Raw genomic sequence first — 72089 nt, 5'->3', positions numbered from 1 at the left:
TCTAAGTTCTATTAGGGGATCATCTGAGGAGTCCTATAACACTTTACCATCCTATTGCTATGTTTTAGAGCAAAAAAATATTGGTACCATTACTGATATAGTTATCGATTGTGATAATCAATTCAAATACCTTTTTATGTTGATTGATGCATCTCTTGCTGGGTTTCACACATTAATAAGACATGTGGTTGCAATTGATGGGACATTTTTTAAAGCAAAGTACTTAAGGACTTTGTTTATTGCAGCGTGTAAAGATGGTAACAATTAGATATAGAAAGCAATACATAAAGTATTTTCCCATGTGAGGCATGGTGTCTACACTTATCATGTTGGACAAAATTTGAAAACAAAGTTCAAGAATCCTACAATTCATAAGTTGTTCCATGATACTGCTTATGCTTATTGTGTTTCAGAGTTTAATTTTATATTTGGGTAACTAGAGATGATTGACCAAAGAGCAAGATATTTGATGTATGTAGGAGTTGTTCGATGGGCATGTTCATATTCTACAAAAAAAAAGATATAATATCATGACCACAAGGATCGTTGAAAGCCTTAATGTTGTGTTGAAAAATGCTAGAGATCTTCCGATTTTGCAATTGGTTGAAGAATTGAGAAACTTACTTCAAAAATGGTTTGTGACTCGTCAACAAAAAGCAATGTCAATGTCAACTGAACTTACCATCTGGGCTGATGGAGAACTTCGTTCAAGGTATGATATGTCAGCAACATATCTAGTGAAACCTATCAACTCCAAGGAGTGCAATGTTAAATATGTTAGCAATAGTGCTCAAGTGAATTTAGACACTCATTCATGCACATGTCTACAATTTGATCTTGATCATATTCCATGTGCAAAATGTTATTGTTGCTTTTAGATATTACAACATTTCATGTTACACTTTGTGTTCCTAGTATTTTACTACTAAAGCATTGTTATCTTCATATTCAGAGTGTATTTATCCAATTGAAAATGAAATAGATTGGATAATACTTTATCACATTCATAACAAAGCTATGTTACCATCTAAAAGACATCCAACAAAACGACCAAGGAAAGTAAGAATTCCTTCTGGCGAAGAGGGTAAGTGCACATCTCATTATAGTCTATGTGGTCAATATGGGCATAATCGAAAACATGCAAACAACCAATCCCTTGATATCATGATAGCTTTGGCACCCTATGAACTTACATAGAATGAAAATTGTAATAGTGAGGTTTTTTTTTTTTTTTTTGTTTTTTTGGTATTCATCCGAACGGAATGTAAGTTACTTTTTTGTATAAGGTGATAGGATAAGCACACAGATGAATACTATAATAATGATCCTTTTTTTTTTTCATACTCATAGAAATGGAGATATTTGTTACTTTTTCACATATATATAATGATGAGGCATGTATAAAGTATGAATGAAAATTGCATGTTTATTTTCAAACTATGGATTAAACTGTCCTTACGTTTATTGATAAGGAACTTGACAATAGTTAAGTTCAGGTTTTGTCTGAAGACTGTGGACTTAACTACCTTCAAGTTTGTACATAAAACAACTTGATAGTAGTTAAGTTCAGGTTTTGTCTAAAGACTGTGCACTTAACTACCTTCAAGTTTGTACATAAACAACTTGACAATAGTTAAGTTTAGGTTTTGTCTGAAGACTATTGACTTAACTACCTTCAAGTTTGTACATAAAACAACTTAACAATAGTTAAGTTCAGGTTTTGTCTAAAGACTATGGACTTAACCACCTTCAAGTTTATACATAAAACAGCTTGACAATAGTTAAGTTTAGGTTTTGTTTGAAGACTATGGATTTAACCACCTTCAAGTTTGTACATAAAACAACTTGACAATAGTTAAGTTCAGGTTTTGTCTGAAGATTGTGGGCTTAACTACCTTCAAGTTTGTTCATAAAATAACTTGACAATAGTTAAGTTCAGGTTAAAATGACAACTATAGACACAACTTCCTATGAGTCTATACAAGATCAACTTGATACATATTAAGTCTAGATTAAATATGTTATTCTGGAATAGACTTTGACTTAACATCTTTCAAGTTTATTCACAGTTAACTTGATAGTAGTTAAGTTCGGGTATTCTATTAAGACTGTGGATATAACTACCTTCAAGTTTGTACACAAAACAACTTGACAACAGTCAAGTCTAGTTTAAAAGGTCAATTGTATACATAACTATCGAACTACATTCATCAAAATATCCAAGTATATGTATCAAGTTATCTAACTACATTTATCAAAATGTCTAACTACATATATCAAGTTATCCAATTACATATAACAAACCATCCAACTACATTATCCAAATGTGAAATATCAATATGAATCCATTACATAGGCAAGTAATTCATATAAAATAACTATGTTGCCATCTTTTCCCAGAACCAATACATTCGAGCACATATAAGTATTTAGCATATTTGATAACAAACATGTCATAGTAACCACTGCATGGTACATAAATAATCAATGTTAGAGATATTATTAAGGATTAAGTGTATAAGATATGAAAGTAAATCTAAGATCACTTACTCATGTTCTTGTTGAGGAATATCTCACAGCCATTCAATTTCCCATTCCTGGTAGTTAACCTTTGTGTCACCATGAAACCCATAATATGTTATAGCATTCAATATATGCGCCAACAATTTGGCTAATGGTTTAATGACAACTTGCAATCTTGCATTATTATTGATTTCCATTAATGAGTCATATACATATATAATCCTTCGACAAATGTGGACAACTCCTAATACCCAATTACTAACCCGAACATTGATGGGAACATACACAATGTAACACCAGGCCATTTGATAGAATAAAGAGGCTAAAAACCATTGGCATAATCAATAAGAATGTCATTCTCTAGTAATTTGAATTGGTTCCATTTCTTGTCATGCTTAATGCATCTTGCTTGAGCATTTTGCTACATAGAATAAAGTTAACATGCATAAATAAATAACCAAGATCATAAGATTCATTATTACAAAAAAATTAAAAATGATAACTAAAATTCAACCTACACATACCCAAAACATAGTATTGTGGTAAACTTTTGGGAAAAAAAATGAGGATTTTCTATTCGCTGCTTTTGAAAAAAGAAGAAGGCAACATCAATGTGCTAACAATTACAATAAAGTAAATTAGTTATATTATTTAGTTGTAAGCTCAACATAATAATTAATAAAAATAAAAATAAAATGCATCATTTACAAACCGTGTTAGCAAGCCATGAACCATTATTAGACAATGATTGAAACCATTTTTTATCTACATGCATGTAGTCATTGTCAAGAGTGGACCTTTGATATCAAAGTAGAAAAAAACATTAGTAATTTTATAACTTATGAATAACACAAATTTACAAGTATGGATGTATAAAACTCACCCTTGGTCATAACTCATCCACTTATGAAAGGACTCCAACGCTTTATCAGAGGTTGGATGCAAAGGATCAAATAAAGTTAATGGTTCCTCAATCTCTTTTCTTAGTTTCTTTCTCTTGGTGGGATTTGTAAAAGAGTGCTACAAAATACAGGATTTTTTAATCTCATGTGTTTGCTTAAAAATGGTAGAAGATAGATGGTGAGGTATGACATATACTGAAAACTCGCCCAACATAGTTAAGGTACCAAACAACTTGGCAATATCAATAACTAGATCATCATTAGAGTAATCATCTTTCAACTCTTTAGTCGTGTTTTTCTACAAGCTGAAGGTTTCTAGAAGCTTCCATGCCAATGTTCACATCTGTGGGAATGTCATTCCTCTCCACTTCATCATCTGTAACATCCTCAAAAATCCCAGTCTAGAAATCAAAGCCCATATTGTCGTCCTTTTCCTTTGTATTAGATTTTGTGAATCTAGTGTCATGCATAACTTGTTCCTTATTCGAACTTTTAACCTGAAGTTGTGTACACCACCCAATAATAATAAATATGAGAAAACACAAATGTCAAAACATTGAAGTATTAGAAAATATAAACATAGTAAACATGTCACTAACTTCTATTAAAAGTTGTTTCAATTCATCCATCTTCAAGTTGAGCTCTTCAATTTCTTTCTTTAGATGATTGAAATTTAACTCTGAGCTTTGTTTGAATTTCACAAACTCCATCCATAATTTATGCACATATTGCACATAAATGAAATAAAAATTTAACACTTACAACATTTAAACTATATATATATATGATAAGTTTGTTCACTTTGAAATAACACACTTTTTAAATTTAGGTTTTTTCATGATCCCTATAAACTTAACTTCTTATAAGTTTATTTATAATGAACTTAACACTAGTTAAGGTTAGGTTCCACATGTTAATTATGGAGTGAACATCTTGTATTAAATAAAGTACAAAAAAAAAAAAAAAAAGGAAAATGCATGCATTATTTATGATGGCTAAGTTTAGGTTAAGTTACCTCTATTGATGGGGCAACTACATCATTCGTTGTTTCTTCTGCCATTGCAACAGTAGTAGTAGCAACATATGTAGCAATGTCAGATGAGTTTTTTTCATGCTTAAGTCATCATTCTTGGCATTTTGTGATGCATTTGATTGGTGCAACATTTCTGCTGAAGCTCATTGTTTATCTATATGCTTGCAATAGTCTTGTTGTTGCTTCTCTAAGTGGGTGTTAGAAGCAAATGAAAAGTTAACTAAAAAATTCAAATCAAACATAATTATTAATAAAAAAATAATACAATAATATTTATAACTGTATTCTTAAAATTTAAAGGTAAAGAATTATTTGCATTAGGCTCTAAAAAGACCTTTTCAACCTCAGTAGACCTTGGAGCAATAGTTGCACTCCAATTTAATATTCGAGGATAACTCTCAGATACACGAGTGACATATTTTAATCCAATAAGTGGAATAGCCTCGTATGCCCAAACCTGGAAGGCATATGGAAATCCAACAAGATTATATGTTTCAATTGCAACTTCTCACTTTACTTTCTTCTTATCTTGGTATTTGGATACCCGATTCTCCAAAGGTCTTTGCAAATCAAATGGTGTCATCTCATAACAAATCTTCTCCCATGGATACTTGTTAAAAGCCTTTAAATTATCGACCAGAGCAATTCATTGCATATCTATTAAATTTTTCCTTTCTTTCCCAAATAAAACATGCTCTAGAAAATACAAAAGTGCCAACTTTATCACCTTTTCATCTTCAAATTCTTTTATTTTCTTTTTCTTTTTATTTTTATTTTTCTTTTACCTCTCCTAAATAAAGAAAAACTTTCTTCAACTCACCATTATGCACCTTGTTTTCTCCTTTAAAGTATATGTCCTTTATTCATAATGATTTTTGGTCACATTTTGGAATAGAACCAAAACTCAAACCTATAATCAATGCAAACTCTTTACTAAATCTTAAGCCCTTTGACTTTAATAAAATCCATATTTCATTGTCTTTTTTTGTTTCACATTGACGTAACAACAATTGATGAATAATTTGGGCTAAAAATCTAAGTTTGGGAAAGAGTAAAAAATGACCAAAACATGATTTTCTAAACATCTCCAATTGTGGTTCAGTCAATTTCTTCTTAATATTTTCAATGGCTACCAAGTGAGACAAACATGCAATGTTTCCAAAAAAGTACTCATCTTTAGGTATTTTAGATATAAAAGATAGGAGAGGAAGAGGAATGTCAATCCGCAAGATAATAACAAATTGTAAAAATATCAATATAAATTGAATAAAATTATATTACCAAACTTATCCAACTATGTTAAATCTATCATTTCGTATAACTTCTTAACATAGACTTTATTTTCATATTATTTAAGGTTGTCATGTCAAATGCTAATTCTAAAATATCATTTTATTAATGCAATTGAAGCTATTATATTTTACTAAGTTGCAGCTAAAAAAAAATGCAAACATTATTCTAAGGTTTATTGAAATTTAAAATAAAACCAAGGCATTTTGAAATTGGAACCTGATGACAATAAACTTGATAGTAGTTAAGTTCAGTTTTTTCTTCACACATACACACACACACACATATATATATAAATCAAAATTCTAAATATATGGATAAAATAATTTCATAAAAATTATATTCAAATACATTATTCAAAACCTTTTGATGGTGAACTTGATAATAGTTAAGTGTAGTTTTTTCTAATCATTCAAATATTGCTTTATACCTTAGACTATAACCTCATTGAGAAAATTTTCAACGTCAATTCCATAAAAGTTTCATTCAATTAGATTATCAATTCATGGAAAATAAATTCATAAAAAAAATAAAAATAATCGATTAAAAGGGATAAATTTTTTTTAAAAAAAATAAAAACCAAAATTTCAAGTAGAAAATTAATCCTTACTGATTCAGTTGATTTCTTCTCATTTTCTGATGACAATGATGAGGTTTCAGAATATTGATTTGTTTCACTTCCATTTTTTCCCATAATTTTATACCTCTTTTGTTTCGTATTTTTCATGAGTGAATTTTTTTCTTTCATCATTTGTATGAACCAAATCAACACACAATATCATAAAGATGAAAAATAGGGTTTGATTTTAAAATAAAATAAAATGAACCAAAATAAGGCACTTAGGGTTTCTTCTCATTCCATCGATGAAGGTTCATTTGTAAAGTTCAAAAAACTGAAATCAAATAAAGAAACAGTGAAACTTACTTTATGTTTTTCCCTCATGTTATATTGGCTTTTTGTTCTCTTGCAATGAACGGAAAAGTCCTTTGTGATTTCTTTCTTATAAGGTAACAAATGGAACAAATGGGTTTGCAAGGTAAGGAAGGGATGCAACACAAGGAAAATTGGAGTTCGAGGGAAAATGGGCATGAAAGAGATAACTAAGGGGTATTTTTGTCCAATTGGGTCATTTTTTAGACTTAAATAATTTGGGGGGTTAGTTTTGCAATATTGAGGGAATTTTATCCCTTTTAATTAGTTGTCTTTTTTTTTTTTTTTTTTCTATCATTTTGTGGAGTTTTTCTAGATATTTTTATGAATTTTGATTAATTTCTATTCCATCAAATTTTTTTGTCCAAATTTCCATGACATTTTCATATATATCCAATATGCAAATTTCCATTGATATTTTCATATATATCCAATATGTTGGTAAAATTCAACATTGATACATAAAACTTATATTTTAATCCTTAATTGTTTTAAGTCTTTTATAAATACTTTAAATTTTATTCTTAAAATTGAATACTTTCCATTAAAGTTAAACATTTCATTTTAACAACCCTCTTATATCTTTATTATAAAAACATAATCTTAAATATTATGTTAACAATTATTATTCAACATTTTCTCTTATAATGCTGTAACAAAAAGAATACACATATAGGGTTATTTTCACTTACCTCTCTTAAGGTTTTAACTAAATGCAACAATCTCTCGTTAATTTGATGATTCGTCAAATATCTCCCTTATTTTAAATTAAAAAAGAGATAAATGAAAACAACAAATGAGAAAGAGACAGGAGGTATGCAAACTGAAATGCTTCATTGCCCTCGTGTTTTACTTGGATCAACTCTGTGGTCCCAAATGGGGCTACTAATTAAACAAAATTATCATCATTATCATCACAAAATGTTGGTAATAACCAAGTAAACATACACTTAAGCAAAGCTTATGATAGGGCCTAATGTGAAAATCGGGTTTAGACCCTGTATTAGAATCAACTACACTGATCATGCGGGTCATATTACAGCACCAAACATCGTGAGCTATAAATCTCAGATGCAGCCTCCAGCTATAACAAAAGCTTCAGTCCGCCTGTTACATCATCGACCAGGTCAGCAAGTCCTGCACATATTTAGGTGCTACAATGAATCAAAGGAATTCAAAGGAGGCTGATGAATAAATTTATGACAGATTTTCTCAAAAGTGAAGTTTCCACCGGACTCAAGAGGTCCTAATGAAGAAAACCAAAAGGGTTGCTTGATATGAAGCTACTGGATAGAAAATAAGCTTACTAAGAATCGCCATCACAGTCCTTAAATCTGAAGAACAGGAAATATTGAGATACATTAGTATTTCAGAACCAACAAAGTTGGCCTAGAAGTGAAGTTTTCTGAAGTGGGAAGCATTATGCTGATTTCAGATCCACACTATCAATGCTTCCTCATTCCTCGAGAATCAGCCAAATCCCAAAACTTGTACTTTCAAAGTTACAATCAGGGAATCAAATTACAGCCACTGTCAGGGGCTCATTTCCTATCTCGAGCATGGTTACTTTCAAACTTGTACTTGCTTTGCTAAGATTCATGACAAATCAACAATTTGATTACGGTAAAAATCAGCATTCACGAATTCATAGTACCACAAAATTTCACCATTAATACAATCGCTCATGCAAGTGATTTGTTGTTCATGATAATTCTTGATTCTAGAAACTTCCAAGTGTCAAAAAATTGCTTACAAATGCTTCCTAGGCACCTATTGTGACAATCTTATGATGCTTTGTAATATCCATCTGTAATACATTCTACTCCTTTCTTCAACAGTTCCAAAGACCCTGTTTCCGGCTTTTGCATCCCATGCAGCACTATTCTGCTATCTATGACCCAAAACAACAAATGCTGACCGTTATAAAGCCCATATATGAAAATATAGTTCTAGCTTTCTCTCACCCAACTATGGTTCTTAAGAACAGAATTCAAGAATGGTTTTAGAGTAGTTCTAAGTTTATACAGTTGATGACCATATCTACACTCTGAAACAACTTCAGAACTTTTAATTACATGTATGTTAAAAAAAGTTGGTTAACTTTAATTTCTTTTCAACACATTTTCTCTCAAATTTTTCAGGACCAAACATAGCATAAAGATCAAAGTCTCGCTAAGCCTTTGGGTCAAATCATAGTCTAAAAAAAATATCAAAACCTTGATTCTTCAAGATAATCTTCAATGGCCAATACTTTATCCCCATCCCTATTAATTAATTAACATTTCAACAATGTGAATAACATACTATGTTAGGCCCCATGAAAGCTTAACCACTCTCACATGTCTGAATTTTCTTGGTTTCCAAACAAAAAATTTTCGCCAAAAAAATCAAGAATAGATATTATTAACAACCCTAATAACAATAGTGATATATTGAACAGAGAATACTAACCTTTGAATCTTTGATCCATTTGATCAATGATCTAAAAGCCAAGTGATTATTCCGTCAATGATCTTATCCCAACCTTAATTGAAGATGATGGAATGAATTGATCATCCGAAAAATCTATGAAATCCAAAAAAGATTCAAAGAAAATGGAAGAAAAGAAAATATAAGGTTTCTTATTATGAATACTCTTGAAAAATAGGTATAATACCATTAAAGTTTAAATAGGTTTAATAAAAGAAAATAAAGATTAATTTACCCTCATTCCTAAAAAGAAAGAGAATAGTTCTAATATAACTAAATAAGAATTATTATCATTTTTATTTTAATAATAATCTTGATTTTATGGAAAAACATTATGAAATGACTATTTTTTCAAGCTATTAATTGTTGCATGTAACATGAATACAACCAACCAAGCTAAGGTCATATGTATAAATTAATTTTGAAAACAATTTTCAAACTGGAGAAACATGTTAAACAATTTTTTGAAAATATGTTATTTAAAATTTTTTTTAAAGATATTTTCAATAATGTTTTGTAGAATATTTTGAATAACAATTAAAAATAAGAAGAATACTTCCATAATTTTTTGTACTATGGATAGTACCTTCATGTTCTTGCTGAATTGGATCGAACTCATGAAGTCAGTTTCTACTGCAGTCGAATATGTGAAGATCACATTGTGAGTAACAACCTCTGCTTCTCAACTCATTTTACTATCTAAAATTTTTAGATTGTTGAAGGATTTTCAGGCTGTATTTCTTGGAATTATTCAAGAACATTACCATGACTGCATAGTTTTGCTATTTACTTTTGTTTCTTCTATTGTTTTTGAGGTGGGTTGTCTTTTGAAAAATACACATTGAATTAGGTAACAGTTTAGAACTGGGCCTGATTCACGAACTAGGGAAATGTATATAAAAATATTAAAGGCTTGGCTTGGTTCTTGGCAACTATAAGATTATGTTTGGTTTTTAAAAAATTGAGAGAAAAATGTAAGGAAAAGAAAATAGAGAAAAAAAAAGAGTAGAAAGAAATAAAAAATGAAGGAAAATAAAAATTAGGTTTAAAATTAAAAAATTATTTTTATATGATTCATTGTGGTCAATTCACTTATTTCTCCCCATCATATAAAAATTAAATAATATAAAGATATATAAATTTTTAAAGAATATTAATTATATTTGGTTTTCTTTTATATTTTTTATGGGAAAAACAAATATAAGAAAACTATTTTCCTTGATATTTTTGTTTTCTTTTCTTGGTATTTTTGTGGGAACCAAACATAGTCTAAAGGAAAAAACATGATTTTATTGGTATTTTTTGCTAACATTTTTTTTCTCTTGACTAACCAATGATGATTATGAAATTTTCAAAATTAGGGAAACATTGAATTACACTCATGAAAAAAAAAATGAAAAAAAAGAAACCATTGGATGTGTTTATTTTTTTTAATGGAAAATTTGCAGATACTTCAATTGTATTTGGTTTCGAAAAATTCAAGGGAAAATGAGTAGAAAAGAAAATAGTGAGCAAAAGTATAAGGAAACAAAAAGCGAAGGGAAATAAAAAATAAATTTAAAGTCAATAAATTTTTTTTATATACTTTTTAAAACTCATTTAACTTAATTTCCTTTGTTATATAAAGATTTAATAATTTAAAAATTCATAAATCTCTAATTAATTTTAATCATATATGATTTTATTTCATGTTTTCCATAATGAAACTAATTATAAGATAATCATTTTTCTTCATATTTGTTTTTTTTTTCTTAGTACTTTTTGGAAAGCAAACATAGCTTTCCTATTTTTCTGTCTACTTGGTTAAAAGATCGATGTCTTAGGTTGCCCATTGGCTATATAATTACGGATAGGGAAGGCCACTACTCAAAATTGTAAGCTCTCATCACATTATTACCACCATTTCTACAATCATGTTGCTTATTGATCACTAGAGGTAACAAATGCATCTTGGGAGGGAAGCTGATAGCCTAGTAGTAGATAGCAGAAGCATCAATATAAACATATTAACAAAACAAACCTCCATAAACGAGAGATAATCGATAACATTCTATAATACGAATATATATATATAAAACTATTAGGTCCTTATTGTAGACCCTCAGCAGCAGCAGCAGCGCGTTTTCATTTTTTATTATTATTATTTTATTCCTTTTTTTCTGCTTTTTTTTTTTTTCTCTTCTTGAGAAGCCAAGAATGAGCTGGGGGTGGCAGCCAAAACAGGGCGGCCAAAGAGGACGGAATGGGCAGGTTTTTGCGGCTAGAGGGGACGGGAGACAGGGGAACAAAAATGAGAAAAGATGGGCAGCAGCGGGGGAGTTTTTTTTATGGGGGGGTTTTCTTGGAGCTGTTGGAGAGAAAAAGGAAGAGAGTTGGGTGGGGATTTTTGGTTCGAGACGGGGGGACTTTCAACTGAAGGAGGAATAAAAAAAACAGAGGACATTTTCTCTCTATTTTTCGTTTTTTTTATTGTTTGGCAAGAGAATGGGGGCTACTATTCAAATCTCACTAAGGTATGTGCACTCAAAAAGGTAAGAAAAATATTTTGTGAGGGAAAAAGGAATTAATGTGGCTGCATACATATGGAAATAAGAGATCCTAAAGGAGCATTCTGATTTTCGAAAAAGGAAAGGAAATAGAAGAAAGGAAAGTGGATTTTCTTTAGCATATTTGGTTTGAGAGGCTGATACAAATATAAGGGAAAAGGAGGAGAAGCAGAGAAAAAGAGGAGATTCGTTTTGGTGGAGAGCACGTATTGGAGTCTAGAGAGGGAGGGGGAGGAAGAAAGAACAAGCCAAAAGAGGATTTTTATCTGGGAATTGTCTTCAGAAGGAAGAGGAAAGATAGCCAGAAGCCGAGCCATTGCAACCAAAGCTGTCCAGGTATGCACCTCGTTGCTTTTGGAATTCTGACCTATATTTGATTTTTTTCACGTGAATATTTAATGGTTTTGTTGATTTTGTGTGGACGAAAAGGGCCACAATTTGTTTTGTTGAGATTGGATGCTTGCTTGTTTGCCTTGTTTTGGTTTTGGATGTCATTGATGTCTTCGGAAGCATATAACTCCATGCCAGAATGTGATCATATTCTGTTCTTCATTTAAATCATATTTTGCATTTTTCCCTCTGTTTTTAACCCATGGATTAATACTTGAAGTGGGAGGGGGCTATTTATGCTTACCAATCAATATCTTCTATTTCTCTCCTTCTACGAGTTTTTTTGCTTTTATTTTATTTGTTCTATATTCCTCTCCCCACACGGTGTTCGAACCTTTGCCCTTGTATTTGGGTTACATTGGAATATGACGGAAGAGTCGATACAAGAGATGAGTTTAATGGTGCCAAGTCTTCCGACGAATTTGGGAATGATAGTAAATATGGCGGATGAGTTTTGCACCCGTTTATCACAGAATCATGAGGACCTCTGCTTACTATCTCCGAGTGAATCAGGGGTTAAATTTGAGAAGAAAAACAGAGGAGGAAGATTGGAGGCAGGGACCAGTGGCAAGCGATGTATCCAGTTTCGTATTGTCCGTATGAAAGTTCCAGTTCGTCTGCATATGATGCTGTTCTGAAATACGGGTTCAAGCATGAAATAATTCAGTTTACATGTAGCAAGATTGAGTGACTGGGCTGCTTGCTGTTGGATGTTTTTTTTTTCGTGAGTTTGACGTGTCAGATTGCAATAGTCAGTGCATGTGTCAAGATGGAAGACTCTATTTTTTTTTTGCTCTGAAGCTGTTTGAATAAATACCCCACAAGCTACGACAGATAACTTGAATACACTAAAGTCCTCCGCACGCGAATTCTTATCGGTTTTGTCAAGGAGTTTCTTGAAATCTGCACAGAGTGGTGATAATTTGTGCATTACAGAATTTTGTGATGTGCAGTAGAATAATTAATTGAGTTGTTGCTAGAGCATGTAGGCCAATTATCGAAAAAGCTCCTGTTTTTATCCAACTGTTGAGGAGTTTCAAGATATGCTAAATTATATGGCAAGCATTCGCCCAGAAGTAGAGCCATATAGTATATGTAGGATTGTGCCGCCACCTTCTTGGGTTCCACTCTGCCCTACACTTGAAAACATTTAAAGTTTCCTACGAGAATGCAGTAAATGGACTCACTTCAAAACAGGGAACCCACGAGAAAGGAAAACAGAGACTTAGAGGGGAAAACAAAGAAGGTACTCAAAGATGCGTACAACAAAGGAGATAGCAATTCGATATTAATGGGTATCTAAAACGATTTCTGTAAAGCATGTGGCATTGATGAAGATGATGACAGTGTTCTGATTGTGTGATATGTGCAATGCAGAGTATCATATTTATTTGCTTGAATACTCATTGCTTGAATCCTCCAATTGTAAAGATTCCTGAAGGAAAATGGTGTTGTCCTTTTGATGTTGCTGGTATAAGTATGATTGATGTTTCGAAATATACACATGTCATTGCGCAGCAGCAAGGTAAAAAAAAAATCTGGCTGCAAGAGCTCCAAAAGTTGACTCAGGTATGATATATGTGGCTGGAGGAGAGGAGATTCTGGGATTGTCAAGGGTGGAAAGGTGCACAAGAGGGGGAACAGGAGGTTGCAGCTAGGGCTCTGCAGGGTTGCTTGGGGTCAGACGTCTGTAGAGATTTAAATTATGAAGATGACCCATAGTATTTATTTAGCTTGTGTGATTGATAAAAGAAAATCTATAACTTCTGGGTAAAAAAAAGAGCATCAGGTCATCTCTACACCGGAACTGTCTCATTGAGTGCCTGCAACAAGAGATCAAACCACGGTTTTATCGTAGAGAGCAGTTGTATCTTTCATGTGATGACGATCATGCCATTGACATCGAGGTTCACCCCAGATGCCCGAAAGTGAGATTAATATATGATTGCCCATCAGAGAGTTGCCAAGGGAAACATCAATCTGCTCAGTTGTGCAGAGCTTGCACTTTGTGCATAGCATGCTGTTTTCATTGCAGGTGTTGTAATAATGACTGTGACTATGAGGAGACCTTCTGCCTGAACTTGCTCTGTTTAGTTTGCTTCAAGCAGTTACTGAATTGACAGGAGAGACAGGAAGAAATGGGGTGCTCATTCCTCTAAGCACACTATTTTTCATCAAGAGGTATGCCATTTGTTGATTACGCTCTTGGATGGCAAGAAATCCTGTTTTATTGTGAAGAATTCGCACTGCAGAGCTGTAACTCCCATCAGGGACTGTTTGTCTTGCTTAGTTGACGTGTTTGATGAACTTAGCTTCAATGGATATTTGATGTATAAGCAGTTTTCAGGACAAGGAATGACGGGTGAAAGGTGTAGCCAGATATCACCCATTGAAGAAAATATGTATAATTTAAGAGAAAAAGAAATCATCCAGCATGGATCCTGATTGCAACAGCCTCCATGTTACTGACAATGAGGTTCAAATGATTCCTTGGGCATCAATTCTTGAAAGGTTGTTCAGTCACAAAATTCGCAACTTTGCATAGTTAAGGATCTTTCTACTCATGATGTGGTGATGCGATTGATGCGAAAGGAGAATTACTTAATTGGAATGCTCCATAAGAGAATTCTTGCTTTCCCAATATCTCGTTGAGTCCCAAGTACTGGACTGACTGTTAAATTTGGCTCAAATGGAGTGCAGCACCTTGGACAGTCAATGTACATTCATCAGCAGGCCAATTTTCTCAACCACTGGAGCCGAATCTTTCTGGTGCTTATGAATCCAATTCAAAGCCTTACCAAGGTCAGAAAATGCGTCATGGAGAAGCTGAACAATATCAGAGTGCCCACCAGCTCATCCCTGATCATGAAGAGGTGTAGGGAGTCTCAATGATTGGAAATCACATGCTTTAAGACAGGTCGGTTCTGCCACTACTTTCCAATTCTGCTTGTCTCTGGGGCCCCTACTTTTGAAGATTGCCAAGAAAGATAGGTTGATTGCAGTTTAGGTTACCTTTTGTAATTTTTTATGACGTCAAAGGGGCATTAAATTGAGGTGAAAACAATCTCAACTTTAGGAAGTATTAGAGATTTAGATGCAGACTTCTGAATTTAGTGAATCAGACAACCTTAGCTGCAGTTGGGAGATACCTGAGTTAAACAGAGAGATGAGTTCAACTTGCATTCAGATGTAATGAAGACCCTACAGGATTCGCAGAGTGCACGGAAAATACAGTCATCAACCCAAGTTCCACATGAGTCCCAAAGTGATCACCAGAACAACACAACAGAGGCTCCTGTGGTAGACTCAGGTTCAATATGCATTTCAAGCAATGACAGCAGGAAAGTTTCGCGTAAAGATATTGAATTTGTCCAGAATTTGATAGAACGGTGCCTATATTTATACATGAACAAGGATGAAGTGGTGAAGACCCCCTTGAGTTGTGCAAGGATAGATCCTGGATTTACAACTTTGGTATGGCAGAAGTTTGAAGAAGCAAAATACAGGTTGCCTATTTCAAAATTAAAAGAGAAAAGTCTCATTCAAAGCTTCATTGAATCTCCAAATTCCTCGGAGTTTTTTGAAAGTAGTCGCCCACACCTTGAGTCACAATCTCCGTAGTGTAACCAGCACAGTGTGCATGCCATTGAGATTATCAATCAAACCACGCCATGTCCTTGTGAAAATAATTTATGCCGGTGTTAATGCTAGTGATGTGAACTTCAGCTCAAGCCGCTATCTTGGTGGAAATGACAAAGACCCTGACTCGCGTCTTCCATTTGATGTTGGTTTTCAGGTAGTGAAAAAAAAAAAATACTAAATTTATATACGATGGGTGTGGGAATAATTGCTGTTCTGGGTGATTCTGTCAATAATTTGAAAATCGACACTCCTACTGCAGTTGCGACTTTTGGAAGTTATGCTGAATTTCTGATGGTTCCTTCCAAACACATCCTTCCTGTGGCAAGACCAGATCCAGAAATTGTTGCCATGCTAACCTTAGGACTTACAGCATCAATTACTTTGGAAAAGGTAGCACAAATGGAATCCGGAATGTCACTACTGCTGCTGGTAGGAAGTTCATCTTTGTGCAAAAGCTTCGTGACTTTGTTACATGTGACGTGTTGCAGCGTAAGGCTTTTCTTTTTATTGAGGGACTTGAAGGGAAAATATGGAATCTTCATGAGGAGCGTGCACCAGCTGTCTTAGAAAGGAGAACTACTGATAATGATGAGATGATTGAAACACAAGCATCCATTGATGATGCAATGTCGGTTTTCACTAAAAATAGTTCTAAAAAGGCAATGGTTGCTGCTGCTGTTCTTTTGAGAGAACCGAACTGAGTAGCACACCAGCATATTGTTACGGCCCATGAGCATCAGAAGAACCATAGCAGGGGAGCCAAATAACCTGGTGAAGACTACCAGAAATCATGCTTAAGATGACGTTGCAAAGAAGTTTGGTGTCTGCTCACTTCAGAAAATACTGCTTGCTGAGAGTGCTGATTTGATGAATTTGAGTTTATCTGAAGCTGCTGAAGCTTTTGGACAGCATGAAGCTTTGACCACTAGACTTAGGCATATTCTTAAAATGTATGCAAATAGCACGGCTGGAAGCCACTTCTGACAACTTGGACTCATCACTACCCAATATGCGAATGTTACAAATCAGAACCTTGCCCGATGACCATGGATTATAGCATCTATCAGTATCAAGCAAGAAGATGAAACTGGTGGGAAGCTTTGGCTTATAATGCACAATTCAACAATATTTTCCTTGGTCTTAATACATATTATTGCAATTGAAATATTTGGACTGAAGAAGCTTCCTCTTGCATCTAGCTTAACTATCCCTCTTTTGGTTCTCACACTTCTCTTTAATGAGTTCTGCCGGAAATGGTTCATGCCTATATTCAAGAATTATTCTGCTGAGTGTTTGATAAGTAAAGGCAGTGAAGACCAGAGGGATCCTACGATGGTTGAGTTTCGCGATAAATTAGTCACTGCATATCAAGATCCAGCTCAGAAGTCAATCCAATATTCTGGAAGCACTGGCCGTCTCAAATCTCCTCTTCTTCATCCTGCTGTTGCTCCTTTGACGTTTGGAAACTGATGTGAACGCTCAGCTTTCAAACAAGTCTAACCAAGCAGTACAATGAGAAGCTCTATAAAGTTATTATGGCAATGGATTCTTGACGATCTAATATCCTGGGTGAGGCTAATATCAACCTTGTTGATTATTCCAATGCCCCAAAGCCTTCTACTGTTGCACTGCTTCTTCATGGATGCAATTCTGGAACTGTATTACATGTCACTGTGCCACTGTTAACTTCTAAAATTAGGTTCAGAAAGTTTGAGCAGCAGAGGGAACAGAGAGAGAGAGGGTTGCAGATGAACACTGGACGAAATAGGCGTTGAAACACAAAAGTTCGCTAAATAACTTGCTGTTGAGATTGCTTCAGGAGAGGTTCTTACAGAAAAGGTTTCTATATTGAAATTAGAGTATTCAAAACTCAATGAGGACCTTGAACATCTTAGAAATTATAAGTCAATTTCCGAATTTGCTAGGAGGGAAATTATCCAGACGGATTAGGATGATAGATTTGAAGATTCGCAACTGAGATGGCTAAAGGGACTTTTAAATATGGAGGACAATGAGCAGATTGGTGAGAAATCCTTTTATAACTTCTCAAAGTGTTTGGGAAGCATCTCTACTGTTTAAATGAACTGAACGTCTTCTCAAGAAATGCTTGCTTAATTCGCTAAGTTGGCTGCCTGAATTGAACTACTGTAACATCAGTAAAGGAAAAATAATAAAGGCTCAATGAAGAAACTGTACCTTGAGGGTTCAGAATTGGAGATTAAACTTGATGTCATTCCGGATTTACAATCGAAAAGGCTTCCTATATGGCTAAAACAGAAGAAGATTCAGCAACTTGACACTGAATTGAAACAACAACCTGGTTGTGTGGATGATGATGATGATGAACTTAATGAAAGTCAACTATTTGTGTAGTCTGTGATTGAAGCTTCAAAAATTGAGAATCGTGACACTCACTTGTTCCTCATAGAATTTACTTGGCATTAATTCTTTGCAATCTGGTGGATTAACCAGGTTGCATGACTCGTGAACAGGGTGTTAAATATGTTAATTACTGGAAATAGGTAATGATTACTCCTGTATTCATGAGACTTATAATTATCTGCAAACCATGGAGCTTGTTTCAGATGGCCAAGGAGATGAATGTGCCTGAATTATTGAGGCATATCAGAACGTTGCAGCAGAATGGAATTAAGGAAATCACCTTCAAATTTAGCGAAGTAGTCTCAGTCACACCCCCAGACCTCACTCATACAGTGGCCATCTTGATGCACCATTCCCTTATTGCTTTGATATTTCCTTGTGATCTTACATGTTTTGAATCATATTTTTTAAAAAATCTCTTTTCCATCAAAGCTATTATTCTTTTTTTAATTTCTTCATTGGAGGATTTCAGGTTGAGAAAATTCAGTTTTAAAAACCCTCGCTACCATATTTCATTCAAACATGCATCTCTTGGGATTTTCAACTATTTTCATGGTTTTCTCGATTTTCAACAAGCATGAACAAACTTCATGATTCCAAACAATGGAATTCATTGAATCGATTCGTGCAAAAGTAATATGGACTTTGGTGGGGGGTCCGACATTCATGATACCTTCTTCAATATTGTTTGCTTGATATGTTGATTTTTTATTCTTCTTGATGATATACATGAATTTGTTTCGTATTTATTGTTGAGATGCTCTTGATTCCCATAGAGGAGTACTGGCTTGCTATCCAGGTACGCTCTCTTCTCATCTATTTTCTAGAACTCTATGGACTTGTATGCCATTGATGACCATATCCATATTTGACGTGATTCTTGGATATCTTGATATATGTCTGATTTGCTTGAATAAAACAAATGCTGTGTGCTACATTTCTACACTAACTTTTATGTTTTATGATAGCGCTTGAAGAGCGGTTCAGGTACGCACCCTAACTCTCCCTTATTGCAATTTGATTGTGTTTGGCACGCCACTCTCTAAAATCACCTAGCCTATTTAGTTATTTATAATTAACTGATTAATTGTCACACTTCCCTTAATTTTGTCAGTAGAGACCTTTATAAGGCTTAGAGGGGTGCTACCTCCTAGAGGTACCTTCCCAATAAGTAACCTGATCCCCGGACTTAGACTCGGGTTTTTCAAAGACATGCCTTTTTTCCAAAAATTATGGAGTCACATTTTAGGGTTTTCTTTCTTGTTTTATTTTCCCTTTAAAATAAAAATAAAATAAGTGGCGACTCCAACTTTTCCAAAATTAATTTTTCACAAATAAAAAGCGAGTCTCGCCGATCGAGTGGGGACGCACGTGAAAAATACGGGTCCACAAACCAGACATTTAAACAAGTACAATAGTGGAATATGGTTGGATCCATGAAAGTAGTATATGAAATTAAACTCTCTTCAATAACATCATATATAAAAAATTTCATAAAATTCAATTTTACTTCGATGTCAGGTGAAACCCAAAAACAAGTAAAAAGGAAGAAAAGAAAATGTAGGGTTTCTTATCATCAACAATCTTAAAAAAAAAATAGGTATAACACTGTTAGAGTTTAAATAGGTATGATAAAAGAAATAAAGACTAATTTACCCTTATTCCTAAATAAAAAAGAAATAATTCTAATATAGTACATTTTCCGGGGAAAGGAAATCTCAGTTCTACCATACATGTAGCAATCAAGGCTCAGTGATCATGAACTTTGCCCTCCCTACCTAGCAAACCAATAAACTCAACCGCAACCTTAAACTGCATTTGTAACTGCCAAAGAAAATATTGAAGATGATAGTGTTCCTCCACACCCAACTGCGTTTGATATGCCCCGAAAAACAACACTAGGCACTCCATTAGACATAGATGCCTGCACATGATATCAACCATTCCAAAGGTTATAGAGCTAAAGCTAATAAAGAAAACCCTAGGTCTGTTTGGTAACTGTATTTTAAAACAAATATCCAAGAAACATGTTTAACAACCAAAAATAGAAAGCATAGTGGTTTAAGAGAGCATCTTTTAGGCCTTATTTGAGAAATGTTTTCAAAAACAATTTTTGAAAATTATTCTACAGTATTTTATAAAACAAAAGTCTTTTTGGAATCTTGAAATGTTTTTACTCTATTTTCTATATTTTTAAATATACTTTAAATGTCATTTTCTATATTTATATAATTATTTTTTAAAATAGAAAGTCATAAGAAAATAAATGGAAACAATTGAAAACAAATAAAAAATGTTTTATGAAAAGATCATATTTCTATTTTTAAAAATAGAAAACCGTTTTTTATTTTTCTAGTTGTTAAACATGTTTTCCTGTCTTTTTGTTTTGAAGAACAGATATTTGTTTTCTAAAACCGTTGTCAAAGAGGCTTAGTTGTTTTTTATTGTTTTCATTCTAATGATTGTTTAAAAAAATTAATAATACAAATATAAAGAATGATTAAAAATGTAATGCCCCAAACCCAATTTAGGGGTAAAATCGTAATTTAGAAATTAATAATTAGTTAAAATAATTTAATAAGGCTAAAAATGTCTTTTCGTATTTAAAATCCTTGTATATATATTAGGTTTTTCCTATCTTCTCTATTCAGAAAACTCTTTTACACAGAGATCAGAAAGATCAGAGAGCATAGGGCTGAAGATTTGGAGGTTTAGGGTTTGAAAATCAATTTTTTCAGGTAAGATTTTAATCCTTAAATTAATATTTTATATTCGTTAATTAGTTTTAAAAACTTCACATATTCTTTGAAAGATCTCAATCTAAATTAGGGTTTGTTAAATTAATTTTTAGATCAAAAGACTGGAAATTTATGAATGTGGATTAATTTGTGATAAAAATAGGAAAATTTAGAAAACTTCAATTAAATAGAAAAAAAATCAATGAAAAAAATCAAGGGAAGAAAAGAAATTTTAGATTTAGAAAATAAATAAATAAATAAACCATTTGTGTAGACTTTAGATTTTTTTTTTTTTTTTTAAATGAAAGATGCGTAGGAAGGATTTGACATGTTGAAAAAAATAAAAAAAAATAAAAAATAATAAAATAAAATTGCATGGGGTATTTGTAAAGTTTATGAGATTTAAATAATAGTAATAATAGTTTAATGCAAATAAATATTCTTAAAAGAATTAATTTAGATAAGTTAGAAACAAGGAATAAATTAAATAGTAATAATAGTTTATTGCAAATAAATATTCTTAAAAGATTTATTTTAGATAAGTTAGAAAAAAGGAAATAAATTATTGTTTAGGAAGTTGAAAATAATATTGGATGGTAATAATATTAATATGAGAAATTAATTAGGATCCCTAATACTAAATAAAATATTTTTAGGATAATCAGTAATCAATATTGTGTATGATATTATGTTTGGTGAGAAGAAATTATTCAAAGTTAATTATACTTTGAGATTTTGAGTGTTTCTTCAAGGTAAGGGAAATTAATGCAAATTGTTACAGAAGAAAATAATTTCCTTTTTATATTGTGTTTTGAAAAGTGTAAAAATATTATTTTTATCTTTTTGCATGGATCAAATATGTGTTTTGTATAGAAAGTATATTTGAGAATCTTCTTTGTTTATTTATGAAAAGTGAAAAATTTTGGAGATATGATATTTTGTTTTGCAAGTTTGAATTAATGAAATAAAGTGTTTGACTCTAAATTATATGGTCCTAGTCAACGGGTTATAATTGTTGACATATCCGGCCCTAATCAACGGGTTATAATAGTTGATATTATATGGCCTTGGTCAACGGGTTATAATAGTTGATATTATATGGTCCTGGTCAACGGGTTATAATAGTTGACCTTATGGCCCTAGTCAACGGGTTATAATTGTTGACATTTGGCTTTAGTCACCTTAACTAGAACAAATTTGAAACTAGTCACTCATTTGTGAAGTCCCACCTAATTGGGCATCATTTGTTATTTGATAACCAGAGTAAAGATATCTTGAATGCATTCGATTTGGTTTTGATGAGAAATTGTTTTGAAATGGATATGAGAAAGTTTTGTTGAAAATTTTGAATGTATTAGTATTTTGAACTCAAAAGTTTTTTTATGAAAATAAGTATATGTTATATCTCCTATTTGCAAATATGATTGAAAATGTTGGATCCATGAAACTACATCGATGTTCCTTATTGAGCTTTAAGTTCATGCCCCTTCGTTGATAATTTTTCAGGTACTCTCAATTCGGGCGAGGAGTGATGACTAGGTTGGGGAAATTTTTCTTTGTTAGGATTTTGATTCAAACTTTATTTTGGATATTGTTTAGATGTTAAAATTTATTTTTCGTTTAAATTATTTGAATTTGGAGTTATTTGGACAATAACACTTTGGTTGATGTGTTAGTTTTTTTAAAGTTGATACTTGGAGATTTTAGAATCTTGTCCTACTACTCTGAATAGGAATTTGGTAATTGGTAAATGGTAAATTTTCAGTTACAATATGAATGTTTATGTAACAAAAATCATATATAAAAGCAAACACCCAAAATGTTTCATATCAATTTTGAAGTCATGTATTAACACATTATACAATTTAAAAATGTACAAAAACAATTAAGTAATTAATTAAATTAAAATAGAGAGAAAAAAAAAAGGAAATATATGATCTTACCATTTGCTCCCTAGACATCACATAAATTACATCTACACCCTTAATCTTTCCAATGTTGAATCTCCTCCCTAAGCATCCAATACACCAAAACTCAAATCATATTAGGGTTAAGAAGGGTAATTACAATCAAATGGTTGCATAAGAGAAATATCAAATTGTTGAGACAAATAATTGAATCATTTTTACATAAGATATTAGGTACTAATAATTTCAAATTGCATTTAAATTAAAATTTTAATACAATGAGACTCAATCTAGGAACACAACGCCAAGACCTATTCTGGGCTAGCATAGCCCAGTCCATATAGGCCCACTCCAAAAAATAGTCCATTTCTCCGTTTACAAAGAGGCTGGCCTACTATGGGAGTTATGAACCTACCCTACTATGGGACGAATTTGAGATACCCAGAGTCGGAGACCCAAATAAACTGACTAACAATGAGAGCTTTGGGTGCCCTAGTTATGGGTCTAAATTGGCCTAGACAATCCAAATTAGGAACCCAGGGCCCAAGATATGGGCCTAGTTCAGGATACCCAAGCCAAGAACACTTTTAAGCTACGTCAGCCTATCCAAGCCCAACTACTATCTCTTTAGAATTAGCGCATTTCTCTATCTACAACATTTCTAGGAGAAATTTGGAATGCTTTGTTTTTTCCTTTAACTAAAAGCTGAAACCAAAACCGAAGCCATAATTTTCAAAAAAAGTAAAAGTTTTATTAAATCTAAATAACTTTAAGCATAAGCTAAAATCAATTATGGGCCATTCCAGGCCCAGACGCTGCCATCAAACAGTCCATGTGGACCCAAAACTGCCCCTACAACGTTTATATACATGGCATTCTTAGTTCATTCAATCAAAGATAGAACACTCGGGGCTCCACAAAGATGGGCCACGTTTGGGCTGAGCCCAACCCATAAAAGCCCAATCACTATCCCTATATGCAAACGGTATTCTAGTCAGCTCCATCGCCCACTATGTAAGAGACACATCCCAACTAGAAAGACTCTAGTTGCCACAGCTTATGGGCCCAATTTTGGGCAACGCATATAATGGGCCTAAGTTGGTCCAAGCCCAAATACTACTGATAACTCCTCCCTTGTTGTGAATAAAATTTAAAGCTAAACATAAAGCTAAAATCACGATTTTAAAGAAACAATCTTAGTATTACTTTTCTACGAAGTGCCCATTTTCAAGTTAAAAGCTCTTTCATTAAAATTACTTTAGAACATATCCAAAAATCCTTATTGAGTTAATACCCATGAAAGTGAGCCATCCAAACTCTCCACAAGTCATGGGCTTTGTTTGGGCTACTTAAATTATGGGCCCAAGCCCATAAACCACATATCCCCAAACTTCAACCATCCAATTGAATCAAACAGGAAGAACCATAGGAAGAGAGAGTGAGTGAGAGAGAGAAGTGGAGAAGCATATCAGCAAGTTGAACCAGAGGAAAATCAGAGCTAGGAACAAAGAAACCAGAGACTTGAAAAGCAATTTCTTCAGTGGGATAAGTCATTAAAAGCCCAACAAAAGGCCCATTTCTCTCATTCACTCTCTCCACAACCCCATGGAAATGGTGGCTTAGCTTCAGCTCCACTGTCTCCTCTACCATCACCGCCACCAGATCAGCAGCCCACAACCCCCATCTCCACCACCACTACTCCTCCCCGCCCTCCGATCATTGAACTCCCTGCTGCTGATGGTGATCGGACGGCTATGGAGACTCCTGGGAAGAGGTAGACAGTGAAGGCTGGAGAGAAAGTTGGGAGGGCTGTGATTGGTGGGTGTGCGATATGGTATCTTTTAATGTTGTCCATGTCCGTAGACCTTTTGGCAGACACGTGCATTCGCTATTCCATCAGGTGACTGTAGCATATACGGAGGCGAAATATCGGTTTCACGATATTTTATAAGTTTATCGTAAATTTCACCTATTTATCGGGATTTATTAGCATTTACCCTTTCATCTCCAATATATCGCGATTTTTTAACGGTCAAACACGGGTCAGTGCGATCAAACATGTTGTGCGGTCAAACTTTTAAAAATGTTTCAGATTTTTGTGCGGGGCTCGTACCCCAGCCAAAAGGTTTTGGGGAGAATTGTGTTTTGGGCCCAACTGGGCCCAAAAATTAACAAATGGTCCATATATGTTACAGAATTAATAGAAAGGCTATGAGATATTGAGTGACCTATATACCCTTCTAATTTCCAAGTCAGATTGCTGTAAATTAAAAGGGAGAATTGTGTTAAATGTGAAATGCCATGTCACCTTCGCTTCTTCAGCAGTCTCGATGAAACCTCTGAACTGAGCGGAGCTTATCAATGGCGTCCCAAATGGCGATCCTCTCCAGAGCCCGTAAAACCCTCCTCAAAACCCTAAACCACCACAACAATCCCTTTAAAGCTTCCATTTCCACCTTCACATTCCTCTCCCAGGAAGCTCAACTCGCCGAGCCCAGGCTTCCCCCGCCATCTCCCACTCCACTTCCTCCCAACCCCGCTCTACAATTATTTTTTATGGATGGATCTTTACTTTATTTATATCAGGATGCTGCAGACAGGAAATGAATCTATGCCTGATGATGAGTCATATGAATTGGTTGTTGGTATGCTGTTTTTGACAGACCAGATTGATGCTGCCTTGAGATATGTTGATTTGACTTTGAAATCTGGTTATATGTTGTCAATGAGGGTTTTTGCTGAGTGTGTGAGAAGTTGTGTTAACAAAGGCAGGCTGGCTGCTTTGGTGTCTATTATAGAGAGGTGCAAGGTACATGACTAATTAGAATTTTTTTCTAGATCATTTGTGTTAGGAGGAACACTTTCTGGTTATGTTTCTGTTTCTGACATCGCTTCTCTGGAGTGTGTACCAGACAATGGATCAGAATAAAGCTCTTTCTCCCTCCTGGAACATGTGCATCTTCATTGCAGATATTGCGATGCAAGAGGATAATAGCAAGTTAGCTTTTCATGCCCTGGAATTCATGGCCAGATGGATTGCTCGGGGTGAGAATGCAAGGGGTCCTGTTCTACTCTCTGTGGATGAGGGGCTTGTTGTATCAGCACTTGGAACTGCTAGTAGGACTTACAGTTGTACTCTTCTAGATGCATCATGGGCGATCCTACGACGATCATTGCGTCAAAAGAAGGCACCTCAACTAGAATCTTATCTTGCAAAAATATATGTCGATGCAGCATTGGGGAATTTGCAGAGAGCATTCAGCACTCTGCATGAGTTTGAAACCGCTTATAGGAACTCCCCAAAGAAGCAGAAGAGGATATATTCTCACCTTTTACATCTTTACATCCTTTGGTAATGGCAAGCTCCAAGAATGGTTTTGAAACTTTGCACACGGTTTGTCTTCTTATCTGTAAAAGTTTCTGTTCTCACAATTCATTTACTATAGTTGGTTGATTTTCCATAAAGTGATACTGAAATCTGATTAGGTGTAGTTTATTTTTACTTTTATTGTTTTTAGTCGTTTAGGTTCAATTTAGATCGCGAAAAGTAGGAGGGAAACTCAATTGGGAGAAAAAATGGAAAAGGAAGAAAAAAAAGCTTAAACTTCTCTAGCATACTTTTCCAATATTATTCTTCTTTTCTATAGAGAATAAAGAATTTAAGAATGTATAAGTTCTTAAATAATTTTCATTATATTTCAATTTTTATCAATTTTCTATGGAAAACCAGACTATTTTTTATTTCTTTCCCATAGCACTTTCCATGATCCAAACAAAGTCTTAATGAATCTGAAACTGGAACATAAAAAATATGCACTTACCTTTATTTATCAAAAAACAAACAGGCACACATATACATGAAACCCCTTCTCGTCCTTTATCATTTTTTTTTTATAGGCAAAGAGGAAAATATTACCAGTGCTTATGTTTTGTTGAGTAATAGATTTGAAATTATGCAAATCATGCATTATTGGATTTTATTTCTTTCCGTGCTTTAATTTTCTGTCTAGTCCACCATATTATTGACTTAGTGAGGAGCTCTCAGTGGTAAAGATTCATGGAAGAGCATCAATCAGGGGTGGGATGAGTTCATGAGGTTCATTTCCTTCTCTTTGGGTGATTGGCGAAGAGTTAGGTTTTGTCATGATATATGGTGTGGGGAGTTGCTGCTGCATGTCAGATTTCCTGAGTTGTTTTCCATTGCTGTGGACAGAGAGGTTTTGGTTGAGTTATCAGGGCTTTTTGAGAGGTGGGGCTTTTTGAAATTTGATGTTTGTGAGTGATGTCCAGGGCGTTAGGTTTGGCAAGGGATACTTTGGAAGCTATTAACATCTTTATTTCATACAGAAAGATGAGATATTTTTAGATGTAAGGCTGTAATAAGACGGAATTTTCAATGAAATCTTACCATGTGCTAATGACTGGAGAGGAAGGTGTTTTCCCCCTTTTCAGTCAGCCATGACATTGGGATGTGGTTAACCCGACCATATGCACTCTTTAAGTTGTAGGTAGGTCGAATTCCTGCAACTGTACAAGGCATTTACACTAACTATACAAGGCATGTACACCAACTGTACAAGGGTGTACAAGGGTGTGTATCTAAAGGTATTTCAAGTGATTTTGAAGAACTTCGTCATCAACATTTTCAACTCGTCGTGCACATTCCTCACACATATCGGTTGACAACACACTCCTTCTACGTATTGTTAGTTCATTGTGTTAGCTCCCCACATTACTTAGGCGTAGGAACCGAAATGAGGGTTAAGTTTTTCCTCCTTTTCCCTCATCCACGAGAATGGAAACATTGTTGCCCCACCCATATGCACTTGTTCGGTCGTCCCTTCGGTGGATTGCATAACTGTACAAGCCATTTACACTAACTATACAAGCCAAATGTGCTAACTGTACAAGTGTGTACAACCCTACCTATATTGAAGGATTTCAACTTTTTTGAAAACAATCGTTGCTCATTTCCTTCTTCTTTTTTACTAGGGGGACATCCCTCACAGTCATTCCTCATTTCCCTTCGTACACATTCAAATGCCTTGTGGTAGCACACTTATGTTGCATAGGAACCTAAATTGGGTTTCATTTTCCCATTTTCAATCAGCCATTTCTTTGGAATGTGGTTAACCCCCCCATATGCACTCTTTCAGTTTTATTTAAGTGGAATTGCTCCAACTGTACAAGGCATTTACACCAAGTGTACAATCGCAATATACTAAATGTACAAGGGTGTACAAGGGTGTGTATCTGAATGTATTTCAAGTGATTGTGAAGAACTTAGTCATCAACATTTTCCACTCGTCGTGCACATTCCTCACACATATCGGTTGACAACACACTCCTTCCACGTATATTATTTTATTTGTACAATGTTAGTTCATTGTTTTAGCTCCCCCACATTACTTAGGCGTAGGAACCGAAATGAGGGTTAAGTTTTTCCTCCTTTTCCCTCATCCACGAGAATGGAAACATTGTTGCCCCACACATATGCACTTGTTCGGTCGTCCCTTCGGTGGATTGCATAACTGTACAAGCCATTTACACTAACTGTACAAGCCAAATGTGCTAACTGTACAAGGGTAAACAACCCTACCTATATTGAAGGATTTCAACTTTTTTGAAAACAATCGTTGCTCATTTCCTTCTTTTTTTTTACTAGGGGGACATCCCTCACAGTCATTCCTCATTTCCCTTCGTACACATTCAAATGTCTTGTGGTAGCACACTTATGTTGCATAGGAACCTAAATTGGGTTTCATTTTCCCATTTTCAATTAGCCATTTCTTTGGAATGTGGTTAACCCCCCCATATGCACTCCTTCAGTTTTATTTAAGTGGAATTGCTCCAACTATACAAGGCATTTACACCAAGTGTACAATCGCAATGTACTAAATGTACAAGGGTGTACAAGGGTGTGTATCTGAATGTATTTCAAGTGATTGTGAAGAACTTAGTCATCAACATTTTCCACTCGTCGTGCACATTCCTCACACATATCGGTTGACAACACACTCCTTCCACGTATATTATTTTATTTGTACAATGTTAGTTCATTGTTTTAGCTCCCCCACATTACTTAGGCGTAGGAACCGAAATGAGGGTTAAGTTTTTCCTCCTTTTCCCTCATCCACGAGAATGGAAACATTGTTGCCCCACACATATGCATTTGTTCGGTCGTCCCTTCGGTGGATTGCATAACTGTACAAGCCATTTACACTAACTGTACAAGCCAAATGTGCTAACTGTACAAGTGTGTACAACCCTACCTACATTGAAGGATTTCAACTTTTTTTGAAAAAAATTCGTTGATTGTTCTTAAATTATGAGTATGTTGACTTCTTCTGTTTGTAAGACGGATTTATGACTCTGCATCAATGGAAAATTATGTGCACGGTATGGAGTGACGGATAATAGGACAACTTAAACGAGTACATGAGGGTGTCGAATTGCACCCTTTCCTTTTCGTATTTAGATGAAGCAAATAAATGATCTTTTATCCTTGAACTAATTGTTTTTCCCTTTATGTGTGCAGGTGGGTTGATTGTTGAAGTGGGAGCTTTGTCACGATCAATAGAAATACTTCAAAATAAGAGGCTTAACATCAGATGAAAGATGAGAAGAGAAAAGCAGAGAAGTCTAGATGATCAAGATAGTTTATTTTATAAGAAGCCAATCTATGTTAAGAGTTGGATAATAAGATACCAACCTTCTTTTAAGTTTTTACATTGTAACTATTTTCATCAAATAGTATCATATACGTTTCGGGACATGTAATTATGGATTTCATTCCAATTAAAATTCCAATGTATTGAACTTAAATTTTGGTTATTTCGCAGTTTATCAGCACATGTTTCTTGTTTTTAAATTTTGTTTTTCCTCCGTTTATATTGGTTGTTGGCCCATTGAAGCTGAAAACCCATAGGAAGTGTCAACATTACAAAGAAATATTACCAGTCGACCGGTCTAGGCTTACCGGTCGACCGGTTGGTGTCCTTTATGTGAATATCGTTAACTGGATTGCGACCGGTCTATGGTAACCGGTCGACCGGATCCATCCCATGTCCACCAAGTATGCCAACTGACTAATAAAAGAGTTCCAAAATTTGCAAATTTGTTAATTTTTTAAATAGTTATTAATTCAAAATTTTTATCAGTTATAAAACTATTTTTGGAACTCATATTTCATGAGAGAATGAAATATTTTTCCTTATATTGGATGTTCTAAGAAAATCAACTTGTTAAACAATACAATGAAATGACTAAATATTGGTAATGTGGGATTACAATTTTTGGTTATGAGTCATCATCCTAGTTCTAACGAAGTGATCAATTCATTCCATTTTCTTAGGCTATGTTTTGGTCTAAAAAATATGAGTAAAAAAGTTGAGAAAAGAAAATAAAAAGAGATGAAAAGTAGAAGATAATAAAAAAGTTAAGAAAAATAAAAGATGGATTTAAATTCACTAAATTATTTTTATTTATTACTTCAAACATATCTAATACATCATTACAATGGAGCCTTAAAAAACATGCCATTATGAAACAATATATTATTTCATTTATATTTATGACTAAGGTTAAATGCATGAGATGAATAAGAAAAATAGCCATAAAAGAACCATCAAAAGGTAATTAGAGAAAAGTGTTTGTTGGGAATGAGCTTGTCAAAATTAGAATGAACGTAATGCCACTAAAAAAATAGAGAAAAGAAAAGAAACCACAAATACAAGGCCTCATGAACAAATCTATTATCACAAAGAAGTTTAAAACAGTTAAGTTTCCCTCCTCTAAGGGATCCTTATACACAACAAACAGTGACCTAAATTAAGCATATGTCCTTCAGTTTTAAAACTAGCAGCTCAGTCCTTTCAAATTCTTTTCCATTCCAATTTCATTCCCTCCATAAACTTTGTCAAACAAAAACTAAAAATTCTACAAAACTGGCTAAAGATAAATGTGTATGAAATGCATTAAAAGAGTTAGGCAAGGTAGCGTGATTTAATGCCCAAGAGAGAAAAGACGGCACACTGGGAAAACTAAAAATATGTAATTATATAATATCAATCATCCTGCCTGAAAATTTCAATAGTCCATAATGCATGTTTATCAAACATGTACCTAGGGTTGAAGTGTTGGAAACTCCTGTTAGAAGCCTTATGATAAATTTGAGAATAAGTCACTTGAAACCAAAAATAATAAAGTAAAACAGTGGCCATTGTTTAAGATTATTCGAGAAAAAAGTGAGTTAAAAAAGAAAGCATTTTCAAGGGAGCAGGTGGAAGGAAGATTGTCATTTCTTCAATTCTTTGTACAAGCTATTGTATATATGTCCTTAAAAGAAAATATTAGATAAATTTTGAAAAATCCGCATACATGAAGAGTAATTGAAACCTTAACCTTTCCTTCAGGTGATACAAGTGAATAGGAGTATTAATTTGCTTGAGTTGTTCCTGTACCTTCATCCCACACATGTTACTTGTTTTTCAGATATATTATGAAAATGAGACTCTTCATCTTATATTTCAAAGTTTGCTTGATATACAAATAGAGATTAAGCAGCACCAAGCAACCAAAAAAAAAAAAAATAACAAGTTTGATCTATAAATTAACCAATGACCTATGATAAAGATTCTAGCACATTTGAGTTACCACCAGTCAATCTGCCACAGAAATACCATTAGTGATAATGACTTGATATTTGTTACTACATTTGGCTTCCATTTTAAACCACATCCTGAGTCAGACTCCAGTGAATCGTTTTTACCTTCTCAAATGAAAGATTTTGGCCCGAGAAATCACCTTGATTTAGAAGTGTTTGCAACTAGACAGATTTCTTCTTCATCCAAGTCATCCAACTAACATATATACAAAATAACAATGAATTGAAGTACCTAACAATTAATCCACGCCAAAGAATTATGATAGTGTTTCTTTTTTTTTCTTTCTTTCATTGAGTTACTCTCAAGTAAAATGTAATAATTGAAAAAAATGGCACCATAGAACACAGTAACTATGCTCTATTCTCTACCTAGTAACCACTGCTATATAATTCCATGACTAGGGATCATCAGGTGATGGACTTTTAACTGAACCACCATTACAAACTCATTTCAAGTCGCTATGTGAAGTTGCATTTGGGTTTTGGCCTTATATGCATGTTCTGAGCAGGAAAAGTCTATAAATTATCGTTTCATCTTTTTTATCTTGGTATCTTTCTCTTTTGACAATAAACAAAATTTTATCAGCTCAAAGGAAGAAAAATGAGCAAAAAGCCCTTCTAAGCAAAGGAAGCAACACAAGCCCATAGACAACCAAACTAAAGAATTCTGCTTATTTACCAATTTGCTTATTAACAAAGACAGCTATGTTTGCTTACCCCTTTGCCTACCAAGGAGACAGGTGCTTACCTAAGACCCATATGATTGCTTGCACTTGAAGAGACTAACTCATACAAGGATAATCGAAGGATAATGAAACCCTGCTATCAGAAAGCACCTGTTAAACAAGAAACAGGGATTAAAGAACTCATACAAGGCTTATTCCAGACCTATCCCTCTGCATACTTCTAAGGCTTGAACTCATCACTAAGTACAAGACCTCTAAATGCGGGAGCTTTCCATTGAGTCACTATCAGACGTCAAAATAATCTGTAACACCCCTAGCTCAACTAAAGTTCTAATACATGGTAGACCCTCTTTTGGCTAGGACATTGGCCTACGTCATCATTTCTTATTTTTCTTCTCCAACCAGAAAGCACTCAAAAGTCTTTAAATAACGTTGATGTCATTATCATTTCTTAGACTAGATTTTCCTGCTCAAAATTCACAATGTCTCCCTAGTTAAGCTTTGAGGAGATGCTGAATTTCTGTTCCATTATTTTATCCTTACCAGAAAATCAGGTATCACTCTGAGCAATTGATTTCTATAGGTTCAAATTCATGCTTTACTATCTTAATGCATTGTTGGTACAATGTCCAATAGCTGCCAATTGAGCTGAATTGGGCCTTAGACAGAGACAACAATACATGTCAATATGGATCCTATAAAAATTACCTTTCATATTTTATTATGAACTTGAATCCTTTATAGATACTAACAAGTAATGGGCTCAGCAGAAGTTTCATTTCATATGTTGATGAGCTCTTCCTACTTATATTATGTTAGATTTTTTTCCCTATATCTTTTCTCTCATTCACTTCCTTTCCTAAATGCTTATGTTTCAGTCAGCTCCAGTGTGAAATTAGAGCAAAGACAAAACCTAATACGAATAAATTCAAAGAGATCTTTCCAACTCAGTAATTGGCCCCAATTTTCATGTATTGCACCAAACGCCCTAACCTGTTTGCATGAATAAGGTTTGAAATTAATTGATTGTAAAGTAAGGAATTGAAAATATATCAGAATCATGGACACAGGATAGAACAAAAATTAAGCAGCTGATACAAAAGAAAATATTTTGATGACCACACCATCATTTCCCTCCAAATATAGTAAATATGAATAAAAAATAAAATGACAACTAATAGCTTCTGAAGTTCAGACAAAATAGAATTTCATTGAAATATCTCTTTTCTCATTTCTGTGAACTTCGAAGGTGTAGCAAACTGGATTACTAAGAATTATAACTGAAGAATAAATACAAGAGACAAAGTAAGATATGGCCAGCAATTCAATTTCGAATCTAACACAAGAATGTTAAAAGGTTATAGTTTTAGTAAATTAAGAAAAGTAAAACAGGGTTAAAGTTCAGTACCTCCTAATATGGATGAGATGACTTGGCCATCTTGTAAATATTACTAAACAACATATAATAAACTAAATAGCATAATATATATATCTATATATATATATATATATTGAATCCAAATTAAAACAAAATCAAAAACATTTGCATGCAATATGACACTACTCTGAATATACGTATGCTAATACAAAATATATATGTCCCAGTTTTGCAACATAAACAAAATAACGACGTGGTCTCAATGCAGTCAAGGTGCATGGGGTGGCGGTGGGAACACAGCGCGGATGTACGCCATCATCTCCTCATGCTGACGCTCTAGGCGATCAAGCCTCTGTAGGATATGCTCATGCGTAGCCTGCTGCTGATCCATGCGCTCCTCAATACGAGTCCCAATTGAGCTAATATGCGCAGCCAATTCCATCCAAGGCGCATGCTCAGGGGCGTCAGGAGCCTGGCCAGGTGATGTATGGGTGTAATGAGGCTCAGTAAATGATGGCTGACTAGATGGTCCAGTTGTGTAATCCGTCTCAGTCGTCATCGGCTCTGACATAGTTGGGTCAAAGTGGCGACCCTCAGACTGGCGTGTAGGGATATCAAACGCAGGCTCTCTATGGTCAAACTCGGTCTGAGGGTGTACCCCACCCTCCATCTCCCGAATCTCCTCCTCTTCGTCTACTGCAGGATGCACATCCCCCTCTACCTGTGGCTGTGGTACTGGTCGGTCCGCCCTCCTAATCCATGACCCATCTGGGGCCTTCTCCAACTTCATCTGCGCCATCGACTGCTCATCATAGGTGTCATAACTGCTGGGCGCCTCGACCTCCTGCTCCTTGCTCAAATCCACCCCCGCATCCTTGAACACTCGTGTCATGAAGCGGCCGTATGGGAGAATGCGTTTGGGCGTCTCGCAACATGCCATCATGTGCATCATCATGACATACCCGACATCAATACATCTCCCCGTCATAATCGAATCAATCAGGAATGCCTCCAAGTAGGAAACCTCATCTCGATGACCGCCACGTGGTAGGAGGATGTACACTATCATGTGATGAAGGACTCGGCAGGTCACTATGAGGCTATGTGCCGATGGTTTGCCCAACCCCGGGGCATCTGCCAGGCCGCACATCCTCTGAATCGCCTCTCTCGGATCGAAACCCGGCACCGTCGGCCAGGCCTTGGCATCATATACTCGGAGTCCACCACCAGGAATGTCCAAAATGCGGCTGATGCTCTCCGGGTCCAGATGGATCTGAACCCCTCTAACGGTCGAAGTGATCGGGCCTCCATGTCCATACGTCACTCGTGAATAGAATGCCCTGACTAATGTCGGAAAAATGGGCTCTGAAATAGTGACTAAGGGCAGCCACCCCATGCGTGCAAAGAGGCTCTCAAACCCGAAATGTTGTAGATGGGCGAAATTAATATTTCTCCCTGCAACCACCTTCCTCTAGATGAAATGCTGCTTGTACCTCTGGTATTCGTCGAGCGTAGTGAACAGGCCAGTGTCGAACCTCGCCTTTCGGCGAGCCTCCGCCTGACCGTCCTAAGAAGCCTGAGCAGGGCGCTTGCCATGTGCCTTCGAGGCACCCTTGTCTCTCCTAGGCGCCATGAAACACTACAATAGAAGAGAGCACTGTACTACAGGAACAAAGGGCCACACCTATGTCAAAACAAGGCCAATGAAAGAGTCGTGGCGCGCGGGAAGAGAAGACAAACCGCCTGTGACGCGCGATGAAGGAGGACCACTGCCAAACCTCACGCCCTAGCTCCGAAATGTGAACGCGCACCCCTCAAAACTCACTCTGAAGGCTTGCAACAGCTGAAAGGGCGTCGAAAGTGGGTCTGTGGAAGCTCAATCGGCGGATCCCTTCGACTGGCAGAGGATATCACTGAAGAAATTAACTACGGGAAGGTTTTTTAAACGTCACCCCGGCCGACCGGATATGAACCGGTTAACACAGTAACATGTTCCAGGGTGTTTTGCACTTTTTAATATAATGCATTCATTTTTTTAAAATTTCATTCATTCGAAAAAAAAAAATACATTTAGGAAACCTGTTTAATTCCTTTGTGTTTGGATTTTTTTTTTAAAATTAAATAATTCTTATCATATATCATCTAATTCTTATCATAAATTTAAAATAAAACTTTGATGAAAAGAAAATAAATAGAAAAAAATAAAAGTGAAAGAAAAATAAAAAATAAATTTAAACTTAGGATATTGTTTTTTGAAATGTGTAGATTGTCTTGTATATAAATATTTCTATATTTTATAGTTGGTAGTTAAATATAGATATAAATAATTTTTTTGGGATAAATAATTTGATTTATATGAATTTTTAAAAATTATTTTAAAATTGGATGGAATTAGAGAGTATTCCAAAAATGATCAAATTTGACATAATTTTCATGAATTTCATAAATCTAAAATCTCATTTAGAAATCAAACTTAGAAGATTCCTTAATAATCAAGAAAAATAGAAAATCTTACATTACCTATACATCAAATTCTATATTTACTCCAATCTTAGAGTCTAGAGAGTCATTAAAATATCTCTGGGGATAATAGAGAGAAGCCTCACATTAAAAGAACTTCATAAATGAAATATCACTCAAAATATTTAGGAAAACAATATCATATCAATTAATCAAACTATCAAACTATCAAACCACAGGTATGTTAACTAATAAGTAAGGACATAGTTCTGATCAATTATGAGAAGATGAAAACTTGTTGCGAAGACAAATTCTGATTTTGCAAGCTTGGGTAGACCAGACATAGCATTACTGGTACATGCTGATGAACTAGCTGTTGAAGATTCCCAACTCGAAAACTATTGATCTGTCTTGAAACCAGCCGAGGAGTGAGACACCAAGGCTAATCTACTGGAATGAAGCATTGCAATACCTTGGGCTGCCATGGAAATGCAATGAAAGTTGGCTTTCTTGACAAGCTTGATCTTGGGATGCCAATCATTGCATTACTAAGTGATGCTTATGGGGCCACATCCCCGTTATGCTTGTTGGAGACTTTAACAGCATGCCACCAAGTACAAAGTATCAGTTTCTGGCCTCATCTAAAATGGAACATCAGTCACAACATATAGCATCCAGAACAAGGCCATTCATGCATACATGGAGCAATGAAGAATTAAGGCCCGCCACTGGCAGCGCTCGAGTTATCTCATATGGTCCTTGTCAAACTCCTATTCTTGGCTTCTGTGTACAGCACCATTGGAAGTTTTCCCACTCCAATATCAGAAAGTTGCAATATTCTCAAGAAATGACCTGACCTCCAGGTTGACCTTGACTGTTGATACTGCTTCCATTGGACCTCTTCCTCTCTTGGATTTATTCATCACTTAGATGGGTACAAATGACTACAGCTCAACTCCTTAACAACTCAAAGATCACAAATGCAAGGGATCATATGGAACTAGATGGCCTATAGAAAAAAGATGGTGAAAGAACAGAGAATGTGGACTCATCAACAGTTGAAGTCAAAAGGCTAAAGGATCTTTGCTATCACAGACACAATCAGAAGAAGAGGCCAAGCAAGCTGCCTCTAGTCTAGGTGGCACAACCCAAATAAATGGCATTGGAGATATGCTTGAAGTGAGTTTTAAAGAGGTTATTTAGGCACAAGCACAACAACATGAATTGTCGTTAAGCCAAAACCAGTCAGAATGTATAATGGTCACCAGATATATGGTTTTGGTAAGACAAGCATGAAAGTGGATCCTCTAAATCGAAAGGTACGTGTTTGCCCAACATGAGGAAAGATGGTCCTTCACAACCATTGAGCAGTTGAATTTATGGCTTCCTTTGAGGAATCTAAACTTATGGGTTTGGGAGTGATAGCAGGCCTAGTTCATGGAGACTAGGCCTAGTTCATGGAGATTTTTTTCCTTTTTCCTTTTATATATATATATATATCCTAAAGAATAAAAATATACAGATACATTATAACCCTAAAACTATACTTCATCCATAATTATAGTTTCACCACATATGTGGTTTTATTCTATATAAATGGTTTTTAAAAACAAAGGACAATTAATTTAGAAAATCCGTAAAATATGTATAATTAAAATAAGTCAAAACAAACTATTTGCTGTCATTTTGAAAAAAAAAAAAAAGTGAAATGTTGGATCCGGTCGACCGGATATGGTCGACCGGTCGATATCCGGACGAGGGTGCCATTTTGCATTCTCTCTCATCCAGTAGCATGTCCAATTCCACATGGAACCGGTCGAGTGGAATGTTCGACCGGTCGATCTCCGGACGAGGGTGCCATTTTGCACTCTCTCTCATCCAGTAGCATGTCAAATTCCTCATGGAACCGGTCGACCGGATATGGTCGACCGGTCGCTATCCGGACGAGGGTGCCATTTTGCATTCTCTCTCATCCAGTAGCATGTCCAATGCCTCATGGAACCGGTCGAGTGGATCTGGTCGACCAAGCGATCTGGTGCCATTTTTATTTTATTTTATTTTAATCAATTATTATTTTATATTTAACAAATTTCATAATACCAAATTTTATTAAAAATAGTGAGTGGTTATTTGGTAAAATTTAATACTTATTACTTAATGATTTAAATTGATTTTAAGTTAAATTATATTTAAGTTGTTGACTTAAAACTTAAATAATCATTTTAGAATATGTAAAAATGTAATTGTCATTATGAAATAAAAATATTGAAAATTAAATATCTTTAAGTATAAACTAATTAATCTAATATAATTACAAACTAAAAAAGGTTTAAAGTTATTTTTATTATTTTCGTATTTTGATAAAATAATATATCATATAATTAAAAATAAATACTAATGTGTAGTTTTGGATTGTGAAGAACTGTCTAGATTTCTAATCCATGTTGATACTTCACCATCACCCATGCCAACTTGAATCTCAAGTTCGACAAGAGCTATAATAGAAATGCTACGTCAATAATCACAAAGAGAAAAGAAAAAAAGAAAAAAAAAACAAAAAACGAAATAAGAACCTTTATTAGATGTTTTGAGAGAGTGAGGGAAAATGCGACTTCATCATAACCTTCATTAAATATATAAACCATAATATTCACAATACAATGGGAGGAGTTAGTTTTTCCTGTAGAATGTACAATCATCTTTACAAATCCTCGTCACATCCTATTGAAAAGTGTAACTCAAACTGCCATAAATCGATGCCGATGTGCATTCTGTGATGAAAACAATAATCTGCCCAGTAGCTTCAATCTATACTTCTTAATCTTGGCCTGCACTCATTCATGTTTAAAAGACATATAAGGAAAGGTTAAATAAGTTGCCGATGCTATGCAATTTTTATATAAATGATGTCATAGCGAAAGCCTATATGTACATACCACATCGATGGATTTGGAGAGTCCCCCATTGGACCAGTTGTCCATGAATTTCATAATAAAAACGCCGCAGTCATTGCTAACACAAAGAGTAATGTGTAAGAACTTAATATGCGTGACATGGGAAGTATAATATGTGGAAAATGCTATGAAATCAAATTAAACTTAATTGTGGTAAACACTAACTCATTTGGTTGGCATGGTACGTCTGGCATGACAAAACTGTACATGTTCAAGTCTACAGCAACCATTTCTTTCTTGTTGGCAACAAGCCATAGAACAACCTTGGCCTTAAACAAGCAAAGTAATTGACATTCAAACTTACAATATGATGTACAATGCAACAAATATTGGGGAGTAGAAGGTACATTACCAAATTTTGTTGTATTCCACTCATACAACTCCTTTTTCTTCCAAGCCGAGAATCCAAGAGCTGGATTCGTTTGTTATGTAGGTCATAGACATAAAGTGTCCAATGGTTTTTGAAAAGGACCGGTAAGTAGACCTGCATGATGCCACATACAATGGATTAGAACATATAATGGGTCAAGGAGATTAGAAGTGAAGAAACATAAAACATTGGAATGCAAGTCTGACCTGAGTAACATTCTGATACGAACCATCAAAGGCATACATATATGGATCGAAACGCGCAATAATTGCATCGTGCGTCAAATGTTTTGCGTTGGAACGCATCACCATTTCCTATATATGAGATGAAAGTACTTAATGCATGGAAACATGTGTAAACGTGTGGACATGTTATCAAAACAAGGGAAATTCAGATGTAGTGGCAATTAAAAGCATTCACTACAGCTATGTAGGGGGAGAGAAATAGTTTTGTCCTTGATTGATCATCGAATTGCAACATTCGGCAAAATGCATCAACGACCTAAAAGAAAAAATGATTAAAATGTAATCAATATTCAGATTGACTAATGAGAAGATGTTACATCACATTAAAATTAAAAATAATGCAAACTAGTGGACAAATTGAAATATTAACATCATTGCCAATCCAACAGTCTCCCTGGAAAGACGCGAGGTTGCCTCTGATTAAACTTGTGTCAAGCATTGCAACAAGCTCCTCGCTGCCAACAAAACCATATATGTTAGGGTAATACGATTTATTGCATGTGGAAACACTTGAAATTGGCGTAGTATATGATGTAACATGCCTTGGGTCCAAGTCCCCATTAAATACAATTGCAGCTGCCTCTTTTAGGTCCATCTTGATGGCAGAATGGCGGGTTTGTGTCTGCGCTATGAATGGTGACAATAGATTGGGAGCCATCCGACGCACTCTCCGTTGCCTCCCAATGCTATGGGATCGGGGGGCCACAGTCATAGAACGCAAAGGTAAGGGGTCACAGATGACTACTTCGTCATCGGCTGTTTGTTTGGAGTATAAACAGATTAGTTAACTGAACCCCAGTACAATTTGACATATTTTGTACGAACTAATGCAGTAATGAATGTGGCCCAAAATGTTACCAATAATAGGTGGATGCCGAATAGGAGTGTCTGGTACTTCTTCGATGCAATGGAATGGCATGTCATATCGGGCAGAGGGTGAATCATGCGCGGCCTCGGGAAAGTCATCCGCTGCATAGCCTGAGTGACCAGCAGGAGGGGAATGTACACGTCTTTCTCTTCGAGCATCCAATCTATGGATCAGACCACGCATGATGCCAAGCTGCTGCTGAATGCCCTTTTGATAAGAATTTATTGCGCGTTCGGCAGCATAGTACTTTTCCAAGATTTCCTGTCACATGTTAATGAATTGGCATAGGCAAATTTAAAAGAAAATTGATTAGAAGTTATTAACAATATAGCAATGATAACCAAATTGTAATGTGATTCAGATGGATTGAATGCGTAAAGTAACAAGTAGTTTTAGCTACATCACTACTTGTCGGTACATGACTACTTGTCGGTCCACTGTCATCCTCGACATGTGTACGAGGCGGTGACGATTCATCAAACGCCTACATTATGAGAACATCACGCATGGTAAGAACATAGAAACAATGGAGGTATTCAAAATGCATGTAAATCAATATATAACAAACTTCATGTCGAATAAATGACTACCTGGCCATGTCCAAAACTCCCAAACTCACTGATCTCAGCAGATAAGCGCTCCTTTATCAACTCATCTGACCATGCTGAGAGTAGGGGCGCTGTCATCGGAACATGAACGAAAGGAATTTTGAATTTAATTACGTAATGGAGCTGCACAATGGAAATAAACATATGTATAATTCTTACTTGTTGGTACTGATGTAAACAAATTCAAATTTACCAATTAATGAATGTTAAAGAAGGCCAATACCTGGAGGAAAAGAATGCAACCATGAACCCAGACGCTGTTCCCTTGCTTAAATCGTCTTATACCCTCCACAAGCTGGTCAAGAACAAATTGGCCCCAATTAACATCATTTCTGAAACCATCTTCATGGATGGTATGCCACAAGTTTCGGCATCCATCAATCCTTGAGGTGGGGGCTAATAGCGTCGCACAAGTGTAGTAAATGAAGCATCTACGAAACTCCTCCCCAATAGGTAAGTTGAGGAGTCTCTCCTCACATGTGTTGAGGGTACCGAACGGATGACCAGACGGGGTAGTAGCAATGTGTAGAATCCGTCCAGTCGTCGGGAGGCCAAAGACAAGGCCGACATCAGCAGCTGTCAGATCATACCTTTTGTGGGATGTAATGTCAATGCGTCTGAACCCAACGTTAAAATGGGCAATCAGCCATATATAGATGTTGTGCCGTATCTCCTTGCAATTTAAGTGAAGAAGACCTCCAAACTGAAGGTCTCGAACCACGTCCAATTTCTCAGCAGGGAGCCTGTTGCATAGTTTTAGAAACCTTGAAGATGAACACCGTGTAGACAATCTGGTGGACTGCATTGAAATCGTTGGAGGTCATTAGTAGTTTACACATGAATTATATATAAGAAAAAATTAACATCAATAGGAATATGTAAACGTAGTGAATAAAGCAATAAAATTGAATGAACAAACAAACATATTCATGTGGATTCATAATTTACAATTGGATGTTTATGTAATTCAATCTTTAACATAAAAAAAACTATAGGTCGTAAGTTGATCAAAATATGAAATATCCGAAATAAGTTATCAATATTTAAAAACAAGAAAGAATGCATCACCTCAGTAGTGGCCATAGAAGAATGAAATGATTGTTGTAAGCTTCAACCTTGGAAGAACGGGCACCTGGAAATGGGTGTTATAGCAGTTATTGATGACCTGGGGAAACTAATAATAAAGGGAAAGGTCAATTGACTATTTCGACAATTAATATGTTTGATTAATTTGGTAATGGGGTTCCATAATCATAGTTGTAAGGAAAAAATAAATGAAATACATAACAATATGACATTTTAGGAAAACGCTTACAGTTTGGAAGCAAACACGTGTATGATCGATTATCCAACCAGCAACCATATAAATTACTAGATAATAACCATATGGACAACATGTGTAACAAGTATATCTAATTCAGGACAAATTGAAAGACAATTTTTATGACGTCTTAGAAATTGATGGGACATTGAAATAGGTGCAACAAGAACATAATGCTATAAGAGGACTAATTCACAACTTGGAAATAAATATAGGGGAAGTCTCGCTTTATTGAAAAAAAAAATTGTCACCCCTATACGTAAAATAATGTAACAGAAATTGTCATCCTTAATGAGGCTCCAAATAAGAAATGCTCGATAATGTAGACACATAGATGGAATTAAATAACAACTAAAAAGAAACCACATTGAAAGTGCACTTTCAATTAAGTTGGTTACTGAAAGCAACTCTAAATAAGAAAAATTCCAAAAAAGTGCATGGTGCCTATAAATAGGGCAATACATAAAAACGAGAATCAACAACCCCATACCATATACCATACAACAGAATATATGGAATGATACAAAAAGAGGAAATTGTACAACCAAATACAATGCAAATGTCACGGCAACGGATTATTACATTTAGAGCGGTTGTGACCTATTCCATTGCATCGAGAGCAATGAATTGCTCTATTATGAGAAAACTGTGATTCAATGCGCCTTTGTCGGGGTCTTCCTGGAGGACGTCTCACATGAGGGGGTTGGAAAGCAGGAAAGGTGTTGCCCGCGCAATCTTGCAAACTCCCATCATCACAAAGTTTCGGCATGTTGTGTGTTGGTAATAGTTGAAACTGACCCGAGTAAATCAAATCTTGCATGGAGACATGAAAACATGGGTCAATATAGTCATACACGTCGTGTCTCAGTGTGCGGATGACAGCACATACGTGTGCACATGGCAAACCGGACATTTGCCATGTCATGCAAGTACACGTACGTTGATTCATATCGACAACCAAATAAACCTCTCCAGTAAACACCTTAAACGTCCCTCCCAAATAGGGTAGCACACTAATTGGACCAGACCTCATGATATTTGACATTAACTTCTCTTCAGTTTTCGGTCCGACCACGCTCTTCCACTTTTGTGTACCACGCATATGGGTGTCCAACATGGCTACAAGTTTATCCATGTGCATTAATAATAAAGTATAAATTGTTTGGTGACGCTCTTCTCTTAACCACGCATTGAACGCCTCTGCAATGTTAGTTGTCATTATATCCCATCTCTTTTTAACAAACTTTGACATTGCCCAATGTTCGGGATTGTTTTCCGCAACCCATTTTGCTAGGTTCTCATTGAAGCGCACAAGTTTTTCAAATGCCTCATTGTAGTCTATTTCCAACCTAGCATACGCAATGCTGTCCAAAAGTAGCAAAGCATCTTCTTTCCCTTTCTTTTCTCGAATGTTTTGCTTATTGAAGAAGCTAGAAAAGTTTTCCTTAACATGGCGATAACAATATGCATGATTTCCTGTCCCAAACAACTCCGAAACACTACGCAAGATTCCCTGATGTCTATCTGATATAATAACAACTTCTTTACCATCTAATACCCTCTTTAATTTATCCAAAAACCAATACCAGTCCTCATAATTTTCTGAACTTACCACACCAAGGGCTAGCGGGAACATTCCATCATCTGCATCATATGCAATGGCAGACAAAAGAGCTCCCTTATATGGACCGCTTAGGTGGCAAGAATCAATAGCCAATACAGGTCGACACCCCTTGATGAACCCTTGAATTGAAAATGCATGGGCAATGAACAATTGCATGAAGTGACCTTCTTGGGAAATGTACTCCGCAATTATGCCCGAGTTTATTTCTCTTAGCCTATGGCATAACCAAGGGAAAAACGTGTAAGAGTCGTGTGGTACTCCATATATGCGCTCTTTTGCCTTCTCTTTAAGGTGCCATGCTTGGTTATATGTCAATTGAACCCCATGATCACGTTCAAAATCCTTACAGATTTGACGGGGAAGATAGTCTGGAGTGGTTCTAAACACATCTTCAACAACAACCGCACCTCTCTTTGAAGAAACCTTCACCTTAGATGAACACTCATCCTGAGCTATATGATTATGATTCACTTGGTAAGTATGAACTCGCAAGATGACATTTCCCTCGACAGCGTGAGCTGTTATCTTCCAAGGACAACCATCAACCGAACACTTGACAGACATATGCGTAGGGGAATTTTTCTTGTACTTGTATTCAAACCTCCCACCTAATGACATCTGGTAAATTGCATTGCGAAACTCCTTGGCATTTTTAAATGTATGTCCCGACCCTAATATTGCCTCACGAAAACGAATCGATTCCAAAGGGATGTACTCAGTATCTGCAGAACGCGACGCAAAACCTCTTGATAGCATCATAGTTTGAGGAATTGGATCGCATGATGCATTAGAGGACGGGAACGTGATAGGTGGATCTCTGCATTGACATATATTAACATAATTAGACTACGTGATGCGTAAAATTGATATTCACAACATTTTAAATAAACATTGATGTTAAAGTCCATTACCGAAATGCCAACTGTGAATTCGGGATATTTGCTTCAATGGCTTCCACAGAGGGTAAGTCTACTAGGTATACATTTGCAAAGTCATCACTGTGGGAAACCACGTTATCCAAATCATCCTCATCTTCTAAATCTTGGATGACTCTGGGATTGAACTTCAGCGTGTAGTGCATCTTCATCACGTCAAGGGAAATGTCGAATTTCTCTATGATTTTTTTGGTGAATTCTTCAAATGTCATTCCTTTATATATGTGAATACCTTTGCTTCTTCCACCCAAGTATTCCCATTGCCCATCATTTTTTTGGACAAGTTTGCCACCCACGAAAATGTAACAATATATCCTATTACTTGCGTCCATTAACCTATACAAACATAGCACAAATATCATATTATAGACCAAACAATTATGCGTCTTATAGAAAATGGCCTTCATATTTTCTCTCATCTGCCCTTTTGCTTTGAAGTTCACACTATTACTAGTCACCATGTCCAGATTATCATGCATCATTTATGCATATACTTTTCCAAATGTTACTTCACTTATTCTATTTTTAACTGGTTGGTCGACTAACTTTTCATTCATGCATCATCTATTTTTAAATTGCACCTATAAAACTAACTTTTCAATTCAATATGCAATGCTAAACCAAACAAACATAAGTGAACCAAGTAAAATGCAAGGAAAATCAAAATATATTTTTATGTCGTCTTCATCATCACAATTATCATGAATGGCAATCGAGGGTTCTCATATTGATGGAGAAACAAGTGAATCATGGTGACATCACAGTTTAATAAAAAAGAAGTGATTTTTCCATGTCAAGGCTATCAATCATATAAATCGAACACAAACATAATTATCTAAACAAAAACTTTTTTTATACCACGACATGCAGATGCAATTAGCCCATGAGGATCCTCACTATTTCAAACTGTGAGCCATGTCTTAAAAACACCATAACCCACGCCATGTCTTAGAGCCAGTTACGGGGTTTAAGCTTTAAGCTTAAAAAAAAATACTACTTTACCTGATGGTCAGAGAAGCTCTCTCCTCAATGCTCAGCACGGGACGACACCCACGGTGGGGATTAATGGCACACTGAAATCGCCAGATAAATTAGGGCAATGTATTTGGGCTGAAATGAAATGGTCGGGATAGCCAAAATGAAGCATAAACTGAAATTGTTGAACCTACTATCAACTACTTCGCCACGGAACCCAAATCCGGTGGTGATCGTCGAGACCAATGGATTGACAGAGATGAAAAACTCCACCGTCTACACCTAAAATCGGATGGCCAGGAAACTCCAGATGAAGATAGGATTAGGGCATTCTTTGGGCGGAAACGAGGGAACACTCAGGAATGTGAAAACGCCTCTCAATTTTGGGGAAAACCAAATGGAAATCCAACGTCGATTTTGTTTTTAATCGGATGGTCGGCAAACTCCATATGAAGAGAGGATTAGGGCATTATTTGGGCGGAAACGAGGGAGACACTCAGGAATGTGAAAATGCCTCTCAATTTTGGGGAAAACGAATTGCAAATCCAACGTGGATTTTGTTTTTTTTTTTTTACATTAGCCAGCCAAAGGGCATTTTCGGCATATTATAAATTGTATAGCCTTCTTATCAATTTTGAGACTTTGTCTGGGTGTTGGGCTTAATTCTGTAACATATATGGACCATTTGTTAATTTTTGGGCCCAGCTGGGCCCAAAACACAATTCTCCCAAGGTTTTGCCAGCAGGGGTCAATTACTAGGGCAAGTTTGCCCCTAGTTACATAATCTGAACCAAAAATATATAAACTCAAATTCATCATATAAACATAATTTTTTAAAAATATTTTAAATAAGAAATTAATTATAATTAAATAAAATTTTTTCATCTATTTGAATATCAAAAATATAAAAATTATCGTTATAATTTTCTTCATAGTGTTTTTAATATCATTAATATATTAATTAATTAATAAAAATTATACCTATATCATCATTTATTTTATATCATTTAATACAATTAAATTAAATGAATTATAGTTTTAATATTAAATATATTTTAAAATTAGATATATTATAATCAAATATTACAATATTATTATGAATAATATTTGATATAATTTAATAATAAATATATACTCATGAAATTCTTTTTTTTTTTATTAGCACATATAATATTATTATACATATATCTATTTATTGAACAAAATAATTTTAAAATATCTATTATATTTTTAATTTTATTTTTAAGTGTTTTTTCTTATATTTCTTTTTTTTTTTTTATCAATTTTAGGTTCATTGATAGTTCATGTCAAAATATCCGTAGATATATCTCCGATATATCCGTAAAATGAAAGTACCGATATATTCGTAATTATCGATATTTTCATTCTTGACGGTACCACATATATATAGGATTAAATATAAATACTTTTAACATTTTTTTTATGAAATAAATTTAACTCATGAGATAGGTATACAAAAATTGAGAAAATATTTTTGCACAATAAAAAGAATATATTTTTCGTATTTGTTTGGCCTGTTGGGCAAGTGTTTTTAAAAAAAAATATTTTAAAAAATAACTTTTTCAAAATTCTTCTTATAAACTTGAAATATTTGTAACATCTTTCCTATGTTTTAATTGTTTTTTAAATATAACTTTTACGTGTAATATTTTATTTTTAATCATTCATCATATTTATAACATTATTTTTAAAATTAATTATCATGAGGCAACTGAAAATAATAAAAAAAAATATATTTTCAAAAAATAAGTTATTTTTGTTTTAAAAAATAGATTTTTTTTTTTTAATTGTCAAACATATTTTTTTTCCTTAATATTTTTAAAGCTAAAGCTTATTCTTTTATTTAGGAATTATTTTTATTCTTTAAATATATATTTATATTAATTATTATCAAAATTATATTTTCTTGCTTATTTCTTTCCCTTAGTCATGTCTTTTTTATGTTTCATCACTTTTTTTATTTAGTTATCTACGATGGCATTTAATACAATAATCATCTTTGTCTAATCAAATTCTTGAAAATTTAAAAAAAAAAATTAGAAAAAGAAATAAAGAAAGAAAAAAAAATGGGGAAGAAAGAAAAATAAAAAATATTTAATATTTAAAGACCAATATTGTTAGTTGCTTATAAAAATCATAAGTTAACTATAAAAGGCATATATAAATTTATAAATATTTTAAAATAGAAAAATAATTATATATATGTCATAAAGTAGATAAATTATCATTTTAGTATTAAACATATTTTCTAATTCTATATATTATTATGAACTACTACAAACTATATTATTCATATATTTAAATTTGATTAAATAATTTTAATATATGTATTGTGTTGCTTCTTTTATTTTGCCTTGTTATGATTATTATCTCCATTAAGATGATATTTTTTCAATCCACTAGTCTCATGATCTTAATTTTAATACTAAATGAAACTATTACAAGACAATATGTATAAATTATTGACATAATATTTAATGAATCAAATAGTTAATATTACTTATATACTTCAAAATTTTATATTTCTTATAAACACACAAGATATTATTATCAAAAATCATGTATTATATCATACATAATATCAATTTTTTTTGTCAAAACAACTTTAATATATGCATTATTATTTTTTTTCTATCATTTTTTTTTGAAGTTTTTTTTTTCAATATTTTTATGAATTTTGATCCATTATTTGTCATCTAAATTTTTGTTATAATTTTCACTAATATTTTCAAATATATCATACTATATTTGTAAAATTCAATACTGATATATCTATTAAAAGTGATATTTTTATCCTTAATAATTTTAAGATCGTAGTTATTTTAAATTTTATTCTTAAAATTGAACACTTTCCATTTGAAGACAACATTTCATTTTAACCACCCTTTTATATCTTCATTATAAAAAAAATTGCAACATAATCTTAAATATTATCTTAATAATTATTACTCAATATATATATATATATATATTTACTTAGATGGTTCAACTTTGTCATTCCAAATGGGGCTACTAAACAAAATTATCATCCTCATCATCAATATCATAAAAAAAATGTCAATAATAATTGAGTAAAAATAAACCTAAGCACAACATATAATAGGATCTAATGCAAAAATCAGGTTTAGACCTTGCATTAGAATCATCTGCACTGATCATGTTGGACGTATTACAACATCAGACATCAGGAGCTATAAATCTCAGATGTAGTAGCCAACCATTACCAAAGCTTCCACCCGCCTGGCAAATTCTGGACGACCACTCGAGCACACTTAACCACTACTCAAGTGTCTAAGGCGCTTGGGTGTTGGATAAGCGCTTGAGTGTTCTTTGTTTTTTTAAAACATCAATTTAAGCATTTTTTGTTCATAGAAAAAATATCGATCCACTTTAACCCTTCAATGACCTAACTTGTCACTAAACAAACCTTTTTAAACTTACTTGTGACTTTTCAGTTGAATCAACAATAACCTTGAATCTTCAGTGGAGAGTAAGTCACTGTCTACAAAGTTTCTTAAGCTAGGATAAATAGGAACAAAATTACCAACAAACAAAAATAAGACTCAATGCCCTAATAATCTCTCTCTTTGGTAATTTTGTGATAAAACACTGTTACATAAACTCCCTATTACTCTCGACTAAGCCTAAACATTCAAACACATGTTGGTACTCTCATAATGCATCATGATTAGGTACACTCTTTCAATCCTTGTAATTTGCACACACTAAAACATAAATACTCAAGGTAAAAAGGTGTGTAGGAGAAATAGATAAATCTAATAATGTAATCAAGATATAGTGATAGAGAATCACTTAGGCAACATCGAACTACAGCCTAAAAAGGATAGCATGAATGAAGCTAGCCACGACATAGAATCTGAGTATGATAGGACATGGGGTAGAAAGAATACGACAAATACGTAGCAATGACCCAAGTTGACTTGGTGAAGTTAGCAATGGAAACATAAGTCGACAATGGACGAGACTTGCCATACAAAGTGGCAAGAATAAAGGCAAACTCACCTCTAGTGAGTGCATGAACCTTTAAAGAGAAAACTGGAAGCTGACCAACAAAAAGAGGCATGCCTAGTACACGCCTAATAGACAGAGTAGAGACCATGAAGGTTTGGCCATACATAGTAACTCGAAACATGAGACCATTAACTACCAAATGGATGTTCGAATAGAATATGAGAACGTAATGAGGATACGGAGTGCCTTGAATAGTTATAAGAGTCTCTTAGCCCCTAGCATGAAAGAGAGTAGGGAGAGGGGTGTCCTGAAAAGCCCTAAGGTCAATAGGGGGCTCTACCTCGACTCAACGACCTCAAAGGACAAAATAGTATCCATCACAATCCTTTTTGAAGTGAAAACACTCTAAGAGAAAATCATCTAGGTTGAAAGGACCTTAAATGGGAATGCCATGTGTAGGCTCAAGAGACGAAGGCATGAAATGAGTCACCTCCTTGGGACAACGATGTTATGCCATACTACTAATAATAAGAAAGTGTAACAGCATGAAAATCGAGAAAAATACCTTAAGAAACTAAACCACTAGAAATGCTTAAAAGATAGCCCTAAACAATAGTATAAAGACGAAAAAACGAAATAGGACACGAATTGACCATGAGAAGACGAGGATCAGAAACCTAGGCCACTCAAGCGAACTAAAAAGAAGATAATGAAAAAAATGGCACACTGGAATGCATTATATAGGTGCTTGGGTTGTTGGATGCAAGATTAGTGCTCGAGCAGTTTAAGTGTTGGATATAACTTAAGGAGCACTCAAGCACTCATACCGCATGAACCAGGGCTAGAAGCAACTTATGGATGCTTGAGCGCTTTGAGTGTTAGTATTGAGTGCTCGATGGATGAAAGGAACACTTGAACACTAAGATAAGCGTTGAAGTCTGATAGAATAAAAATAATGAAGAAAAATATGAAAAACAAATAGAATACTCAAAGCTTCACAAAACAGACATTAAAAGAACAAGTAATTGGCAGGGTTAAAAATAATGAGAACAATTTGAAAATCATCCGAAGGCATGATTTAATCCAAAGAACTTACAGAATTTAAGAGAGTAGTAATAATTCAAGTAGAAAGCCTAGAGAATATAATTCAATCAATGGATATTCATAGTACTCTGCTTAATACCATAATCACTAAGCATATGTTTCATCCAAAAGAGTTAGGTACAACAACTCCCTACAACAATGCATTCCGCTTTTGCAATGGACAAAGATATTAAATTTTGCTTCTTACTTAGCCAAGTGACTAAACAATCCCCAACAAAGAAGCAAGCACAAGAAATGTTTTTCCTATGCTTTATGTTTCCAACCCAATCGCCATTGAAATATCTAACATTAACACAAGAGGAACCACAAGGGTACCATAACCCATAATTTAAAGTCTCACTAATGTAGCAAATGATTCTTTTAACAAAAGTTAAGTGTGACTCTTTGGGATTTGTTTGGTACCTGGCATAAGTGTCCATACTAAAAGAAATGTTTGGACAACTCACAATGAGATATAACAAACTTCTTATAATGCTCCTATAAAGCTTTTGCTCAACATCTTTTCTAGATGTGTCCTTGCAAAACTTAGTAGTAGTGCCCATGGTTGTCCTAGAGTGCTTGGTGGATTCAAGGCCAAATTTCTTTACTAACTCCTTAGCATATTTAGATTGAGACAAAAAAAAAATGTCATCTTTAAGTTGCCTAATCTACAGTTCTAGGGAGAAATTGAGTCCACCTACTATGCTCATTTTGAACTCTTTTTTCATTTCCTCAGCAAAATTAAGGGTAAAGTCACTTGAGGTGGCTCCAAAAACTATATTATCAACATAAATTTGAGTTATTAATAGTTTAAACTTAGACCAATGAATGAAAAGAGTTCTATCAACTCCCCATCTCTCAAAACCTTTTTCTAAAAGCTAAGTTGTAAGCCTCTCATATTTACAAAAGAAGGATTCCAATGATTTTAGTTTAATCATTAAGGAAAATGAGTTCGGTTTTATTATTAAGAAAAATGGTTTTTAGTTTTATTTTTTAAGAAAAATGATTTTTATTATTATTATTTTAAAAAAATCTCGATATTCCTTAAAAAAAAATGTTTCAACTTACATTAAAAAATGACTTCAATTAAGGAAAAAACAAAAAAAAAAAATTATTTCAAATTTTATTTACAAGTTTGATGACTGAAAAAATATATAAATAAGATTACTGATAAAATCAAACTGGTATATAATAGAAATAAACATATAATAATAATAATAAATATTTTAAATCGTCGACCGATTCGAAAAGGTTCCCCCTTTTGTCAGACGGTTTTTGGACCAAGTGGGCCACCCACGACCCAACATTAATTGCCTACCCCTTTTTTTTTTTTACAAAATGGGCTCTATACCCTCCACAACCCAACATTAAATGCCCAACCCCATCTTGCAAAATGGGCCATCAAATCTTCAGCTCTATGCCCAACCACCACTTGGCTTGACCACCTAGGCTAGGTTAGTTGGGAAGAGGTTTATAAAGTACTTTATTTTTCCTCTTACTTTCGATGTGGGATGTAGGATAACATAAAGAGATTTAAAAGCAAAAATCAATTTTGTTCCGATCTACAAGGATTTGAATCATGGACCACTAGCTCATAATGGGCATAACCATTCCACTGTGCTGCATTTTTGTGTGTTAAAATTTAACAGAAAATAACTACATAGGCTATTTCAAAAAATAATATATATATATATATATATATATATATATATATATATATAAATCGTATTTTTTTTTTTCATTTTCAATTTGTTTTCATATTTAAATACAACTTTTTTTTTACCATTTTGAATATATTTTCATATTTAAATATTGTATATATTTTGTTTAATAAATTTAACCCATTAATACATTTATATAAAAATGAATAAATAATATTATAAATATTATTTCATTTTTAATTATATATTTTAAATATTTTATAATTATTTTTAATTTTAATAAAATATAAAATATATATTTATGACATTACCGATTCAACCGCGGTTCAACCATTGGTCCGACCAACGAATTGTGAACTAATAACTTTTTCGTTTTAATATCCAATCCGGTTTTAAAAACATTGATAATAATAATAATAATAATAATAATAATAATAATAATAATAATAATAATAATAATAATAATAAATGAATGAATGATTGAAAGGAGCTAAATACATCAATGTGGCCAATCAAAGCAAGAAAAGAAGTACAGAAATGATGATGATGATGATGAATCAAAGGAGCTAAATAAACCAATGTGGCCGTTTGGCATCGGTTTGGCCTCAAAGGGCACTTCCTGTGCGCCTAAACTAGCTTATCTCCGGTTAGAACCAAAAGGTGATGGAGACATGGCCGCACCATTTCCGTTGGTATCGGTTTGGCTTCAAAGGGCGTTTCCTATGAACCTGAAGATGGAAAAGACAAGTATAAAATATAAATTTATTAGAAACTTACTTTTCATCGACAATGTTTTGTTTAAAATCAATTCCGTCTTGTGGTCCACCTTTTCAATTCTACTTCATAATGCTTAGTTGGTGCTAGTGAGAAAATTTCCAACTCAAACTGAAAATAATTTTCACAACTCTTATTTGAAAATTTATTTTTACAATTTTGATGATAAAAAAATATATAAAAAGGATTACTAATAAAATCAAACTAGTATGTAATACAAATATACATAAAATAATAATAATAATAATAATAATAATAATAATATGACATCAGTAGCAGTGTTTGTTTGTTTTCTTGTATATTTCATGGAAGCAGTGTTCATTTCTTCCATCTTTGCAAGGAAATCAAATCAAATATATATATGCACTTTCTATGATAAATCAAATATAAAAAAATTAATTTCCTTTTGTTTTTTTCCCTTCCATCCATGCTTTTCATGATAGAAACCAAATAAAATTTACTTTTATACTTTCTTTCTAAGCCCACCAAAAGGGAGGGTAAAGGGCTAGTATAATTTTTCACACAAGTTTTTATTTTATTGTCTTTCTTATCACTTTTTTTTTAAAGAAAATATTTTCACATTACTTTTCAAAAGTAATTACTTGAGGAAACATAATTAATCATTTCTTAAAATTTTTATTTTTAAAGTATAGTTTCGAGGATTATACTATTTTTTTTACTTACTTTGCTTAAGAATTTAGTACCTGATAACTTCTTAATACAAGATATTTGTTTAAATCATTTATATTTTGAACTTTAAGGTTTTAAGTGTAAAATAATTATCATGTCATTAGAGTGGATTCATAAATAATTAAAATAAATAAATATAGAAAGATGAAATAATGAAAAAAAATGAAATTAAAAGATTTTATGAAACCAACACACTAAAAAAAAAAAAGAAGAAGCAAAAGGGTGGAGATATTATAGAGGAGGAAATAAATGAAAATAAAAAATCATATGATATGGTTGGTTGTCACATGTTAATTTTTTTTTTTTTTCACTAAAAGACAACACTTTATCAAAGAAAAAATAAGAAAAAAATATTGTGGTAGTTGGTGGGAGGAAAGGTGGGTTAGAGGGTGTAGTTTTTAGCACATATTTCTTGTTTTTTTTTTTCCAAAATATATGTACTTTAAAATTCAAACTTAAAAAAAATAAAAATATATCACGACTTCATAGCTAATTTGTTTTCTTTTTCTCTTTCCTTTTCATTTTCTCATGTTTATACGCAATTGGCAGTATATAGTTTCCTTTTTGAGAAAATAGATGATTTTGTGAAAATTTGTGTTAGGAGTTTATCATAAAAGTAATCTTTTTAAAAAGAAAAAAATATTTTACATCTAGATTGTTTTTCAAAATATTTATCAAAATAATCTTTTAATTTTATTTCATTATTTTATTCTATAATAAAACCATAATTGATAAATATGATTTCAATCTTAGAGATAAAATCACAGTCATTAACTATAACTTTATCATGAAAAAAAAATATATGTAAATGCTAATACGACATGAAATTAATTATTTTGATTAATATTTTAAAAATAAATCAAGATTAATACATTTTTTTTTTCAAAAAAGGTTAGTCCGGCCAACAGCAAACTATGTGTTAGGACCAAAACCGTTTTGTCCATATCGAGGAAGTGAAAGGGCAAGTATTGGATGAATAGGATGTCGGTTACGAATGCAAGAAAAAGAGTGAAAAAAAGGTGGGATTGAAATCGAGGTCTGATGATTTTGTTATGATTGAAAATTGAAATCGGAACATCAAAGTGGTCTTCTTTCCTATTTTTATGCCCACTGCCCCTGTGTTCTTGGTGTCCCGTATGCCAATCACATGCATGTTGCTTTTGCCCGTTGCTTTTTGCACAGGGTCCAAAGGGGCGTGAGGAACTTTTGCTTGGATTGTATCATTTGGTCCCCTAAACTGATAACTTTCGAGATTATGTAGAATTATACACGAATGATCCTTTTTTTGCTCTCTTTTTGGTCCTATGTCTCTTATCCCTAGGAAGTCTTCCTCCATTAATAGGTTTTTTCATGAAACTCCATTTATTCTCATGTGGATGGTAAGCAGGCCTATATTAGGAACTTTTGCTTGCATTGTATCATTTGGTCCCCTAAACCGATAACTTTCGAGATTATGTAGAATTATACACAAATGATCCTCTTTTGGCTTTCTCTTTAGCCCTATTTCTCTTATCCCTAGGAGGTCTTCCTCACTAACAGGTTTTTTCAGAAAACTCCATTTATTCTGATGTGGATGGCAAGCAAGCCTATATTTCTTGGTTTCAATAGGACTCCCTACGAGCGTGACGAAACCAAGAAATAACCCCTCACGTGTGAAATTATATAAGACCTCCTTTAAGATCAAACAATTCTATCATCGAATTGAGTATGATTGTATGTGTGATAGCATCTACTATACCACGAATATCAATGAACCTGATTATTGCAATTGCTCAAGATACCCTTTTTTAGCTTCTATGATCTATTTCTTAGTTCAAGATCGCTCAAGATACCCTTTTTTAGCTTCTAGGATCTATTTTTTAGTTCAAGATCACTTTTACTAATTGGAATCAAAGAATTACTAGATTTGTTCTGCCCATTTTTGCCCAGAGTCCAAAGGGGTCCTCACGGCTTTAAAATGCGTTTATAAGGTTAAGAAAAGTTCATACTTATATAGCGCCAGAAACTTTTCCCCCTCTCCAATGTGAAATGTCACAAATACCCTCCATGCAGACACAAAATGTTCTTGTTGTGTCCCATAAGATTGCAATGTCAAATAGACAAACACTCCTACGAGGCCAAACAAACCCCCACACCGAGGTCGAATATCGGCTCTGTGGGATGTCACAAACACCCACCATGCAGATACAAAATGTCCTCGTTGTGTCCCATAGGATTGCAAGGCCAAATAGACGAACATCCCTACAAGGCCAAACAAACCCCCACACCGAGGTCAGATATCGGTTTTAATATTATTTGTAACGACTCACTCTCAACCGTGTAGATATTGTCTGCTTTTGACCCAAAGGGACTCTCACAGCTTTAAAACACGTCTACAAGATTAAGTAAAATTCATACTTATATAACGTCAGGAACTTTCCTCCCTATCCGATGTAGGATGTCACATATAATGTGATTTTTATTTTTTTATTTTATTTACAAAGAATGCTTCAATTTATAAAAAATGATTTGATATATTTTTATTTACATAAAAATTCTTCAACATATTTTAACTTATTTTTATTGAAAGAAATGATTCAATGCAATTTCTCAATCCAATTTGATTTTATTTACAATTCTATTTTTTTTTTAAAAAAAAAAGGTTTGATTTTATTTGTAAAAATAAAGTTTTTAGGATTCAATTTTATTAAAAAAAATGATTTTTATATTTTTATTAAAAGAAATGGCTCCAGTTTAATCATCTCAATATTCCTTTAAAAATGTTTCAGGTTACATTAGAAAAAAGAGTTCAATTAAGAAAAAAAAACAAATATGTGATTTCAAATTTTATTTTATTGACAAGTTTGATGATTGAAAATATATATATAAAAAAAATATTACTAATAAAATCAAACTGGCATGTAATACCACTACTACAAAAAAATGAAAATGATGACACTCACTTCCTTGACACTTTAAAAAAAAGTGACATGATTTAGTTTGAAGTGTACAATCATTGGCGCTTGTTTACTATGACGCTTTTAGAAGCGTCATTGAACGACATGGATTTAGAAACATTGGCGCTTAATTTTAAGCGTCATCATTAAATCTATTTTTTGGATCCTCGACACTTTTGAAAAGCATCATTTTCTTTCATGATATATATATGCCTAAATTTTCATTCCCCCCAAATGATTTTCACATCTGCCAAAAGTATATACTTCCACACCCACACCAGTTATGAGTGTGAAAAACCCTAAGCCTTCAGTACTCTTTATCCATTTTCAACCGATGTTTAGGTCTTGTACGAGCTCACATCATCATCAACAACAACATCAAGACCTACAAGCAATGAAATTTCACAAATTTCAGTGGTTCCTAAAATCAAGAGAGGCGGGAGACGATTGAGGAGTAGTTTGGCCTCCTCTTTCGTGAAATAGCCAGGAGAGAATCGAGATCTATGTTTTGTTGGGAAGATTTGGTGTGGTGTTCATTTGTATCACTGATTGAATAATTGTTGCGGTATGGGGGAATGTAGTCGAGAGCAGAGGATCACCAGGGGGACGAGAAGATTCCAATGGGTTTCTTCTTATTCCAATTTAAACCCTAATTTGTTTTTCCTTTCATCTAACCTTGGTCTAGCCCTATGTCCTCTCAAAAAGTAAGGAAAGTTCTTAGTCAATCCTGGTTTTTTGACATCAGAGTTAAGTCAGTTAATTTTTTTTCTTCGTATTCTGTTCAACTCTATTTAAGAATCACAGATCTATGAAAGTTATCTATTGCTTTTATTGTTGGAGATTGAAGTATGTAGAATACTCTATTTGATTTTAAGTATTGGCTTGGGAAATCCTTCATTATTTGAACAAGTTGTTGTGGAGCTTGTGCTCTAACTTTTCTTTCTTAACGTCTCTTACTTCCACCTACCATCTCCTTGCTCGGGGTCTCAAACTGACTTGGAACCTCTAATCCTCTTTTCTGGAGTTTTCTGATCTCTGAATCTCATTCCAAGTTTGCAAAGACTGCAAACACTTCTCAAAATTTAATTCTTTTTATTTTTTTCTCCTTCGTCTAATTTGTTGATTTTATATTTGTGTTTGGTGAATTTGAACTGGAGTTAAGGTAAGAATTGTGGAGTTCAACTTGTTAAAGCTAATTTATTTATTTATTTCGAAGTGTTGAGGATGATTTTTATTTTGGCATTAAGGTTTAAATCCAAGTCGTGACATATTTTTTGCCTGCTCACTAACTATTTAGCAGATGGTCTTGGTAGTTTCTACTTTATTTTCTTCTTCAGCATTATTAAGGTATTTTGTTTTCTTCTCATTCCATATTTAGCTAATGGTTTGGCCTGAAAGTCTCAATTTTATATTTTTTTTCCCTTAATATATTTTAGGTTTTGAGTTGTATGAGTTAGTTAACTCGTGTAAACGTATGATGAAATGTTGAAGAACTCTGTGTGCCATCATCGTTCCAGATTCTGGTTGTTTTTATTTAATGCAAAACCATTTTTGGACTCATAAAGCTTCACTTGGGTTGTGAGCCCTCTTTTTGTAGCATTTTTTATTATGTGTCTTTTCCTTTGCCTATAAAAAAAATTGAATGAATCATATCTTATTCAGAATCCTTTTTGTGATCAAAAATTTTTTTGTTGATTTTCTTTTTTAGCATCATTACAAATGTTCTGTTACATTTAATATTACCGTCATAACCTTTTCAGCACTCCAGTATTGTGTTGTAAATAAGTAGCGGTTCTTGAATTCCTTTAGCTAGTTTGCCTTCAAAACTACAATAGATGTTATTTACTGAGTTGTTATAATGAATTTTTCTGAGCCAATAAACATGTAAAGAGGTTACAATCATTCAATACTCTACTCACAAAGCCTTTCTAACTACTGTGTTAACCATATGAATTTTTTTCCTTTTTAATATGGGTTTGGTTGGTGTTGCTACCTCAACCATTATATATGCATGACCTAGTGGGGACCCATCCATTTGGTCAAACAGATATGACGATTTAAGTTGAAGATCTTCAAGTAATTATAGTTTGGGATTGACATATGATCATAGTGTTGAGCATTAATTATCAGTCCTCGAGGTACATGTCTGGCTCAAATTTTCATTCACTTTTTTTCTTCTTGAAAGGTTTATTTGTGCTGTTGCTAGCTTCTATATTAGCCCATCCATTTATTTCTATTTTTGTTTGCTTCCGTTTTAACATAATATATGATATATGAAATCCATTTAGTTTCTTTACACACCAAATGTAAACAATTACATATCATAAAAGTTTTCAATTACCACTTTAATTAATAATTCTATTTTGTTCATTAGAGACGTATAGGAAAATAAACTAGAAGAAATTACATACGGGAAAATAAGTCTATTTTGCAAACATAATTTATTAAACCAAGTGAGTAAGATCACCTTGATGTATTGCTAATCAACAAAAAATAATTTCACCCTATATGTACTAGTATCTAGAAAACTATTAAATCTTCATGTTTCTATATTATACTTATTGAGTTTGAACATATTTTTAATGGGGAACAAGAATTCTTTAAAGGGAAAATAGGGATTACAAAGAGGAGAAAGATATGGGAAGCAAAAATTTTATGGTAACAAGTGAGGACGATCAGATTTTTTTAGTATGAAAGAAAAACCAAGATTTTCCTACTTGCAAGGAGGATAACCAGAATTTTTTTAGCAAGAAAAAAGAACCAAAATTTTCCTAGTAGCAAGTAGGATAATAGTGTGCGTGTGTGTGTGTGTTTTTTTTTTTTTTTTTTTTTTTAAGAAAAATGGATGAACCAAGATTTCCAACAAGAAGAGAGACAAATTAGAATTTCCAGTAACAAAAGATGAACCAACATTTTTCCTCCAATGAGAAGGATGACCAAAAAAATTCTCCTAGCAACAAGAAGGAAAATCAAAATTTTTAGTCTCAATAAAATTATCGAGGAAATGATAAAAAAAAGTGTAATGCAAGGTTTTTATTCTAGTGTTTGGCAAAACCTTAGGCTTTCAAGATTTTTTGTTTAAAATTAAAGCACTCTAAAAGTAGAAGTATTTTAGGGTCTAAAAGTTCTTTTGTATGAAAAAAGCTTTAGGGGAAAGGTTTTAGAATTTAAAGCTTTTAAATTGCCTTGAATATGTAAACAGTGGGAGAAGAGCTTTTCCATTGATTTGCTATTCAAGTTGGGCATAGAGAAGTGTTTTTTAATTTTTTCTGCATGAAGTGTTGAAGTTGTTTCTATGTGTAGATTATAATATATTATCTCCCAAAGTCATGTGTCTCCTAAAAAGCATTCTCATGTAGGTGATTTTTTATTTTTTATTTTGTTATGAGAATTAATGGAGTTATTATGTTTGGAGTTGGAGTTCCTTTTTTTACTTTATTTGTTTGTTTTATAGACACTACAAAATGAGGGCATGGCAAATTTTTCTTGTTGCTTAATTCATTCATCAACCAAAAAGATTTTTAGAATCTCTTAAATCTAAAAAGGAGTGCTCTACCATTCTTGGTTGAGTTAGAAAACAATGTTCTAGTCTAATAATATTCTGTTAGGCAACCATTTGGTCTCTTTCCCTTTTAGGTTTCTTTCTTTTTTGTGTTCTTGAATAGTATCTCTACTTTAATGCAACCAATAATGAGAAATTGTAATATTTGTTGTAGGGAACATTGGCTGATATATTTCTAAGGGGCACCAATTTCATGACAGATACTTGAGGGATGACATCTTTGGTAAGAGCTCCTTCCTTAGTATCTAAATTTGTATCTTACTACGAATTCTTTGAATTATAGATTCAAGTGTTGCCTCCATTTGTGTCATTTTCCCAAGTGTTATCATAATTGTCTTGCTTGATAGAGCTCCCATTACATATTTCCGGTCATAACTGGCATTTGCTTTTCACTCTAAAAATAATAAAATTTAGTAGCATAATCACTAGGAAAGAAAACTACACCTACATTAAATAGACTAGTTGCAGAATGTGCATCAACTGCACTGAATGGATCATCCAAGAGATATCCATTTGCATCTTGATATAATACACGTGCCAGTTGAACCCGCTGCTTCTGTCCACCACTCAAATTAACATCTCTTTCTCTTATTCCAGTGAGGTCACCGAATGGAAGCATCTAGATGTCCTTCACTAGGGAATAGTGTGCAATCACTTCCCTATATCTGTATGGATCCATGGCAGACCCAAAAAGAATATTTTCTTGTGTAGTCTCTATAATGATCCATGCTACCTAGAGATATAAGCCATCTTTCCATATACTTAAACCTAGAAAATATGAGTCTAGAAACCACATTACTTTTATATATGCTTTTCTCCATATCCCTTGTTATTTTTTTAGGATTTTGTGATAGATTTATTTTAACATGTATGTTGATCACTGAGGTGGGTTAGCATGTTTCTGTAGTGCTTTTTTATGCCTAAAAGCCAGACTTTGATCCATATTGAAGAAGATGAATTTGGATTTTTCAAACAAAAAATAAAGAAGAGAGAAATTTAAAAAATAAAAAATAAAATAAATAAATAAATAACTTGCTTCACAAGTGGAGCAAATAGCATGTCTGCAAATGAAAACAAATAATTAAGAAAGTGCGCACCCCTTTCCTTTGTTATTAATTGTTAGCTAGTAGAATTTTTATTTCCTTTTTAGTTTGAGGTTTCAGTAATTAAAAACTATTTCCTACCATTTGAGAAAGTGTTTTCTCATTGAAAAAGTCAAATTCTACCATTCAATTGTTACTAAGCAACATTTGAATTAAGTTATAGGTGCAATATTGGTTTTGTTTTGAAATGTTGTTGCATAAATAACAAAAAGGCCTCATGTCATCCATGACTAATTACTGTATGTGGTAGTGAAAATTTTTTTAGCACCTATTTATAAGAATAAAAAAAGATAATACTTAAGAATTCATCTCAATGATTTTGTTATTCAATTTATTTATTTATTATTCAGTATTGTGTTTCCATTTATTCGTCATGCTTGTCTATTTTTTTTCCTCTTTCTTTGTTCTATTTTTTTTTTAATTCAAATTCAGATATAGATGGATTGCTACTTGTATTTTCAAATTAATTTCCTTGTTCATAAAATATATTTGTACTAATAATGAATTATCTTTTACATATTGTGTAAACAATTATCTTGTTTTTTCTATTTACAATTGCACCAAAAAGGAAGGCAATTGAACTTATTAAAAGCAAAATTATAAAATTTATGTTATTAGTTAAGTAAATAAATATTTTCTTTTCATCTCTCAGTTTTTTACAATAATTTCTAACTGATCTTTATATTAAATTTGTTAGGATTAAAATATTAAATTTCTTCACTATTATCTATATATATATATATATATATATATATATATATATATATATAGAAAAAACTTTTATGCTTAGATTTAGTTCATAGAAAATTCGAACCAAGTATAAGGAGGAAAAAAAAACATGGAAATGAAAATAAAGGAGGGAAGAAAAATATAATAAAAATTTAAATTAAATTCTTATTTTTCTACCACAGTCCTCCAATTTTCTTACTCTAAATTTGTATAAATTCTCAAAATTTTTATTCTATTTCATTTTTCTTTATATCTTTGAAACCAACTAAACAAAAAATTAAATTGCCTTTGTATTATTTATTTTCTTTTCTTAGTATTTCTCAAGTTTCATATAAAATCTCACAAAAACTATTTATTTATTTATTTTATTTTAAATTAAGTTTTCTCCTAAATAACCAAGTAATTACCCAACTAGGAGTCATACTTTTCATCACTTTCCCAACCAAGTGCCCAACTGGCTCATTTGCATTAACCTAATAACTATAAATCACATTTACTCAATTGGCCAATCTTCTTTAAAGCTTTAAATGTGTCCGGATCCTTACATTGTACTAATCCAAATCCTTTCTTAAAGGTTTTATTCTTCAAACTTGTACTCCTACGAGGTTCTATAAGAGTTATTGAGAATAATTTGCTCCTTGTTTCAACTCCTCTAATTTCTAACACCATTTTTTTTCTCATTCCAAAGATTAAGGTTGGAATAATATAACTCCAAATAAAAAGTAAGTTCTATTACCTTAGGTATAATAATTTCATAGTTATAATATTAAGTATGATTAAACCCAACTTAATGTTCATAGTTAATTGCTTTTCTTTCAAATTTTAAATTCAAAACTTGAGATGCTATTTATAGATCACTCTTCTCTTCCCAACTTGGAAGAGAGAGAGAGAGAGAGAGAGAGAGATAAATAGTGAAAGATAGCAAGGGATAGAGTGTTTTACTCCACCATCTAAGTATGTGATGAAAAGTGAGTACAATTAAACTCTCATTATTATTTTTATTATTTTTGAAATGTCTATGGTTATTCTATTCTGATTGATCTAATTCTACTGCTCCTAATTTACCATTCCTCAAGGTTGAATCACAAAGGCTAAATCACAATATATTTATTTTTTTAATTTCTCCTTAGATCTAGCATAAATTTATTAAAATTGCATAACTGCTCTATCATTTATTTCAGAAAAAACACTTAATTACTTCTTGAACTTTTAAGTTGAATATATATTTGGTTAATATTTAGTATTTTGATTGGGTTTCTTAATTATTTTCATTATGCAAGTTGTATAATTTCTTTTTTCTTATAATGAATTAAAAGGAGCACAATCCATGTATGTAAGAGGCTAAGGGGATTCATGTAAGCAAACTTGATAACCTAAATTAATTTTGTGAAAGTTATAATTTCATTTATGCTTATTATTTATTGTATTTATATATAATTTAGATATTTTATACTCTTCCTTATTTTTATTTACAGGTTACAAGGGAAACTTGTTTGCTAAAAGAAGAGAAACCATTGTGTTAAAGAAGGTGAAGTAAAAAACCATGAAGATTACATCAACAAACTCATTAGGAGGTTGAACTATACTTTTAAAGATTATGGTTTATTTTAGTAGTCTTGGTACCAATGTTTGTTCTTATGTTAGAATTAGAAATTCTTATTGAAATATTTTGATATAATTAATAAGTTTATGTGTAATTAATATATATATATATATATATATATAGGTGGTTACATTAATTGTTTAAACTAGGTTCATGTATATCAATATTTGGATATATTTTAATTAATAAAATTCGATTTTATTTTATTAGTTGTAATTGTTTTTTTAATTTAATTATATAAGAAATCAATTATTTTAATAACAGAATTAAAATATTATTTTTTAATAGAAATTATTCAAAGATGACGCTTTTATAAGCGTCATTGTTAACATTAAACAAAGAAGACATTTTTAAAAGTGTCATTGATAAAATTAAATCAAAGATGGCGTTCCCATAAGTGTCAAGAATGGTAATTATATACAAATTATTTCAATAAAAAATGTTCAAAGATGACACTTCCACAAGTGTCATTGTTGATATTATTCAAGGATAACACTTCTTAAAGTGGCATTGAAAGCATTAATAAAAGATGACGCTTCCTGGAAGTGTCGTTGTTAATTGTAACATTTAATGACAAGGGCGGATAGGACGCTTAAGGGAAGCGTCATCTTTTACCTTTCTTGACGCTTAAAAGCGTCATTATTTCACTTTTTTCTTGTAGTGTACAAACAAACATAAACTAAAATGAGTATGAAACTTTTATATTTTTATATTATTTAATCTTTATATAAAAAAGTTGAATAAGTAAAAAGAGTTTATAAAGTAATATATAGTTAGGCCTTAGATTCGATAGCATAAACATTTGGTCTGGAACTTATTCTCCCTTTTAGAACCAAAAAGTGCACACACAAACGTGACCATCTCCGTTGGCCGTCCACCCGTCAATCAAGCTTCAAAATTCATCACTATTGTTTTAATATTTTATTTCACATGTTTGAAAATTTCTACTCAAACCAAACCACAAAGGTAGGCAACGAACTGAGCCAACATGTCCTCCCTCTCGTATAAATATTTGAAGCTAGTTTAACCAAAATTAATATCAATCACAGTATTTCTTCAAGCTCAGTCATTGTAATGTCCATTTATTTATTTGTTTGTCTTCTTGTTGTATATTTCATGGAAGCAGCTTTATTGGGTACATTTCTTCCTTCTTTTCAGGGAAATCCGAATGACAAAACCACCGCAGAAGAGGGAGAAGAGGCAGAAGAGACGGAAATGGATCACAGTTGAAGACGATATACTTACATATTTTAAGACAAAACGCCCCAATCTACCTTGGGGAGAGATCATAGAGCAGGCGAACCTGCAGGACAGAGATGAAAAGAGTTGTTCACATAGGTGGAATAACTATCTGAGGCCTGATATCATCAAAGGGGAATTCTCCCCACAGGAAGATGACATCATCATCCAGCAAATGTCGCTTCCTCAGAATAGGTAATGAGAATCATCGAACTTCATCTTTTCCCTTTATCATATGATATGATAGTGTGGTGATTAGCACGAGTCTGAGGTACGGTGGAGTTCCTGTGTTGTGTTGTTTGCAGCTGGAAATCTATGGCAAAACATCATCTTCGTGGGAGAGCTGCTAATGCTATTAAGAATCGGTGGAACAACCACTTGAAGAAGAGGCATGCGACTATAAGTGACCTTAGGCGAGACCTTTTCTACCCAGAGGAACACCTCATTGATGATGAGGCTAGTGAGCTCTCTGTCCGGGGAAAGGACCTTGAGGCGTTGATGGCCGAGTTTGCTTCTTTGATTCCCAACGTTGATTCAAATGAGACTCTCATGAATGATCAAACTAGTGATGACTTCTTGTTGAAAGCTGACATTGAGGCTTTGAGCCTTTGATATCTTATTTGTACACCGACGATGATCGAACCGTGTGTAATGAGAGTCCTAAGTACACGTCTTTGAGTGTCATATATATATGTTTGCTGCTAAATTAAGCATGAACTTATAATAAAGCTGTGTGTATTGTATTATGCTGAGGGTTTTGTAGGTTGATTTCTAAGTATTATTTTTTTTTTTTTTGAATTCACATATTATATTATGCAGCTCCATCAAGCACCTTTTCCACCATCGGACTTAAGAGGATCGGCCTTTAGTTCCGTTTGAGTTGTGGAAACATAAGTTTCAAAAGGCCAAACGAAGACGGTGGTGCATTCCCCCATCAAACGCATTTTCCAAATAGGCCATCAGCTACAGTTTGTCATATCAAATATATGGCCAGATTTGTAATATTTTGCTTCATTTTAAAAATTGTATTTAACTTACCAAAAAAAAAGAATCAAAGATAAAAGATTAAATAATTATTTTTATATATTACTTCAAATTTTTTACTTGCTCAAAAGTGAACCAGAAATTGAAAGGCAACCATCACTCCTCACTCTCAAACCTAATTCAACTTTGGAGTGTATATGTTCTAAATCTTTCTGAAATTATATCAGTTCTAGGGCAGGCTATTTCAGTTGCTCAGTTGCCTTGCACAAAGCTTGCACTCAGTGAAGAAAATACCGGTGTGTGGTCGCTGGTCAAAGCTCAAAATTTTTTTATCTTTTTGCTGTTGGGGGGATTCGAACCCACTACAAGGGTTCAGCATGCCTCACAGGCGCCACTAAGCTTACACTGTTTGATATATAATATGAACTAAAGAAATATGTATCAAAAGTTAGTATATAAACAATAAATTAATTATAACTATTTTATAATTAAATGAAAATTTTTCATTTAATTGATTAGTAAAAATATATCATAGTGTTTTTAATATTATTAATATATTAATTAAATATTAAAATTTTATACATTTATCATCATTTATTTTATATTGTATCATAATTTTAATATTAAATAGATTTTAAAATTAAACATATTATAATCACATATCACAATATTATCATCAAATAATATTTGATATAATTTAATAATCAATGTACACTTATCAAATTTATATTTTTTATTACCATATACAATATTATATATATCAATTTATTTTAAAAAAATAACTTTAAAATGTCTATTATACTTTTAATTTTATTTCTAAAAGTTTTATTTTATATTTTTATAAGTTTTGATCAATTTTAGGTCTACTGATATTTTGTGTCAAAATATCCACCGAAATATATTATAATCAAATATCATAATATAATTATCAAATAATATTTGATATAATTTAATAATCAATATACATTTATCAAATTTATATTTTTTATTAACACATATAATATTATATATATATATATATATATATATATATATATATTAATTTATTCAACAAAGTGCCCCTATTAGGGAAACATATCCCTAAGAGAATTTTTTTTTTTTTTAATTTATTCATTTTGAAGACCAAATCAGTGCTAATTTAATCCACAAATTTTTTTTTATGTCTTCAAATGCCCCCATTTCAAGACGCATCACTTACATGCATTGTCATGTTGATGGATGGAGTCTTGAAGTAATTTTTTTTTTCAAAGAAATATATTATTAGAAAGTTTCCTTTTTTTTTTTAAATATATTTTTTTTCCACTTTTTCCAAACTTCACTTCATTTGTCTTCTTGCTTTACACTTTGAATTTTCTTTCAATTCGTTTTCCTTCTTACTTTACACTTTCAATCTTCTTCCAATTTATTATCCCTATTTACATTTTTTTATATATATACAAAGGGAACAATAGTTGACAAACTTGACTTAAAATTTTTCAGAGAGCTATTAAGAAACCCAACTTTAATTCAGCACAAGAAATCTTCACCTCTTCAAACCTATAAGTTTTTTTTTTTTTTTGGTTATATATGTATTGGAGATCATACTACCGTTCAACATCAAGCTGTGGGGGGGGCATCGTTGGTGGCGGAGTATAAAATACCGTTTGTGGCGTGCATGCCAAATTCAATGGAAACATATCGAAGTTGGTGGAGATGCGAGCTGTAATGGTGTTGTCTTGGAAACGTGATCAAAAGTGGTGGAGATTTTTTTATATAATATGCATGAAAAAGTCAAACCTTCCTTCCATAAGTGATTTATTCTTTCTTTATTGACACGTATTCTCTTTATTTATTCTTTTTTTTTTTAAGAAAGAAAAAGACTTAAATTTTTTAAATACGTGCCATTCTTCATCATTTGAGTCAAACCTTCCTTCCATAAGTGATTTATTCTTTCTTTATTGACACGTATTCTCTTTATTTATTCTTTTTTTTTTTAAAGAAAGAAAAAGACTTAAATTTTTTAAATACGTGCCATTCTTCATCATTTGTAAAGGCGAATTTAATTTCAAGTAATTTAATTTTTTTTTTTAAATCACCTTAATACTTGAAGGAATTTTTTAATAAAATTAAATATCCATAAAAAAATATTAATATTTAAAATTTAACCCTCGTGTAATTTGTAACGCAAAACGGTGCTGTATTTTCGACACTTATGTGTTAAAGTCTTTACTCATGTAAATTGACTTGATTTAAATGCATAATGGTGTTCAAGTTTTAACATTTAATTAAAACCAAAATAATACTTGGTATTTATGCAAACAAATTATAACCCTGATATTATGTGATATTATATTTTTGGTATTTATGTGCTAAAGTCACCTATGTAAATTGGTTTGACTTGAATACATAGTGATATTCAAGTTTTAACATTTAATTAAAATCAGAATAATATTTTGTATCTATGTAAACAAGTTAGGCCTTGATGCTACACGGTGTTGTACTTTCAACACTCGATATGACTTAAGTATCAAGGTCTTCACTCATGTGAATTGGTCTGACTTAACCGCATAGTAGTATATAAAAACTTATACCCATATTTTATCCATCTCTCTTTCTACCTTCCTTTTTTATTTGTGTGTGTGTAGGATGGCATTCTTCAAATGTTTCAAGGAGAAGACCGTATCCATTCTTGAGGATGATATTGAAGATTTTAAGAAAGGGACTATCTTATCGGTGCATAAATCACTTACTGACCTTCAATCTTTGTCAGTGTCACTAATTTAATCCACTAATTTTCTTTATGTCTACAACTTCATTCCATAATTTTTATGGTCGGCATGGCATTGTGGTAAGTTTGATCCATGTTGTAATCCAAATTTGGTAGGTTTTATCCAATTTACACCAAGTTGTAAATCCAAATAGTCCCACCATCTGTTTTTTTTTTTTCTTTCCTACTTTTCAGGAATCAAACAATGTATTCATCTAGGAAGCTCTCCCAAAAATGGCGTAGGAACTGCTACCCAATAAGAATAATTATATGCTAAAAGCTGGAATTTCACCTACTATTCACGAGGGAAGCATCCATGTGTGACACGTGGCTTCCTTTTTCTTTATTAATATTAAATCAAATCATTTTTATCAATTCTATTTTATTTACAAAATTTTAGTATTAAATTTAAAACTTTAATTTATATGTAAAATATTTAAATTAAATATAAAAAAATCCATGATATGCATGTCCTTTATATAACACACTTGATGCATAATACTAAAAAAAAAACTATTATAATGCAATATATATAAATTATTGATATGACATTTAATGAAATCAAATATCCAATATAGATTAATATTAAGTATATACTTAGAAAGGAGATAAATGAAAGCAACAAATGAGAAGGAGGTAGAAAGCATTTGATGAAATTTTAAACTAATGGAATCTAAGCGTATTTATATGTATATGTAATATACACATATTCCATGCAAAGTGAAATTACCCTCGGTGTTTTATTTAGATCAAACTCTAGTGAGCGTATGTAGTTATTCCCATTAAAGAATCATGGACAATTTATTGATATTTCTACTCTTTATGGTTCCATACCTCAAGATTAGATTAGCAAGAATTCAAACAAATTTAATTTTTAAATTTTTATCCTACCTTTATACCACTTGTTAGTTCATGTCTTGATTATGGAATTACCTAAAGGAAGAAAGGAAAGTGGTGTTTGTTTTTTTACTTAATTCTAAATAGAATCTTAATGTTTAATAATGTTAAATATTTGGTTGTTTATTTTGATAGTATTTTATTTCTATTAAGTATTAAAAAGTAAAGAAAAATCAATATGTTATTTTTTTTTATTTAGAAAAAGTTACATATTTTGGTTTTTTCTATTTAGTAAAAAGTTTATAATAAGTTATGAAAAAATAGAAAAACAAATAACCTAAATACTAAAAACAAATTGTTTTCAGCAAAAACCAAACACCATCGAAGCAATAGGTAGTTCAAGCAATATATTTGAATTGTTTCTGTTAATCCAAATTTTAATTCAACAATGAGAAGAGAAATTCATACACGCACAAGAACACTGAATATAATAGAAAAGAATTTATCTACAAAGTTTCCAAGAAACTCGATAGATGTAAAAATTCACAAGTAAAATGATTGTGAATAAATTAGCTAAATATGAAAGTGAATGTATACAAATTTACCTAATCTAGATACTCCTCATTCCCCAGGGTCTTATATCAGCCGACACCAATAAAGTCCTCACAGATATTCTCAACTCAACATTCTATGTTCCTAGTAGGTACTTTTTAACCTCAACATATCTACCAACACCAATAAAGTCCCCACAGATATTCTCAACTCAACATTCTATATTCCTAGTAACCCCACTGACTTTTTTGCAGAAGTCTTTTAGTGATTGGTGGGCAAAGCCATACTCCAAATCAGTTCTCTTCCTTTTTAAACCGGATATTCAGGGGGGGAAAAAATGAATGGCATAAATTTGAAACGGAAATCCACTTACCCTCATCATTCGTCTTCAATACACAAAAGCTCCTCGAATTCTCCACCATTTTTTTTCATCGTCTAAAAGAAGAGGTGGTGAGGCCAATATGACTAGATTGTGTGAATCCTTCCCACCTAGGGACAATATTGAAACTAAACCAACTCTAAGCATGGGCGAAACAAACTCAGAAATGATTTTTGTCCATCTCCTCCATAGGTTTGTGCATGAACTTGGACTAAAACATTGGACATCCCTTGTCAACAGAGTATCCCTCCAGGAGGCCGGCGAGGATGCTGCCCTTGAGCTTGGTCCATAACCCTATAGGCCTGAGCGCTAATAGGCCTCTGGATTGGGCATATGGGTGTGCAATCTAACAGTTGGCCTTGGCCAATAGAAGACAACCAAGTCGCTGTCTTAGGTAAGCTCACAGCATGCCACATAATCGTAATGGAGTGTTTAGACAGGCGGGATATCTCTAAAATAACAAAAGGAGGATTCATTTATAGGGACCTACCATATTGGGTGCTGCCTTGTTTTGTTATAATCGGCCTTGTAGGCTTTAGCCCACTAAGTTTCATGTACCCCAATGAATTTTTATTTTATTTTATTTTCTTCTTTTGACTACTGCTCTCTATTTTCTCTTCAAAAGCCCGAGTGTAACAGTTGGCCTTGGCCAATAGAAGACAACCAATTCGCTGTCTTAGGTGACCTCACAGCACCATAATGGGTGCTGCCTTGTTTAGTTGTAATCGGCCCTGTAGGCATTCGCCCACCAAGTTTCATGTACCCCACTGAATTTTTATGTTTCATGTACCCTACTGAATTTTTATTTTATTTTATTTTTTTTCTTTTGACTACTGCTCTCTATTTTCTCTTCAAAAGCCTGAGAGTAGTAATCCCATTTAAATTCCCAAGTCATTGTTCTCTGCTAGTTATGAGCTCATATTTTCTTGAAAGCAGGTGAGTTGCTGTAAGAGGGAATCTCTATGTGAGAAATCCATGGATTTCCTAGGCGTATTTATATATATATATATATATTATTTTCTATCATTTTATGGAGTTTTTTTTAGATATTTTTATGAATTTTCATCAATTTTTATTTCATTGAATTTTTTTGTCCAAATTTCCATTGATATTTTCATATATATCCAATATGTTTGTAAAATTCAACATTGATGCATAAAACTAATATTTTAATCCTTAATTATTTTAAGTTTTTTATAAATACTTTCAATTTTATTCTTAAAATTGAATACTTTCCATTAAAGTTAAACATTTCATTTCAACAACCCTCTTATATCCTTATTATAAAAACATAATCTTAAATATTATGTTAACAATTATTATTCAACATTTTCTCTCTGCTATATATATATATATAAAACTCACCTCCGTTAAAG

At 33.1% G+C, this 72089-nt stretch overlaps 3 protein-coding genes and 1 long non-coding RNA gene across 4 annotated transcripts in view; 3 read left to right on the top strand and 1 right to left on the bottom strand.

Annotated features, from left to right (window-relative positions):
* The window catches only part of LOC117933067 (pentatricopeptide repeat-containing protein CRP1, chloroplastic-like), a 15175-nt gene extending 14604 nt beyond the window's left edge, over positions 1–571 (top strand). Inside the window, exon 9 of the mRNA XM_034854433.1 lies at positions 480–571. The gene's annotated coding sequence lies outside the window, so the exon portion shown is untranslated. The remainder of the gene's footprint in view (positions 1–479) is intronic.
* Positions 572–25346: 24775 nt separating this feature from the next.
* LOC117934144 (pentatricopeptide repeat-containing protein At1g26460, mitochondrial-like) lies at positions 25347–29417 on the top strand. The gene is made up of 3 exons (XM_034855781.1): positions 25347–25562; positions 25666–26147; positions 29292–29417. Exons 1-2 carry the CDS (start codon positions 25365–25367, stop codon positions 26107–26109), a joined length of 642 nt encoding a protein of 213 aa, XP_034711672.1. The 5' UTR covers positions 25347–25364; the 3' UTR covers positions 26110–26147; positions 29292–29417.
* A 9875-nt stretch (positions 29418–39292) lies between these two features.
* On the bottom strand, positions 39293–39779 carry LOC117932922. The gene is made up of 3 exons (XR_004654260.1): positions 39690–39779; positions 39473–39580; positions 39293–39380 (listed from the first exon to the last, which is right to left on the bottom strand). It is a non-coding gene; the product is annotated as an uncharacterized LOC117932922 (long non-coding RNA).
* Positions 39780–65144: 25365 nt separating this feature from the next.
* LOC117933966 (transcription factor MYB46-like) lies at positions 65145–65827 on the top strand. The gene is made up of 2 exons (XM_034855551.1): positions 65145–65410; positions 65521–65827. The coding sequence occupies exons 1-2, from the start codon at positions 65145–65147 to the stop codon at positions 65825–65827; spliced, it is 573 nt and encodes a 190-aa protein (XP_034711442.1).
* The last annotated feature ends 6262 nt before the right edge of the window (positions 65828–72089 follow it).

Source organism: Vitis riparia, chromosome 16 (genome assembly GCF_004353265.1).
Source record: "Vitis riparia cultivar Riparia Gloire de Montpellier isolate 1030 chromosome 16, EGFV_Vit.rip_1.0, whole genome shotgun sequence".
NCBI lineage: Eukaryota > Viridiplantae > Streptophyta > Magnoliopsida > Vitales > Vitaceae > Vitis > Vitis riparia.
This window is presented reverse-complemented; position numbering and strand designations above follow the sequence as displayed.

What these genes read in the sequence shown, in the direction of transcription:
- LOC117934144 (XM_034855781.1), top strand. Translation starts at nt 25,365, where the DNA reads ATGCCTGATGATGAGTCATATGAATTGGTTGTTGGTATGCTGTTTTTG. An exon ending in CTATTATAGAGAGGTGCAAG is followed by an intron (nt 25,563 to 25,665) that starts GTACATGACTAA and finishes AGTGTGTACCAG; the next exon opens with ACAATGGATCAGAATAAAGC.
- LOC117933966 (XM_034855551.1), top strand. Translation starts at nt 65,145, where the DNA reads ATGACAAAACCACCGCAGAAGAGGGAGAAGAGGCAGAAGAGACGGAAA. An exon ending in ATGTCGCTTCCTCAGAATAG is followed by an intron (nt 65,411 to 65,520) that starts GTAATGAGAATC and finishes TGTTGTTTGCAG; the next exon opens with CTGGAAATCTATGGCAAAAC.